The following is a 72,089-nucleotide window of genomic DNA, read 5'->3' on the forward strand; positions in this document are numbered from 1 at the left end:
TGTCGTGTATTTATTGTTTATTTACATGTTCCACATTTAAATTTTGTGTATTATATTGACTGTGTGTGTCGAGGGGGCAGGCCCTGGGCACGGAGAGCTCAGAGAACACTGTAGGAGTCAGTTCTCTTTTACAGAATGGCAGGTCCCAAAGGTTGGACTCAGATCCTCAGGCTTGGCAGCAAGCACCTTTGTCTGCTGAGCCATCTCACTGACCTATTTATTCACTTTGGCTTTTTTAAGCCACGGTCTTACTTTGAACTCCCAAAGATCCCCCTGCTTCTGTTTCCCTGCTTCTGCTAAGATTACAGGCCATGTCCTGCCCCCCAGCTATGACTGTTAATCTTAAGAATGTTACCTCCACTGTAGTAGAAGAGTCTTTAAATGGAAAGGTTTTGGAAGTGGAGCCTCACACCTGTAATCTCAGTACTGGGGAAACTGAGGCAGAAGCTCTGCCAGGAGCTCCAGGCCAGCCTGGAGCCATAACATTGTTCGTTTTTGTTTGTTTGCTTGAGACATAATCTCTCCACATAGTTTTGGCTGTCCTGGAACTTGCTATGTAAACCAGGCTGGGCCTCAAACTCACAAAAATCCACCTGCGTCTGCCCCCGGGAGCTGGGATTAAAGGCATGTGCCACCACTGCCCGGCTAACATTTTTTAAATATTACACAGAACTTTACAATGCATTATTCTTCACAGGTCACTGCTCGGTTATCCATTCAATACATACTTTTCAGGACTGTATAACAGACGTTCATAAGGGCTACCACTCTGATCCTATACATTAATTAAAAGAAGTATAAGAGTGTCTAAAATCCTTAATGATTTCTTTTTCCTTAATCAAACTGAGAGTGAGTTTTTAAAACCTGTTATCAGACAGGGGACATGGCACAACTGGGAGATTTAGTAATGGCAGTGTGGCACCTATAACCAGTAGCTAAGAGGTAGAGGTGGGAAGATCAGAGCCTCAGGGTCATGCTTGGTCACATAGTGAGTTCCAGGCTAGTCTGGCCTGCATGAGACCCTGGCTCAAAACCAAAAGCACCCAAAAGAAGCCATAGCTAAACTAAGCTAACACTCACGGTTTACCAGGCGTGGCCACATTCCTGGAAGCAGGAGAATTGGGAGTTCCAGGTTGGCCTGCCCTGGTGAAATCCTATCTCACAAAACAAAGCAAACAAACCCCATATAGTTAGGTGTGGAGACTGCCTAGAATCCACCTCTGGGTCAAGGAAAGGGAAGGTCAAATAAGACAGCTAAGCGAAAGTATCTAAAACTGAGTCACTGACAGCTCGATGGACTGTTGCTTACATTCCAGGGTTCAAAACCACCTCCCACATAATAATCCTGCTTTGTTTACTAATACAACATCTGACAGTGTGCTGCTGGGCTGTCTGTAGCACGGGGCAGAGGCTCTCTTGTGAAACTTGTTTCCATGTTGTTTTTCCTAGAGAGGCAGTCTGGGTTGCTCAGGCTGACCTTGAACTAGCTGTGTAGTCTCAGATGACCTTGAACTTTCCATCCTCCTGCCTCCACCACCGGAGTGCCAGGCTGACAGGTAAACTTTACGGAGCCCAGTTTTACGTGGTGCTGAGAATCAGGGCTTCACGCAGCCTAGGGACCACTGAGCTGTGCTCCCAGCCCTCTCCTGGAACTTTTTCAAAGGCAGCCAGACTCTTTAATTAGTTTCCAAGCACTGTTATTTCTGCTGTTGTTGTTGACTGCTAAGGCGAATCAAGTGTTTTCTGAGGCACAGTAAGGAGAGGATGACAGATAAGAAAGCTCTTGCGGTGACATTTTGGGATGGCATGCAACCATGCAGATTAACAATCACCCAATTTCCAGGAGCTAAAAATAGAGCGTGGGTAATTGGGCCAAATGAGTGAGTGAACATGCCGACAGGGCCGTGACCTCCAAGATTTTCTGTTGTCTTTCCTGTGACTTATAAACTGAGCAAAACGCTCTCTCCTCTCTCACAGGGATTGACACTTTGCTAGAGTGGGACCAAAGCCTCACAGAATTAAGATGCAATGCCTGACTTTTACATTTCTTTTCTTTTATTCCTGCTTTAATTTTTTTTTTTACATTGAATTGGTTTTTGGAAGGTCTCAGGTAGCCCAGGCTTGCCTCAGACTTGATATGTACTATATAGCCAAGGCTGACCTTGAACTCCTGATCCTCCTGCCTGCATGTCTCAAATGCTGGGATTATAGGTGTGAGTCAGCACGCTTGGTTGCTGTCTTTTTTCAGTGGTAAGCATGGGCTTCCTTTTGCCTGACAATTCACAAGTCAAACAGTTTCAACCTACCACGGCATTTTTTGATAAGCCTGAAATCGTGCTGTCACACTGCCTAGCAGCATCTGGGTGACAGTTAACTCAATCAGCCTCCTGCTCCTTGGTAAAGAGCTGAGAGACCAGGTGTGTCGGGGACACAAAGGGTGATGGGAGTTGAAGATGATCCAAACCCATTATAGACATGTATGAAAATGTCATGAACTCATGTATAGCTAATATGAGCTGAGTTAGGGCTGAGGAGACAGCTCCCTGGGTAATGTGCTCACCACACAACTATGAAGATGCAAGTTCAGATCCCCAGGGCTCAGAAAGCCAGACATGATTGTAGACCTCTGCAGTCCCAGGATCCCCTGGAACTGGACTTGGGAGTCAGTTGGGAATTGCCTGGTGGGTGCTGGGAATCGAACCTGTGTCCTCTGGAAGGGCAGCACATGCTCTTCACTGCTAAGGCATCTTTTATTCCCCTTTCTCTACTCCAGCACCCACCATTCCCTCACGTTTCCCTGGGCTACGTGCATTTGTCTGTTAGAATTGCAGCATCATTTACTGTCCTTGTTTCCCTATTGGCTACTTTTTTCATGTTTGCCACACACAGTACACATATGTCAGAGTCAGTTGTCATCTTTTACTGTGTGGGTCTGGGAGATCAAGTGAAATCACTAGGCCTGGGTGGCAAGCTTCTTTCAGTGAGTTATCTTAGCAGCCCTTGCTGCTATTTATTTGTGTGTGTGTGTGTGTGTGTGTGTGTGTGTGTGTGTGTGCGCGCGCACCATGTGCACATATGTGAATTGTGGCGCTTATGTGAACATCAGAGGACAAACGTGGGTACCTATCCTTACCTTTCCCCCTGTTTAAGATCTCTTCATCATTCTCCATGGCATTAGTGAGGCCAAGGGCTTCTGGGTGTTCTCCTGTCTCTACCTCCCATGTCGCCTAGGCAGACATCAGAAGCAGGGACACCTACGTCATATAATGGTATCGAGAAGTACTGCTAGCAGCTGGGGAGATGGCTCAGCGGTTACGAGCAAGAGGACCTGGGTTCAATTCCCAGCACCTTCATACCAATGCATTACATACATACATACATACATACATACATACATACATACATACACACATACACACATATACACATACATACATAAATGAGAAACATCACGTGAGAGGCTGGAGATACTGCCCTGCAGTACAAAGCCTTGTTCAGTTCTGTCCCTGGTGCTTACATGCTGGCTCACGAACACCTATAACTCTAGTCTGGAGGCTCTGATCCCGCTTCTGGCCTCCATGGATCCAAGGCATAGAAATGTTGCACATATGCACATGCAAAGTTCACACACAGAAAATCACAACAAGTAAATCTTTGGTAGCAACATTGAATCATCATTATTATTTGAAGTTCACCACAGGGATTTAGGATCAATAAGAAATAAGAAATCTTACTTTAGTCTGTTAGATATAGCTAAGATAAAGGGCTTTTCCAAAAATCTGACTATTAACGTAGAATCCAAGTATAGTACAGAAATATATAAAGATTAATTATATGAAAAATTTAGGGCCAGGAGTGGTAGCACGTAATCCCAGCACTTGGAAGGTAGAGGCAGGCAGATCTCTATGAGTTCAAAGCTAGAACAGTTCCCGCCATTGTTGTACCAATGAGTAAATGTTGCCTGGCAGATTGGTAGCCTAAGTACTCAGGTGACACCCTGTCTTTAAAAGACAATAATCCAAGTCAATCATAGTGGTAAATACACGTAATCCTCACATTTGGGAGGCAGAGAGGCAAAGGCAAGGAAGGTGGTTATGCACGTTCGACGTTACCCTGGTCCATATAGTGAGTTCTAGGCTAGCCGGGGCTATAGAACAAGATTCTGTCTTTAAAACAACAACGAAACGACAGAAGGGTGGAGGGAGGAGGGGGGGTGAGAGTCGGGGTTGGGGGATGGGAGAGAGAGGGAGAGAGAGAGAGAGAGAGAGAGAGAGAGAGAGAGATTGAGTTAGCCTAATTCTGATGGCTCAAAGTGAGCCATGCAAATACGGCCTGTAGCTAGCACAGACTCCACAGCTTCCAGAGGGAAAGAGTGGAAGGAAGGGGAACAGGGGCTAGAGATGATGTAACCCAAGTTAGAAGTTTGCTAGGTTCTCAATGGCAATACCGGAACACAGGAAGGGCTGGTAAAGGCAGGGAAAAGAGCAGGTGCTTTTTCTTCCAGGCAGAACAGCAGAAGCAGGCTCAGAAGGATGGAAGGCAGGACTCGGATACAGAAAGGGACAGTTGACATGATTACCAGAAGCAGAATTACCCCGGATTCCTGTCTCACCTTTTCCTTATGCAACTCTATGCAACTTTTCCCTCCCTCCCTCCCCTCCCCTCCCCCTCCCTCCCCTCCCTCCCCTCCCCCTCTCCCTCTCCGTCTCTCTCTCTCTGATTGCTTGCCTGACATGCACAAGGTCCAGTGTTTAAGCTCTAGTTCTGCCCAGGAACCAAGGTCTCTGTCTCATTCGACTATGTGTTTCCCTTCATTTATTCATTCCTCTGGTTTTAACGACTTGCTATAAGTTAGTAATTTCCAGAACGTGTGTCGAAAAATCCCCAGTCCAGATCTTAAGACAGAGACCCTGTCTAAAGAAGAAAGAAGAAGAAGAAAGAAGAAGAAGAAGAAGAAGAAGAAGAAGAAGAAGAAGAAGAAGAACAACAACAACAACAACAACAACAACAACAACAAAAGCAAAAAAGCCTGCTGAACTGTGTTTCTTATTTTTCTACTATGATGACATCTAGGTGACACTCTCTGGTCTTCAATGTCACCCCCCCCCCAATTTTATATGATGGCCTGGAGTTTCCCAGCTGTTATGTTGATTCCTTGCTTTAAAAAAATCTCTGCACATGTCCCAATACTTACTTCTCTTCAATAATCAACTTATGAATTACCCAGTGCCAGCTTGTGTCACTGCAAATATGGCTCGTTCCAAGACACTTTCACCTACTTGGTCACCCTCAGGACCTTATGGTGCTTGCTCTCTCTCTCTCTCTCTCTCTCTCTCTCTCTCTCTCTCTCTCTCTCCCTCTCTCCTTCCTTTTTTTTTGAGACAGGGTTTCCCTGTGTATCCTTGGCTGTCCTAGAACTCACCCTGTATACCAGGCTGGCTTTGAACCCAGAGATACCCACCTGTCTCTGGCTCCCGAGTGATGGATGAGATTAAAAGTATGTGCCTGGGTTGGGGATTTAGCTCAGTGGTAGAGCACTTGCCTAGCAAGGCGCAAGGCCCTGGGTTTGGTCCCCAACTCCCAAAAAAAGAACCAAAAAAAAAAAAAAAAAAAAAAAAAAGTCTTGAGGAATGCCGCACTTTGTTTTGGTAACTGTTTCCATACTTCACATTCACTAACTATCCGTTTATAAAACAGTTTTACTTTTTGGACATATGGTTTCTGCTTCTTTATTAGTTTTCTTATTAACAGAATTTAAGGACCAACTGTCGAAAATTGGATTACCAGGCTGGGTATGGAGGTGCACGTGTTTAATCCCAGCAGAAACATGAGTGTTCCTGTGAATTTGAGGGCCATCCCCAGCTACATAAGGAGTTGCAGGATAGCTAGGCCTATGTACAGAGATCCTGCCTCAAAAATTTTATATCACCATGGGTAGAAATGTGTAAGTGAAAATAGGGGCTATGGGAAGTGAGAGGGTAGGAGGTAGAGCTAACAAGATAAGGAGTGTATGGAAAAGCCATATGGAAACCTATGATTTTGTAAGCTTTTAAAAATATAACTTTTCAAAAGAGAGTTTGAAGGCAGATTCCTTGCATGAGTGAATAACACTGCTCCCGGAAGCCATAAATTATAAAGCAAAAATCCCAGTGCCTGGGATGGGATACCTCCTTATGAGTTGTTGGTCAGGGAGGCCAGAGGCACCCCAAATATTGCATGCTATTGGCTTTGTTCTTGGTTCCTCATTAGAACTGTATGATAAAACCCTTTTTACTGAAGACACTACATACTGGTTGCAAGAATCAGGTTGGAACTCAATAGAAACTTCCTTCGTGTTGGCCAGCTTTCATTGTACCATGATCTATGCCTGATGCTGGGGAAGAAAGTTGTTTACAGTTTTACCCATCTATGAATCCTGTGATTCCAGTGCCAATCTGCAAAGCAAGATGCATTAGTGGCATGGCTGTGTGGGAGTAACCAATGGTTTATGATTGGATTGTAGACCCTCTCACAGGCGGAATCCATACTTGGTACTGTAAAAGTGGTCAAAAGTCCATGGCTCGGGAGGTCATAGGCCCCAGGAAGGAACCCACTACTACACTACTGTTTTGCTACCTACACATTTGTGTTTATTCATAGACTAGTGCTGCTCTCAGCCTTGCCAAAGAAACTTCTGCTTGTAGTGAGCAAAGGTTAATTGCAGAGACTCAAAACTATTCAAAGTACTGTGAATAAGGGACTTTTGACTGTTTATCCCAACAACGGACATCATCGCTACCCTCACCTCCACACAAAGCCCAGGGAATATCACAGAAGGAAGCGGGGTGGGAAGAATGTCCTCTGGAGATGACATGGTCCTGTCCTCGTGAACTCCAAGCATCAGTAGTTACCTACACAAGACCAACAGCATTCTACTATGGACCAGGGAGGAGTTCCTGGCCTCATCCTTCACTGAGCTGCTGTCAGCAGTCAATGGGGCAAATGGAGTATCCCTCTTGCTCTCGCTCATGTGACTACTGACTGACACATGCCTATGCAAGCAGCACTAAATTAGATGTAGTGGAACACCCTCACGTACAAAAGATGTGAGGGTAAGATGGAGACCCATCAGAAAGAAGAAGGCATTAACGAGAAAGAGAGCAAGAGAAGAAAATGGGGTCAGGGAATACAGTCAAAGTGCATTGAAAGTGAATGAAATTGTGAATGAATACATTTAAAGATTAAAGTGTTTACAAAAACAAATAAATAAGCAAACAGGAAAAAGCCAGGCAATGGTGGCATATTCTTTTAGTCCCAGCACTCAGGAGGCAGAGGCAGGCAGATCTCTGAGTTCAAGGCCAGCCTGGTCTACAGAGCCAGTACTAGGATAGTCAAGACTATAAGGAAAACCCTACTAGAAAAAAGTTTTAAAAGTGGCATAACCAGACTATGTTTATGACAATTGGTTAAGCCTTCTGCTCACCTGTCATCTTCCCAGCTGCTCAGGCATTTCCTTATACCCTTCTCCTGCCAGCCCAGTACCTTCCATGACGTCTCTTCCTAATACAGTTACTTACATGCTCCTACTCTCTATGTTTATGTGACATCTCTATGAAGCAGGATCAGTATTCTCACCACTTGTATGTAGACAACCTATACATGCATATATACTGCACCTAACACATATAGTATATTATGTATGGTATGTATGTTTTCCTATGAATGTATATATTTCATGTATATATTTCCTATGAGTGGTAGCCTACATACCTTTTTAAATGTCTTGCAATGACTTCAAAGTCAGATTGCCAAATGTGAGTCTCGAATTTTACACATCCCTAACGTTTCCTCTTCAGGAGCTACATGTTTCAGAGAGTAGTCTCAGAAACCTGAGAATTATGTGCAATGCTGTTTTCTTCTTAATTCTCCACATCCAGATTTGTCAGTTCTCTCCTCTATTATCTTTATCAAACTAAATGCTCATCACCTTTTTTTTTTTCTTTCTTTTTTTCAGAGCTGAGGACCGAACCCAGGGCCTTGCATTTCTAGGCAAGCGCTCTACCACTGAGTTAAATCCCCAACTCATTAGCTCATCACCTTTCTAACAGCCTCTACAGTTCTCAACCTGTGGGTCATGACCCATGACCCCCTTGGGGTTGAATAACCCTTTCACAGGAGTCGAATATGATATATCCTGCATCAGATATTGACATTATGATTTATAATAGTAGGAGCAGAATTACAGTTGTGAAGTGGCAACAAATGTAATGTTATGGTTGAGGCCACTATAGCATGAGGAACTGTGTTAAAGGGTTGCAGCATTAGGAAAGCTGAGAACCGCTGGTCCATAGCCTTTGGTCCTTTGAAGTGGAAACTTAAGGGGGTTGTGTTGGAAGGTGTTTTGCTGGGGCAAACACATGAAGAAGTGTTTTGTTTAAGTGGACACAGGTGTAAGACTAAGGCAGCCTCGTGAAGGAACATTTCATTGAAGCAGACACAGGAAAGAGGATGTTCTGCTAAGCAAGCATGTGAAAGGATACACGGTGAAGGATTCTTTTCTAACAACTCGCATGTATTAGTCTTCCTTACATTCGTCATTGAGCTCCATTTGTCAGGACTCCATAGAGAGAAATGCACCACAAACTTCTCGTGCTGTGCTGCAGTTTCTTCCTGCTTCCGAGGACTTGGGCTGATGGCCAGAGTGACGTCAGCTGAGACAGGCCTGTGGCGGACACGTGATGTTTGGAGCGGGTATAAACAGAACTCCACAGACAGTGACTGAGGCAGAGCTTGGCTTGCTAAAGGCTTGCTGACATAGCTGAACGCGTGTACCGAACGGGGCTGCTGGTGCATCCGTGAGGTGTTTGCGAGTGGATAGAGAGCTGCCACTGCTGACCTGTGAACTGAACTGCCGATTTCCAGACATCACAGATGGGAGTTGCTCCAAAGACCCTTTCTAAACAGGTTCACTTCCCCATATCCTTTTCCACTACCTCTGGTGGGTGGTGGGCTGTAAGGGAGCTTTCATTTAAGAACCATCATTGAAATAGACTTTGAAAAAATTAAAGTTACAGTCCTTCTCTCTCTCTCTCTCTCTCTCTCTCTCTCTCTCTCTCTCTCTCAGTGTGTGTGTTGTGTGATGTCCTCTCTGTGTCTCCTCTTTCTGTGTGTCTCTCTCTCTCTGTGTGTGTGTGTGTGTGTGTGTGTGTGTGTGTGTGTGAGAGAGAGAGAGAGAGAGAGAGAGAGAGAGAGAGAGAGAGAGAGAGAGATGCACTGCCTCCTGAGTTCACAGGTTTCTCAACCATTATTTGTTGGAAATAAACAGGTGAGACAGAGTCTCTATGTTGACTGCAGTTCCCCATAGTGTAAGATCCTGATTTTCTTTAAAGGGATAAAAGGGAATAAATAAGCACATTTGCTCCAGAGAGCTGTGTTATGGGTCCCACTTTCTTTATCTCAGATAGTGCTCCCCTCAAATGTAGCCATTTGGGCCTGCTTTCTGCCCTTCAGCCCACAGCAACACATTCCTCTAAAACTCTAGAGATGCTTTTCTCCTCTTCACAGGGTCAACAGTAACCATTCTTCCCCTTAAGGTCTGTGTCCCTGGAAAGCCATCTTGACGACCTCAGAGGATTTTATTTCTTTTTTTTTCTCTGGTGCAGTCTAGTCTAGTCTATCCTCACTCTGATGCTCCCAGAGCTCTCTGCTCTCCTCAGTCCTGACCTGTCTTAGGGCTTCTACTGCTGTGATGAAACACCATGACCAAAAAGCAAGGTGGGGAGGAAAGGGTTTATTTGGCTTACACTTTTACATTGCTGTTCATCGCCAAAGGAAGTCAGGACAGCAACTCAAATAGGGCAGAATCCTGAAGGCAGGAGCTGTTGCAGAGGCCACGGAGAAATGCTGCTTACTGGTGCTTCACTCAGCTTGTTCAGCCTGCTTTCTTAGAGAACCCAGAACAACCAGCCCAGGATGGCACCCTCATTGATCAGTAATTGGGAAAATGCCTCTTAGCTGGATCTCACAGAGGCGTTTCGTCAGCTGAGGCTTCTTCCTCTCTGATGACTGTAGCTTGTATCAAGGTGACACAAGACCAACCAGCACAACTCCTCCTCCTCCTCCTTACATCTGTTTGATGATCATGAACACATCACATTAGACTGTGAGAGAGAGAGAGAGAGAGAGAGCGAGAGAGAGCGCAAAGATTGTGTTATCCCTTTATTATCTTGATCATTTTAATCGACACATGTTAATGATAAAATCTTTGGGGTACAGAGTGCCATTGCATGACATGTGCATAAGGTCACATGTCAGACCAGGGTACCTGACCTGTCTGTCATCTGGATCATGTCTACTCCAAGTCACCATTGATCTGTATGTGACAGAAGACCTGACAAACACACACTACTTAGATATGTGCACTAAATGAGTTATCCACCAGGCTCTGAGCTGAGTGCTTTACCCGCATTATCTTATTAAATCTTCACAATGAACTTAGGAGCTTGCTTTATTCTATTATTAGCCCCATTTTACAAATGAAGAAGCCAGTATCCAGAGTTACTAAGTAACTTGCCCCTAGGCGCCACACTGTGTGTGTGGGTGTGACTTGTGCCTATCCGCTGGAGGTGACTTAGAAGATGTTAAATTCACGAACTCAAGTGACATCAAGCATGAGATTTCCACCACACGTCTTTTGAGCAAACCTGGAAAGCACAGTATGGGAGAATCAACAATAGAATCCGGGGCTGTTGGTAGCAAGAAGGCAAGACCTGAATTGTGCTCGCTCAGCAAGCCTGAACGTTCCACAGACTGGTGAGCATGGTAACTTTGCCTAACACACCTCTGGCTGTGACTGGCCTGGGCAAACAGGGCTGGGTCAGGAAGCCTGGTAAGCCAAAAGAAAGATTTGCTTCTCATCTCAGAAGCAGGGAAACAACACACCTGCCTGTCTTCAGTTGGCTGTCCCTGCCCACTAGGCTGTTGCTACTGACCCAAGAGAGTAGGTAGCATATCGACAGTGTCGAAGGCTGGCTCTCTCTGAGGTCTGCAACCGTTCAGAGGTCCCTGTGTACATTTTCTCCTACTCTCTTGCCTGTCCAGGTGCAGCGGTGTCTTGTTTTGGTTTTGTTTTCTTTTCTAGACAGGGTTTCACTGTGCAGGCCTGACTACAGTCAAACATGAAATTCTACTGCCTCAGTCTCCCAAGCACAGGATTGTAGGAGGGTATCACTGTGCCAGGTAGCACACAGAGGTTCTTGTGTTGCTGGGGGAGGAAGGACAAAACGTTTTGAGGGGAGCCTTATGTTTGCTGATCATGAAGAGCTCCACCTTTGTGTATTGGGAGTTGGATTGGGGATTATAGATATTATTGTTGTTCAGTTATTATGCATGAAATTGTTTAATTATACTTAAATAGCTTACAAAATTGCACGTTTTCATATGGTTCCTATAACTCCCCTTCAGACAGGACTTGAATCCTCTAAGTAGCTGAAATGAGAACACCTGATTTTCCTGTCTCTATCTCCTACCTGTACCACAGTAAGGACTTGAGAAGGGTCACTACTGCCTGATAAAACCATTGTTGTCTTCATTGTTGAGCTGGGAGGATAGCTCAGTGGAAGGGGCTTGTCTAGTGTGTGTGTCACTAGGTTAAACAGTAACACACACACACACACACACTAAAAAAATAGAAAAGTTTTTTACTTTTTAAGAAAATGTTTATTGGTTATTTTCTTTACATTTCAAATGTTATCCCCCTTCCTGGTTTCCCTTCCACAAGCCCTCTATCTCCTCTTCTTTCCCCCTGTCTCTATGAGGGTGCTCCCCCACCCACCCACACACTCCTGCCTCAGCGCCCTATCATTCCCCTGCTCTGGGTCATCAAGTCTCAACAGGACCAAGGGGCTCCCCTCCCAGTGGTGCCAGACAAGGGCATCCTCTGTTACATATCCAACTGGAGCCATGATCCCCCAACCCCCACTGTGTACTCTTTGGTTGGTGGTTTAGTCCCTGGGAGTTCTGGTGGTGTCTGGTTGGTTGATATTGCTGTTCTTCCTATGGGGTTGCAAACCACTTCAGCTCTCTAACTTCCCCATTGGGGTCCCTGTACTTAGTCCAATGTTTGGCTGTGTATATCCACATCTGTATTGCTCAAGCTCTGTCAGAGCCTCTCAGGGGACAGCTATAACCGGGATCCTGTCAGCAAGCTCTTCTTGGCATCAGCAATAGTGACTGAGTTTGGTGGCTGCATGTGGGATGGATCCCTAGGTGGGGCAGTCTGTGGAAGGCCTTTCCTTCAGGCTCTGCTCCACTTTTACGCACCCCCCGCCCCGCATTTCCTTTTGACAGGAGCAGTTCTGGATTAATATTTTTGAGGTGAGTGGGTGGCCTCATCCAGAGAGAGAGAGAGAGAGAGAGAGAGAGAGAGAGAGAGAGAGAGAGACGGGAGTAGAGAATTCTCAGTGTCCCCATGAGGTGGGAGGCAGGTGGAGACAATCCGAGTACCATAGTGTCTCTAGCTTCTTGGGTAGGACTGTAAGAGGCGAGGGGGTTAACTATCTTATCTCTCTAAGGTCTCAGATCTGCAGCTCAGCAATGGTCCTCTAAAGTGGGCCTGATGGTTGCATTTTAAATATGTGAGATTCATACATACTATCCCAAATGAAGCAAATTTAGAAGAAACATTGCTTTATTTTCAAATCAACTAATCAAATGTGGCAGGGCTACATACCTTGTCTTCCTGGTACGAGAAACTACAAGACGGTCAAGTTAAAGATCGAATTGATGGGGGTTGGGGATTTAGCTCAGCGGTAGAGCACTTGCCTAGCAAGCGCAAGCGGAAAAAAAAAAAACCAAAAAAAAAAAAAAAAAAAAAAAAAAAAAGATCGAATTGATGGATGGATGACCATATGGTTAGTATGAAGGAGACAGTTGTGAGCAAGTACTGATGTCGTCAGCCTTGAGCTTTAAAACCTTCCCGTTTCTTTGTTTTATCTTACCAGAGAAAAACTCCAAAGCCTTTATTGTTGTCTTGTTTTGGACTGAACCCAGGGTTTGGGCCCTTGAACCAAACTTTCTGTCACTGATTTCCAATTCCAAACCCCTAATTAGTCTCTGTACTGATCACCCTGCCTCACCTCAAGTCTTTCTCCTACAGTCTAAACACACTGACCTCTGAAATATTTGCTTATGTTTGAAATAAACTTTACTTTGACGTATTCCTCTTGTATCTTAAAAATTCTGCTTCAAGGCTTTCTTTCTGACCTGGGCGCAGTAACTCATGCCTGTAATCCCACATTTAGCAGGCTGAGGCAGGAGGACTGCTCTGAATTCAAGCATGCTACATAGTACAGTTCAGGTTGGTCTGAGTTACAGAGGGAGAACCTGTCTCCAGAAAGAAGAAAAAAAGCGGGGGAAGGGAACAGAGGGGGAGGCCAACAGAGACTGAACCACTAACCAAAGAGTATGCACAGGCTGGACATAGGCCCCCTAACCATATGGCTCAGATGTGCAGCTTGTTCTTCATGTGGGTCCCCAAACAATTGGAGCAGGGGCTGTCTCTGACTCTGTTGGGAGCCTTTGTATCCCTTCCCTATAGCTGGGCTGCCTTGTTTGGCCTTAGTGGGAGCGGATGTGCTTAGTCCTACTGTGATTTAATGCACCAGGGTGGGTTGGTACCTGCCGTGAGGAGAAAGAGAAAGGGGAGTGTGTGTGTGTGTGTGTGTGTGTGTGTGTGTGTGTGTGTGTGTGTGTGTGTGTGTGTAAGGGTGTAAGGGAGGGGCACTGCAGTCCGGCTGTAAAGTGAATAAACAAATTAATGGAGAAAAAAAAAAGAGTATTCTGTTTCCCAAGCCACTAGCAGTAGTCCATGTTTCCATAGCAACTTGTACATAAGTCTATTAACATTTAACCTTCATAATTATTTTGGTTGCTGGAGATGGAACCCAGAATCTCAAGGATAGGTAAGTGCTCTTATCACTGAGCTAGCTCCGTCATTACTAATTTGGATGTACTCCTCCCTTAGTAAAGTTCGTGTTTCTAGAGAGTTGGAACAATCTTGTGTATTAAATCCTTAAAGGACAACAGCAGCATTCACTTGTCTATTGTGGAAGACAGCACACACATTCAGAGAGGACGGCTTGTAGGAGTTGGTTCTCTCCTTCCAACAGGTGGGGCCTGGGGACAAGTGCCCCGTGGGCTCAATCATCTTACCAGCCCTACTTCTGATACACAGTTGATGGAGCTCGGAAGATGCCTTTAATGACTTGCTGACTGAGCCCTGTGGTGAGCAGGCTGTTTTTACTTCTCATTAAATCCAGAACATTTTGTGGTATAAACCATTTTCCTTAGCTGTACACACACCTTTAATCCCAGCGCAGGATTAAATCAGGTGGCACAGACAGGTGGATCTTGGTGAGTTTGAAACTAGCTTGGTGTACAGAGCAAGAAAAACCAACCAACCAACCAAACACACCCAACAACAGACCTCGTTCTGAGGCCAGTGCTCTGTCTGGGTTTGGAATTTGTGAGCTGACAAGTAACAAATTAAGCAAAGGACAGGGGTGAGTCCTTATCTGTATGCTGGCACAGGAAAACCAGGAATTGAAAGCCTCCCTTGGCTACATAGTGAGTTGAAGGCTAGCCTGGGCTACACGAGACCTTGTCTAAAATAATAAACTAATAAATAAAATCATGTATTATAGCTGTGTTTGTTTTGGGGGGCCCTTTATTGAATTCTATTTGTCCTAGTGTCTGTTTTGCGTGGGTGCCATACTGGGGTTTTAGTTTGTTTGTTTGTTTTACTATGGATCTGTAAGATGCCTGGGGAACAGAAAGCTTTTCCTGCTTAGGACTGCCTTGGAAGGCAGGAGCTTACCAGTCAGCTCAAGCTAGCCTTGTGCCTCAGCCTCCAGAGGAACAGGATGGACTTGGGTAGGAAGCCTGGGCCCAAGGCATCCCATGGTACACTTCACCAGGAGTCATCTTCCTCTCTTCCCAGTGTTCTCACCTGAGCTTTATGAAGGTAATTGCTTTGCACTTAAGAATTTACTATCGACTGGAATTGCTGTGACACGCATGGCTACTGAGGAGAAGCAAGTTAACTACCCAGGCAACCGATCAGTGAAGAAATCTTAAGGGTTGGCCACTCAATGAATAGAAAACAATAATGTAACCAAGCATGGTGGTTTGTCCCTGAGATCACAGCACTGGGGAGGTTGCAGCAAGAGGAGCATGTGTTTGAGGCAGCTTACGATATAGGATGAGTATATAACAGGCTATAGTGAGGATCGGTGTTTTCACCAAAGACATAATAAGCATCAAACAGGTTCAGAAGTTCAGTCCATTAACCTCATAGTATAAACACAGTAGCTTAAAGGCAGGCATTGTGCTGCAGAAGTGGTTGAGCGTTCTAAGTCAGGATCCGCAGGCAGCAGGGAGAGTAAGAGACACTGGGCTTGGCTTGGTCTTTTGAAACCTCAAAGCCCATCCCATGACATGCTTCTTCCAACAAGGCCACGCCTCCTAATCCTTCTCAATAGTGCCACTCTCTGATGATTAAACATTCAAATATGTAAGTCTATTCAAACCACCACAAACCCTTCACTGTTCTCATTTTATCTGACATAAAAATCCACATTGTAATCTACTTTTATATAATTCATATACACAAAAGCAATTTACCCTTCCTTCATCCCTCTGAGAATATAGTGAGCCCTGTGGTTAAATACAAAGAAACTGAAACCATACGATGTTTAGCTTAGCATTAATTTTTAAGAAGATTTATATGTATTTTATTTTTGGTCTGGACGTATGTATGTATACCATGTGCATGTGGAGGTTAGAAGGGAGTGGCAGATCTCACAGAACTGGAGTTATGCATAGCTATGGGCCACCATATGGTTGCTAGGAATTGAACCCAGGTCCTCTGGAGAAGCAGTCAGTGCTTATAACCATGAAGACATCTCTCCAGCGCCAACATTAAGTTACTTTTAATTTTTTAGTTAAAAAATATTGTGTGGCCTGGCAGTGGTGGTGCACGCCTTTAATCCTAGCATTCGGGAGGCAGAGACCGGTGGATCTCAGGGTTTGAGGTCAGCCTGGCCTATAGAGTGGGTTCTAGAACAGTCAGGACTACACAGAGAAGCCATCTAAAAAATAATTGTTGTCTGAGGCCTACGTGTTTCCTAGTACATGTATGAGACCTGAGAGGAAAGCATTATGGATCTGGCTCTCTCCTCCTTCACATGGGTTCTGGGAGTTGAACTCCATTCTTTCGTACACTAGACTACAGAAAATAAGTTTCTTTGAAAATTCAACTTCTAATCCCACCACCAGTTGGGAAGCTGAGGCAGAAGGACTGCTGAGAGTTCAAAAGTCAATCAAAGTTACAGAATAAGACTATAAGCAAAACAAAAGGCTTCATGAATTAAAAAAAAAAAAAAAAAAATATGAAAGACAAAACCAAATCTGATGGCATTGTCTGCGGTCCTGGCACATGGGGACCTAAGGCAGAGGGTAAATATCTTGAGGTCTGTCTGAGATATATAGTAAGATCCTGATTCAAACTCCTTCATGCATGGCTTCCTAGGTGGATTCATGTACATGTCCTTCTGACCGGGGCTGTTTGGTTACTGCATATTGCTCAAGAGGCAGAGGCTCCTGATTTGTTTTGTTTTTTGAGACGGGGCCTCACTGTGTCCTTCTGCCTTTACTGGGACTCACTAGGAGACCAAGCTGACCTAGAACTGTAGAATCACCTGTGTGCGGCTCCCAGGTGCGGGGACTGAAGACCCGGACACCACACCTGGCCTAACAGCCTGTCATTAGGTAGCCCTGGCTTGCCTGGCATTCTCTAGGTAGATTAGGCTTGAACTCACAAAGAGTCTAAGGCCTCTGCCTCTAGGGTTCCCTGATTAAAGGTGTGTACTGACCACGCCCAGTCTATATTATTTTTAATAGGATTTTCTGTAGCTCAGGTTGGCATAGTTGAGATTGACCTTGAATTCTGGATCCTACTAGGAGCCTCCACTCCCAAGTACTGGGGTCACAGGTTCAAACCTCCAAATTTAACACTGTACTCTTTTGTTGTTGCTGTTATTTTGAGACAAGGTTTCTCTGTGTAGCTCTGGCTGTCCTGGAACTCACTCGGTAGACCAGGCTGGCCTTGAACTCACAGAGATAGGTCTGCCTCTACTTCGAGAGTGCTGGGATCAAAGGTGTGCACCACCACAGCACATCTTTAATCTCTTAGAGTTCTTTCCTCATGAACTAATCTCATTGAAAAGACACTGCTATTTTTTAAAAAAATATTTTCTTAAGATTTATTTTTGTATTAACGTGTCTCATCTGAGTGCAGGTGGCCCATTGGCTCCCCTGGAGTGGGACTGCAGGCAGCTGGGAGGCACCCATGAGGGCGCTGGGAATCGAAGTCTTCTGGAAGACTCCCATCGCTCCTGCCTCAGGAATATGATGTATGAGTTCTCTTGGCCTCCTGACCCTGGAATATGATATATGACTTTGGAATTGACACAAATGTCCAGACCATGGTACTCACTCTTCTTTTTTGGTAACTTTCTAATACAGTCCTTTGCACGTTTTAATTCTATCCTATTTGTGGCTATTTATTTACTTACGAGTTTTGTGCTTTTAGACTGAGACAGGGTCTCATAGTCCAGGCTTTGAACTCACTTGGCTTTGAATTTCCTCCTCCTTTCCAAGGCTAGGATTACATGCCTGTGCCACCACGCCTTCCTTATTATTTGTGTTTTTAAAACTGACTTACAATGCTTCTTTGTGAATCAGTGAACCAGCTTTTTTCATGTGTATATATACAAGATTTCTTGTTCCCTACTTACAATAAAAACACATTTTCCTTTAGGGGCTATGCAAGTAGCTTTTTTTTTTTTTTTTTAAATAGGGCAGTGTCTTCTTGATGTTGTTTGGAGACAGCCTTGGTAGCCTCTGCTCGCCTTGGGAGCTTTCAGCAGTCTCCTGCCTCAGGCTCCCAGGTGTGGTGCATCGCCGGAGCTCACGTGGAAAAGCTGCGTGTGGTAGTTAGGGTGGTTAGGGTGGTTAGGGTGTGCTTTGCAATTCCTGTGCTGATACGGGCAGACCCTGGGGCTGGCTGGTCAGCCAGGGTACCCTACTGAATTCCTGCCCAGTAAACCAAAACCGAACACAACCGGGACCACCAAGCCCAACCATTGGTGAAAAGAACCCACTCAAAGTGTCCTTTGACCTCCACGCACTCCCTGTGGTACACATTATTAAGTAAAAAACAGGATGTGCATATGAACACACACACGTGCACGCGCGCGCATGCACACACACACACACACACACACACTGTGAGGGTGGAGGGAGGGAACATGTTTCTGTGTGTGCGTATATGAAAAATATATAATATCTAATATACATGCACATACATATAAGATATATGTATATATAATGTAATGGAATTCAATATTCTTGAAAGAGTAACTTTTTAGATAAAAGGATAATGTGTGTGTGTGTGTGTGTGTGTATTTTTAGCATTTATCTTAAGGAAATAGAACAGGAACTTAGGACTATAGCTCAATTGGCCGGTAGAATAGGCCTTGAGCTCTATTCCCAGCACCACAAAATAAATAAGTAAAGAAAACATTACAGTGTTGTTCTTTCAAGGGTGTCAGTTAGAAAGTTGTTTAAAAGCTGACTGGGGGGCTGGAGAGATGGCTCAGTGGTTAAGAGCTCTGACTGCTCTTCCAGAGGTCCTGAGTTCAGTTCCTAGCTACCATATGGTGGCTCACAGCCATCTGTAATGGGATCCGATGCCCTCTTCTGGTGTGTCTGAGGACAGCTGCAGTGTACTTATATACATAAAATAAGTAATATAAAAAAATGCTGACTGAGCACAGTGGAACAAGTCTTAGGCTACCACTGGAAGGCGTAGGCCGAGCTTTGCGTAGTGGCAGTATCACAGCCAGTGAGGTTTATCCGAGGCTCGGATTATTGCTAATTGGAAGGCATAGGCCGGAGGATTGGGACTTCAAGATGACTAGCTTGGGTTACTCGAAACCCTACCTCAAAAAAAAAAAAAAAAAGTTGTTTATAATGGGGAGGATTGGCAAAAGACAGTAAAACAATGCCCTGATTATGACAGCTATCCATGTCCATATACGGTAAGTGATTGAAATGACACAGGGTATTTAGTGATATTAAAATGCATGAATTGCTAAGAACGAGATAGGACCCAACTCACAAGTATCCAAACTAGAGTGCTAAGTACAGACAGATATACTATTTTCACATTAATTCTGGGTGCTGTAAATAGTGGGTGAGACTTTCCTTTTTTCCTACAACTATACTTGAACAATAAAGTTTAATTTTTAATGTAGCAACTAAAAACAATGTATCTTATAATTTTATAGATACAACATTGTGTTTAGCTTTGATAGGAAGGGATTACCTTAGCTGAAAATATTCTCTAGGGTCGGGCACACTTTGAAGTCCTCATCCTCCTGCCTCAGCCTCCTAAGGGCTAGGGTTAAACAAGTGAGCCACCATACGTGGGTCTAACTCAGTGTTTTCGAAAGAGTAAGTTCTCTTTTTTTTTTTTTTGGTTCTTTTTTTTTCCGGAGCTGGGCACCGAACCCAGGGCCTTGCGCTTCCTAGGCAAGCGCTCTACCACTGAGCTAAATCCCCAACCCCTGTAAGTTCTCTTTAGATAAAAGAGTCAACAGAAAAGTTTATCAAAGAAGGTTGTGAGGAAAGACATCATAAGCCCTCTCTCTCAAAGTCTTACTTTTTTTGTTTGCTTGAGAGTAAAATAGCCCCATCTTTCTGGGAGACAAGCTGTGCCCATTCCACAGAAGCAGCATGGGCCACTGTTTCTGAAGCGTAACAGGCAAAGTGCAGAGCAGCAAAAGCCTCTACCCAGGCACTAAAGGACAGTTTGGTCTGACCAAAGCTCAGCTGAGCCAGGTCTAGGAGTTCGTTCCTATTGGTCCCACAGAGATAGCATGACGTTTTACAAAATTTAGAGTGAAATTAGGGGACAGATTGCTTGGGATTGCCCCATTCTTCAGGGGTTCCCCTGGTAAGCATCAGGGGGGATTCCCTTAAATATGGCAGAACCCTAACAGTAAGTATGGGGGCTACAGGGGAGAACAGGTCCCTGCTTGTTAGTTGGAGACTGGAAGGGGTGGGGGAATTCCTAAGCACTCCATTTACAGAGGAGAGCCCCTTGTTAGTCACAGTTCCCTTGGCACAGGGCACTTGGTGGCAGAGACCTGTTTCTGATTCCTTCAAGGTTTCTGATTTCTTGTAGGTTTTAGACACACACACACACACACACACACACACACACACACCCCTACCCCTCTCACCACTGTTTGGCTATTAATTACATAAGCACTATACCAAGTCTGCCAACATCCTCAGACCCTAGTGTCATTCATTCTAAGTGTTTTTATGTGTGTGTTGGGTCAGGTCATCTGTGGAGGACAGAAGAGGCAACTGGATCCTCTGGAGACGGAGTTACAGGCCGTCCTGGGCTGCCCAGTAGCTCCCCTCCCCAGAGTATCACTCATTCTCAATTAGTTCATGTTTAAAGATAATTTCACAAAGACAACATTGTGGAAATCATTTTATTTATTTAAACATTTATTCATTAATTTATTTTTTGAGACAGGATTTTGTGTAGCTGGTCGAAAGCCTGTTATGTAACAGAGGCTGGCTTGAACTGGTCCTCCTCCTGCCTCAGCTTCCTCGGTCCTGGGATTACAGTAATGTGCCACCATACCTAACAACAGTGTAGACTTATAAAATATTAGGAAGGATGTCCATGTGAGCAAAGGCGTTTAGCACTGTAAATGCCAATTAGGACTTAAAGTGTTTTCATTGATTCTATTGCTATAGAAATCTATAGACAGCAGATTCTAGCCCAAGTTAATGTAGTTCCTATCATACATTAACTAGGGGCACAAGCTAGAGATAAGTTGAATAAGGCAGATGACATGAATAAAGACAGATGACATTTCTCAACATCTTAATCTTATAACTGATGCTAGTAACCACTTACTACCGCTGGTAGCATGGGGAGAGGATATGTGTGTTGCTAGGAAGATGACCCACGTCCAGAGCATTATCAGCAGGTAGTGAATCAGTCTGCTCAGTGAAATCATGCTGCTTGTCCATAAGAAATCTTGAGCTCATGTTACAAGTAATGCATGTCAGCTCATATACAAAACTTCATCACACCAGGTACAAGCATTAAGGCAAATCACGTCACATGGCTTTGAAAACTCTAAACCCACACACCTCAGCGCTCAGCTTGTGCCTAGTTCAGTCAAAAGCTTTAAGGTAACTGGGCCTGGGGACTCTCACCTTTAATCCTAGCCCTCGAGGAGGCGGGGCTGCTGTGAATTCTAGGCAGCCTGATCTACACAGTGACTTCTAGGACAAGGAGGGTTTTAAGGTGAGACCGCATAAACAAACCAAAAAGTTCCATTCAGGTAAGTTGGTTGTGGTGACAGAATGAGGCTGAGGAGAACGAATTCAAGGCCAGCCAGGACATGGTAATCTGTCTTTAGAAAAAGTGTTAGCAAATATTAATTTATAACACATTGGAGAATTAATTTATAACACGTTGCTTTAAATTTAAAAAGTTGTGTGCCTGGGTGTCTTCTTGCAAGTATGTCTGTACATCACGGGTGTCTGGTACCGGAGCACATCCCCTGTAGCTGCAGTTCCAGGTAGTAAGCCACCATAAAGGCTCTGGGAACTCAGAAAGAACAGCCATCCATCCTAATTTTAAAACTTGAAAAATGAAAGACCACCGTTTATCAACTGCTCTCCCCAGCCCACCCCAAAAGGGAAGCTTCAGGCAGGTCTGTGGGTTCCAGGACAGACAGGGCTCCATAGAGAGGCCCTGTTTTTTAAAAAGAAAATTAAGAAAGTAAGTTTAAAAAAAAAAAAGTCTGAAATAGGCTCAAACTGAAGAAGTTTTAAATTAACCTTGTACAACTTGGTGGCACATACCTGTAATCCCAGTAATTCCCGGACTCGAGAAACTGAGGCAGGGTCTTAGTGTATATCCCTGGCTGTCCTAAATTAACGATGTAGACTAGGGTGGCCTGGACCCTGTTTCAAAAATCGCCCCCCAATAAATAATTGATAAATCTACCTCACTTTGTGAATTAATGAGTCTAAATGCGCTAATGTTTTCCAAATAGAGCATAATTAAGGGGGGGAGGGTAAGTTTATGGGCCCTTAATTGGCAAGGCCTCTTTCTGGGAAGATTAAAAAAAAAAAAAAACTCAAAAACCCAAAACCAAACCTAGGCTAATATAATTTCGGGAGGCTCATTTCCAGCTTTGACCGAAGTGATCACTCAAATTCCATACGCGATGCCAACAGCTTTTCTCAAAGTCCTAAAAATTAATTCTCATCTGCTCACCCTGTCTTCGGAGCTGCACTCTCTTCGCAGCCGCACGCGGCGCCCGCAGCAGCTGACTCCTCCCCGCTCGTGGGGAAAACCCTGCCTAATATTTATAACGCTATGACATACTGTAATACTCACAAGGTGGTTGTAGAAGTATAAACACGACTGGAGTTATCTGATTGGCTGCTGGTGATGTAACACCCATGTCAATACTTCCCAGTGAACGCACGTGTTCGACCTTTTATTTAAATTTCCATTTCATCACAGCAATAAGACACTCGGGGCGGTGCATTTTCTGTGAAACGATCGTCGCCCTGGGCTAGAGGTGCTGCCCGGCGTACACAATGCGCCCAAGGAGGTGTCCTCGCGAGGGAGGCACCGCCTGGTCCAGTCTTTTGTCAAGGAACAAAATAAGTTCACTTCCTCGGGCACGGCCACCCGCCCCCCAGTAGATGACAGGGCTGGGACGCGCTCCCACAGCAGTTACTCCCGAGTCCCAGGTGAAGTCGTGGCGAGAGCTGGGCTCGGTGCGCTCGGGCGCGCGGCGGCGAGGCGGCCCCTGACACCGCCAGCTGTTTGTCCTGGCCGAGCCGGCCCCGCCCCGAGACCCCGGCCCCGCGCCCCGCCCGCTTCCTTCCCGTGGCCGCACCCCCGCCCGCAGGCCCGAGCGGCCGGCCCCTTTCCCGGTCCCCGGGCGCCCCCGGCCCAGCCCAGCCCGGCCCAGCCCGCCCCCTCCCCCGGCCGGCCCCCCCCCCCTCCCCCTCCCGCGGTTACTGCTACCCCGGTGCATTGTGGGCGCACGGTCCGTTGTTCATTTGCCATTCGACCTCCGCCAGGGCCTGGTCGGACGGAAACGCTCCGCCGGCTTTATTGTCGGCTCGCTATGTGGCGGAGCCTGGCGGCTTAGCGCGCCTCTCGCGTCCGCTCCTCGGCAGCCGGCGGCGGCGGCGCGACTCCCCGAGGACGGAGATCTGTTGGCGGGCCGGTGTGTGCGCGCAGCGCTGAAGCGGGGCAGCGGAGGGGCGCCCGCACTCCTCAACTTCGAAGGCCGCACGCGCCCCGGTTCCGCCGCCCGCCCACCTCTCCGCGCGGGACGCTGCCCGGAGCGCGGCGGGCGGGGGTGGAGGGACGCGGCTGGGACAGCGGCGGCGGCAGACGCGTGCGGCGGCCTGGGGAGCGAGCGCGAGCCGGCAGGAGGGTAAGGCCGTGCCGGCGGGAGCGCAGCGCAGAGCGGCGCTGCGCAGCGCCGGGGCGGGGGGGCGGGGTGAGGCGTTGGGGGGAGCCGCGGCGAGCGCGCGGGACGCGGCCCGAGCCCGGGCGCGAGCCGAGGCACCGGGCGGCGGCGGCGACGGCGGCGCGCGCCATGTCGTTCAGTGAAATGAACCGCAGGACGCTGGCGTTCCGAGGAGGCGGGTTGGTCACCGGCGGCGGCCCCACGAACAATAACGCTGGCGGGGAGGCCTCTTCTTGGCCTCCGCAGTTTCAGCCGCGACTCCCCGCGCCGCCCGTGCCGCAGCAGCCCAATGGGCGCGGGGCCGACGAGGAAATGGAATCGGAGGGCCTGGAGCCCCAAGACTCGGAGGCCTCCGCCGGGGCGGCCGCCGCCGAGGACGCCAAGGAGTTGCTGCTCCCTCAGGACACGGGCGGCCCCGCCTCGCTGGGCGGCGGCGCGGGGGGCCCCCTGCTAGCGGAAAGGAACCGTCGGACTCTGGCCTTCCGCGGGGGAGGCGGCGGGGGTCTCGGCAACAATGGCAGCAGTCGCGGCCGCCCGGAGACCTCGGCGTGGCCCCTCAGGCATTTCAATGGGCGAGGGCTGGCGGCCGTGGATCCGGAGCTGGACGCGCTGGAGGGGAAGGAGTTGATGCAGGACGGGGCGTCCCTGAGCTACAGCACCGAGGAGGAGGGGGCGAGCCCGGGCGATGGCAGTGGGGCGGAAGGCGGCAGCTGCAGCAGCAGCAGGCGGTCGGGAGGCGATGGCGGGGAAGAAGCAGAGGGCAGCGGTGTGGGAGCTGGCGAAGGAGAGACTGTCCAGCACTTCCCGCTCGCGAGGCCCAAGTCCCTCATGCAGAAGCTCCAGTGCTCCTTCCAGACCTCTTGGCTCAAGGACTTCCCTTGGCTGCGGTACTCCAATGATACTGGCCTTATGTTTTGCGGCTGGTGCCAAACGACCCCCGAGGATGTGGGCAGCGTGGACCTTCCCCAGGTGGGGCATGATGAGCTTTCGCGAGGGACCCGCAACTACAAGAAAACCCTGCTCCTGAGGCACCACGTCTCCACCGAACACAAACTCCACGAAGCCAACGCCCAGGTACCGTAGATCCGGCTCTTGGTTTTCCTCAGATCTTTTGGGAAAGGTTTTATCAGTGGGAGAGACTAAAACTAAAGCAAAAAAAGGGGAGAAATTAAGATCCTTCGGGGAAGGCGTCGTTCCGGTCGAGAGAGGTTCGGGGGAGCTTATGCGTAGGGGTTTGGAAAGCCTGGAAACTAAAGTTTTCCAAAGTTGTGGATGTATTGGGGGAGGGGGTGGAACGACAGTTTTCTAATGATAGCGCTGGGTTTATTTCTCAGGAGTTAGGGTTTGCCTGTGAGATTGATTGAATCCGAGAGAGGTTGGGAGAGGTTGGAAGAGGTTGGAGATTTTAACTTTAAATTGACTTTCGGTCAAAATTTTTTTAAGTCAGCGGAGATTTCATGGACACAAACGTGCTAGAAGTAGTCTGAAGAATAGATTAGACAGTTTCCTTAAGCTTCGGTGCTACTGGCAAGCCACTCAAACTCATGTCAGGTCGAGATAATGTGAAATGTGAGAGGCGTATGCAAATGTGCAGGAAGTTAGTTGAATAACGTGAATAATTTTACGATGTTCATCCCCGTTAAACTTGTTGAACCTTAGGCAGGCTCTTTTTAGTAAGATCTTTGTTCATTTTAGCTATTTACTTCTATTTATATTTCTCTTCTGAGAATCTGTATTATCCCTTTCAAAAACATGGTCGTGAATAGCTTATATGAAGGCTGTTAATCTTAGCTTTGGAAATGTTTAATGTGAAGTGATTTGGGCTTAATTTGCTCACTGGAAAACCGTCAGTCCCTAGTTACAAAACAAGTCTACCTATGAGTTTTAAACATTCCTACTCCAAAGACAGGAGCCTAACTGTTTTGATAGCCCTTTTCAAGTCAAATAGATGTTGGTCGTCCTCCTTTTTATGACTCAGGCAGCCTGTGGTGGTGGGTGGAATTTTCTTTTGTGTTGCTGGCCAGTCATTGATTTTAGAAAGTCAACACTCAGGTATTAGTACCTCACTGTGGTGTTTATGGGAGCGATCCTGCTGCTCAACACACTTAAACTATAGTTTATTAGTCACACAAGTAACCCAGCTTAGCAGAGGCTTTAGTTTTAAAAGCACGGGGTTATTTTGTTTGTTTGGTTTTTCTTTAACCCCCAGAAGGCAGGGAAATGGAGCTTGTTTGGGTTGAAATTTTTATTTGCACAGATTTGCCTAAATCTTAGAAAGAAGGTTCCTCCCTTCTTCTTTCTCTCCTCCAGGATCTCTGGCTATTTTGAAACTCTTAACTATATAGACCAGACTGGTCTCCAACTCCCAGATCTGCCTGTCTTGGCCTCCCGAGTGCTGGGATTAAAGGTGTGTGCTACCACACCTTATGAAGGTCACTTATTTAAGGTATAAAGCCGAGAAAGATTTAGTAAGTTGCCTTAAACCCTGGTTGGCAACCTAAGGCCAGTGCCTATGAGGAGCTTTGTAATGGGGAAAGAGTGAGTTTGAGCAAGCCCAGGTCCAGATCTCAGCTTTCTGCATCATTACCTTTGGATTTGTTCTGGAAATGTGATAGGTCTGACATTTTTATTTTGTTTTCAGTGTATCAGACTGGTTTACATTATTCTGGAAAGTAACTTGTTCTCCTTTTACAGAAGAGACATTTCAGTCATTAAAGGGTTAAGGCATGTCAGTCATTAAGAGTCAGTGATAGATACCTGAAAGTCTTTAGTAAGGTGATAGAAGCTGTGGCCTGTGAAAATGGAAAGCTGACTTCCCAAGTATTGCTATGTAAGTGTTTAGAAAAGTTTCTTTTAAAAAGTTGGAGTTTTTAAATCTAAGTAGTTAGAATATTTTGTCCTGTAGGCAGGCATGAGTGGGACTAACAATGAGCTGCTTGATGATCCATAACTCAGGGAGGGGATTAGTTGGATAACCTTATGGTCCACCTAGTGTGTGTGTATCCTGTAGGCATGTGCCTGGGTCTCCAGAGTTCAGTCCTGGGCAAAACTTTTTCTAAACTTGACTCGAACTACGCCTTCCCAATTAATTCCTTATGACATTGTCTTTAACATGATGTAGGAGCCATCCCACTTTGTTTTAAGACTTCTCTGTTAAATCCCTAACCTTAAGGGGTTATGTATTGGTTTCCTTGATTGAATTTTAGGTGTTACCACTTCTCACTGTTTCTCTTCATTTGTGAGTAACCTTAGTTTGAGGAATAGCTTGTTCTTCTAAGAAACACCTGAAAAATCTCTTTCCCTGGTTAATAGTGACAGGTTCCTAGCAGGATTTGGTGGGTGGGGTGGATGGTGGTGGTGGTGGCTTTAGCCTTGTAGCCTTTGGTTACCTTTAGGAGGCAGTGTAACATTCTGAAAGAACGTTCTTGGGTCCTAATCCTCTAACCATTATTTATTATCGTGCTTATTTTATTATAGATTACTCTTAGTTAAAAAATAAGATAGTGTCTTGTAGCCCTGGTTGGCTTTGGTCCTCTTACCTGTTTCTCAAATGTTTGGACTACTGGCATGCCCAGCACAACCAGCTGAAGGGTTAAGTAGTGTTAGGTTTGGGTAGCTGACCTGGGACCTTACACTAGATAGACCAGTGCTCTCACTGCTAAGGTCACTCCCCACACCAAGATTTGTTTATTTCCTGGTGCCTCTGTCTCTCTCTGTCTCTCTGTCTCTTTCTCTCTCTCTCTCTCTCTCTCTCTCTCTCTCTCTCACACACACACACACACACACACACACACACACACACACACACACACACACACACACACCCCGTTCATCAATGTCAGCTTTTACATTTTTTATCTTATTACAACAGGATCTTGTGTAGCATGGGTAGACTTTAAAGTGCCTTTGTCATCAATTTTGAAGCCACTTTGTAATGGTACTGCTCTTGAATCAAGAGCCAACTATTTTCCCTTTCATATTTTCCGAGACTGAGTCCCATAAGCCTGGGCATTTTGAGTTTTTCTCACTATAAATGTAATTCAATTTCAGAGTGTTCTGTGTTAGCTTCTGTGGAAGCTGAAGAGATGGCTCAGTGCTTGTTCTTCAGAAGGTGCGGTTTGGTTGTCAATCACCTCGTGGTAACTCACAGTCATCCATAATTGCAGTTGCCAGGACATCCAGCAGGCACAAATGTGAGGCATGTGTGTGTTCATTCATATAAAGCACTTAGCTTATGCCTGCAGTCCCAGTGCTGGGAAGTGGGACCATGAGCTCTGTAGTTCAAGGTCATCTTCAGGTTTTTCTCTCAGACAAGTGTTAAGATAATACTAAATGTGAGTTCTAAAACTCAGGCAAGAGTTGAGTTTGACCTGGGCATGGTGTCACATTCTCTTAATCCCACTGCTGCAAAGGCAGCAGGAGCTCCAATATAGATAGAGCTCACACCAGTTCCAGCCAGCTAGGTCTATGTAGTGAGACCCTGTAGGCTAGAAAGGATTCAGTCCCTCCTTCTCTCACACTTTTCTTTGAGTCAGGATCTCACTTTGACTCAGACTGACTGTCTTACATGAAGAACCACTGCACACCACTGTGCTTTCTTAATTACTTTTTTCCTTCCCTTCCTTCCTCCCTTCCTTCCTTCCTTCCTTTCCCCTACCCCCAATGGTTTCTCTATGTAGCCCTGGCTGTCCTGGAATTCTGTACAGCAGGCTGCCCTCATATCCGCCTCCTGCATGCTGGGATTAAAGGTGTGTTGTCAACGTATCCAGCTCTCATTTTAGTTTTTCCACAGAGGTAAGGATCAAATCCAAGGTCTCATTTATACTAGGTAATCACTCTGCACCTGGAAGCCTCCTTTTCCTATTAAAAGACCTTTCGTTCTGTCATAAATTTTTAATTTCCCTTTTTATCATGTGTAGGTTTGTGTGTTGTATATAGTGGGTCTGTACACTTGAGTTGCAGGTGCCTGAGGAAGCCAGAGGCATGGGGTCAGCCTGGAACTTAGTTCCTGGGGCTTGTGAATCCATCACATGATATGGGTGGTCAGAATGAAATGCCAACCCTTGGGAAGGAGCAGCAAGTGCCGAGCTGTCTCTTCAGTCTCTGTTGTGTTACTCTTAAAGACTATTTTACTGTGCTTTATAGCCTGGATTAGTATCCAACAGAAGAAGTACCTTGGTCTTGTAAGTGATAGGACTTCCAGCTTGTGCAATACTGGGTGTTTTTTGTTCATTAGTGTTTTGTTTGAAGCAGATTCTCTTCATGTAGCCCTGTCTGGCCTGAAACTCACTTTGTCGATGTTCCTGGCCTTGAACTTCCAGAGATCTACCTGCCTCTATATCTGTCAGGAGTTCCTCAGGTTAAAGGCATGTGCTGGGTTTTGAGAGTCCAAGCAGGTATTAGAACATTGTTATTAGTATATTACTAAAGTTTACTTTTATTTCTCATTTCCTTGGGAAGTCAGGTACTGTAATTGAAAAGCTAAGGCTTTTTGTAAGCTGGTGAGAGCTTTACTGTCTTTAGTGCCCCGCCCCCATGCCCTTTTTACACAGAGGCATTGTTTCTCTGTGTAGCCCTGGCTGGTCTTCCTCTGCCTCCTGATGCTGGAATTAAAGGTTGTATGCCACCACTACCTGACTTTTCTCCCCACCTTTTAAGACAGGATTTTATCAGGCATTGCCTAGGCTGGTCTGGAACTCTGACCCTGCAAGCTCTGGTAGGCCTTAATACTTGTGAGTGTCCTGGTTCAGTCTCCTAAGTTGCTGGAACTACAGACATGTTCCTTGCCCGGGACCTGTTTCTTATGCTTTATATAAAAGTCCTTCTTTTCCTCCTCCTCCTCTTCCTCTTCCTGCTCTTTTTTGTTTTGGTGGTGACTAACAAAACAGCAAAACTTAAGTACTTTTAACCTTGATTTTCTTTTTTGGAGATAGGTTTTTGCAAGGTTTCCCAGGCTTGTTGGAGCCTAAGCCTCTGGTCATCTCCTACCTCTGCTCCCTAGTAATTGGAAGTCAGAGTGTGTCTTTTTAATTAGACCTTAGTTGTTAAGGACTGCTCCCAAGGAGAAGTGGTGCTTTGCTTATGGGGTTTTGGGGTTTTGTTGTTTTTGAGGCATGGTTTTTCATGACCTCAAACTTTTAATTATTTTAAGGGGTGTGTGTGTGTGTGTGTGTGTGTGTGTCTGTGTGTCTGTGTGTGTCTGTGTCTGTATAATATATAATATAGTGGCTGGAGGGCAGCTTAGTGGATGTTGGATGTTATAGTCTTACGTTGTGAGCTTCCAAGGCACCATTAGCTGTCGGGTTTATGTGATAAACACTCTCAAGTAGCTCGACTGCCATGTCTGGGACCTACACTTTAAACTGTCCGTCTATTGCTGGGACTACAGACATATATCACCATGCCTGGGGAAGAACTTTCTTGTTTGGGGGAGGATTTTTGATCCTAGGCCTCTGTATGCTAGCTAGTCAAGTGCTACTGACCTATATCCACCGTGAGAGGAATCTAAGATCCTTGTAAGAGAAGTAAGTCACTTAAACTTTTTGGTTGGTGCTGGAGATCTGTATAGTTTAAGTATCCTTAGAGTCAATTTCAAGAATTATCTCATTCAGAATTTGCCCATTTGGCCTAGAAAGATTTTAAAATTGCTTTAATTATAGTGATTACCACTGTAGCTTGGTTCAGACTACTTTCTACCCAATTGTGAAATTCTCAGAGCCCAAATCACTCATTCTGTCAACTCTCTGCAGTCTGCTAAGCCTACAACATGCACCCAAATTATTATTATTGTAAGTTTAGTTAGCCTTTCCAGAAATTAAACATGAATTCAACCCAGTGATGTGATTGAAATTACTAGTTGGAATAAGTTGATGTCAGGTGGAGAAGAGAAAGGTGAGGCAGATCTGCCAGCCCTTGCTTTGGAAACAGGAAGTCCCAAAGGTTAGTTGGTGTTTACTCTTGCTTGGTTGGCTAGTTTTTAACAACTTAGAAAGAATCCTGAAAGTCTTTTGTTGTGTTCTGTGTGTACATATGTGTTGCGGGGTTACATATGGGGTGCGGGGGTCATGTGTGCTATATGGCATGTGTGCTATGCAGCCTGTGTATGGAGGTCAGAAGACAGCTTTCACGAGTTGGTTCTCCTCCTACAGTGGGATCTGGGGTCAAGCTGTGGTCTTAGCTACTGAGACATCTTTCAGGTCCTAAAAGTCTTAGGGTCTCATGTATCTATCCCAAACGGATCTCAGATTCTGTGTAGCAAGGATGACTCCTCTCTCTACCTCCTGAATACCAAGATTAATAGACTCATAACGCCACAACTGAATTAGGTGTATCCTGCACGGGGAATTGAGCCCTGGGCCTGGTGTATACTAAGGAAATGACCTTTGTACATCCTTTGCCCTTAAAATTACATCTTCTAAGAAGGAAAGTTAGTATGAAAGATGAGGCTATGATCCATCAAAGTACAATTGTTTAATTAATCCATAAAAGCTGGTTTATTTCATTTGTGGTTTAAAGTATTTTGGAAGTATGTATTAAATATCTACAGGTACAGTACAAGGCACAAAGTAAACCTGAAAGATATCCTTGCCCACAAGGAACAGTCACAGTGGCATGGTAGGTGTGAGTGTTGAAAGCAGTGAAGACACTACAGTTCAGGCTGAGTTCTGCCTGTAGAGGGTTGGAGACTTGTAGAATTGACTCCAAGTAGTGATAATTAACGCTAACTTGGGTTTGACCAAGGAGCCAAGGGTGTTCTGGCACTGCCATGTGGAAGCAGCAGCCTGAGCGTGAGAGTGGTGCTGTGCCTGTGAGTGGAGACTGTGAGGGAGATTGTTTCGTTCCTGAGCAGGGTAAAAAGTTAGGTTTTCAACAGGTCTTGAAGGATCACTAATGCTATAAAGATTGCATTTGTAGGGATAGAGAGATGGTTCAGTCCTTAGGAGCACTGATTGCTCTTCTAGAGGACCTGGGTTCAAATCCCAGCACCCATGTGGCAGCTTGCAACTATAACTCTGTCCAGTTCCAGGGTATCTAATACCCTCACACAGACATACCGTACATGCAAGCAAAACACCGAAGCACATAAGATAAGAATAAATGCTAAAAAGCAAAAGATTGTATTGTAAGGTGCAGTGGAACATGACTATAATACTAGCCATTATTTCAAGTCAGACGATTGCCAGGAGGATACCCTACCTCAACCAAACCGAATGAAAACAACAGAAAAATTGCATTGTAGTCTGTTAGCAAATGGTTAGAGTTATTTTAAGTAGAGAAGAATCAAATGTGTATGTGTTCCTATTTAGAAACACTAGCATAATGCATAATGCATATGTGGATATTTGAGGCAGGGTGGTGGTGGTAGCACATGCCCTTAATCCCAGCACTTGGGAGCCATAGGCAGGGGAAGGAGTTTGAGGCTAGCCTGATCTTATAGAGCAAGTTACAGGACAGCTAGGACTACACACGCGTGCGTGCGCGCGCACACACACACACGCACGCACGCACGCACGCACACGCACGCACACACACACTCACACACGTAAAACCAAGGATTATAATCACTTAAAATTCAGCTCCTCTACCTCAAAAAGAATTAGAATTTATGGTGGATGTGGTGTGACTTGAATCCTCTACCATATAGGCAGAGGTAGGCTGATCTTTGAGTTGGTCTACATAGTAGATTCCAGGCCAGCTAGAGACCTTGCCTAAAAGAAAAAGAAACAGCAGAAGTAGAATTTCTAGGGCTGGTGTTTGAGCCATAAAAGAATACCATCATCACACAAGGCGCTATAATAGAGATGGTAGGCTACAGAGGAGAGCTGTGTCTACTTTTTTTTTTAAATCGACTATTAAATGTGTTAGCACCAGTAGAAAATTGATTATATTTGCTATGACCTTGTTTGTCCTCACATTCTAGAAGTTGAACTTGATTTTTAAATTTGGAAGCAGAAATTATTTTCTCTTACTGTTCCTAGTGTGTTCTTGAAACAAAAGCAATACTGATTTTTATGTACTTTAGGTTCACATACTGATATTTGTTGGAAATGTCTTTTCTGCTGATTATCATAGACAAAATTCTGGAAAAGTTTACACTAAGTATTTTTCTATTGTTGCTATTGGGTTGTTAAGCTATGATCAAGTTTGTATGACTTCCAACTAAGGTTAGCTTTACTCTTTCACCTCAAAGGGGGACTTCCTTAGTGGTTTACAAGTTGGAGTATAGCTCTCCAAGGTAGAGTGGTAACAGACAATAGCTATCTGTCCTCTCTCCCATGTCTCATCACGTAAGTTACATTGATAGAACTTTTTACTTCAGGCTCTGTCTCATCGCTCAATGACTTCTACCTTCCCCAGTTTCAAGGTCTTTGCTTCCTCTAATTTACCTTATTTATATCCTACGCTCTTCCTTTGTAAATAAGGCATCGTGGAATGCAGTAAAGCCTGGCTGGCCTTCAGTCTGTTCTAGTCTTTTGACTAAACAGTGTGTGTGTATTTGTCTGCATGTGTCTGTGCATACCACATGCATCCTCATATAGGCTAAGTCCAGAAGAGGGTGTCTGCTCTCCTGGAACTGGAGTTACAGACCAGTGTGAGACACGATATGGATACCAGGAACTCAACCTACTTCTTCTCTGCAAGAGCAGCAAATGCTCTTCATTTCTGAGCTATCTCTCCAGCCCCTGAACTCAAATTATTTGTCATTGATGATTTTGAACTAATGGTCTTTCTGTCTCCACCACCCCAGTGATTGGTTTGCAGGTGCCTATCACTGTGCGCCTGGTTGTGCAGTGCTGTGGATCAAGCACAGGACACAGGACTTTGTACATGACAGACAAGCACTCTATCAATTAAGCTACTATGCTAAAACTATTAGCAGTAGATTCCCAGCTGGTCACAGCATTTCTTGTCTTCATCCTCTGGTATTGATTCCTCTTCACATTGCTGACATAGATCTCTCTTCAGTCTGTCAGCCAATCTAGTGTATCTTTTTTCGTTAAGCCTGTATCTACACACATACACACACACACACACACACACACACACACACACAGTGTCTCTATTTGTCTCTGTCTTTCACACTTATAAGTTCTGTAAGGCATCCATAACATTGACTCTTGCCCCTTTTGAAAGATAAGCTTTTATTTATTTGTGTGACACTAGGGATAGAGCCTAGGGTTATCACAGGCAAACATTCCAGCTCTTTTAATTAATTACCTTTTCATTTAAAAGACAAGGGTCTTGTCAGCCGTAGTGGCATATGCACTTAGGCAGAAGCAGGCTTATTTTTGTGAGTTCCAGGACAGCCAGAGCTACACAGAAACCAAAACCGACAGGGTGGGCTTGAACTTGAGATCCTCCTGCCTTAGCTTCCCTAATCACTGCCACCATTATAAGCCCTTGTCGTCGTCGTTGGGCTCAGCTTTGTTTATTTAATTTATTGTGATCCTTCTATTTATAGCTCAGACTGGCCTTGACCTTGTTATTCTCCTGTTCCTATCCTAGGTGTTAGGATCACAGGCATGTGTCACTGTCAATGGAAGTGCTGTTGATAAATCCGATGGAAGTGAGGGGTGTTTACTTGTGGGAAATGTAAGTGTTTATGGGCACTGGGGTACACCTTGCAGTTCTTTTGTGAATCTAGACTTTCAAGGATGCTACAGACCATCTTGGTTCTCTTTTAAAAATTGTATCTCATTTGTTTAGAATGTTCAGCCCTCCTACCTTATTAATCTATTTGCTGTGTCTATTTAGTTGTTTTGCAAATCTCCTTGGAGAGGGCATATATATTCATGACTTTATTTTAAAGGGCTTTTTTTATTTAAAAATATTTATCATATGTGTGTACATGTTTTGCCTGCATGTATATGTGAAAACAAAATGTATGCCTGTTAGTTACCCAAGGAGGCCAGAAAGAGAGGTTGTTAAATACCCTGGGACTGGAATTATAGGAATGCATAGTGAGACCCCCATCCAAAAAGGGAAAGCAAAATCCACATTTGGAGATGGTTATATCTAATTATTGCAGCCATCTTAAAGCTACATCACTGAGTCCTATATTTTCTGAAGTGGTTTCACCAAATTATGTAATTATGTTGCATTTGTCACACAAGATGGCCTTATTTTTAAAAATTACTTAGTCAAAAGTCTACCCACATTACACCCATACTATACAAATCAAACACTATGTAACCACCATTTTTTTTCTTATTGCTACTATAGAATAACACCAATATCTGCTTTTTCAAATACCACCAGTCATCCCTTTCTCACAACTAGCTAGAAGGGCTAGCTGGAGAGGTGGCTCAATATGGTTAGGAACATTTGCTGCTCTTAAAGGGGGCAGAGGGAGTCACCTTCCCAGCACTTACACATTGGCTCAATTGTATATTCCAGACTGGTCTCCAAAATGAACTTCCTGCCTTGACTTTCCAAAGTCTGTGATTACAGGTCTCCATATCATACACTTGTTATTTAAACTTGAGGTAGTTGTTTACTTTTAAATGCTAATTCACCACTTCCACAGATCCTTCATAGAAGTGCTGCCATATTTTGTCAGATGTTCTTCCAAGGGCTCGTGCCCTTTTTACTGCACTATCTACTAGGTAGAACTCAGAACCAAACAAATGAACCTGCTTGTTAGTCAGGTATGCAGCATGCACAACAAAGTTTAAAGCTAGGTCTGTCTGTAGCAGCCCGTGTTTCCTCTTGTCTGAAGAGCCTTAGCTAGAGAATGAATTTACTAAGCTGCCTGCTTTTTCAATGGGGCCAGGTCTCATTAGGTCAGTGTCATAGGAAGTTAGGTTATATAACTTCATAATGGGCATTTTTAGAATTGTCAGTCTGCTTTTACATCTTGTGCTAAATATTTTGAAATTTTGTAACATGTAATATGTCAGATCTATGTTTTTAAAAACAGCCACTTAGAATTGGGGTAGTTCTCATGCATATTCTTTGCCAGGGAGAGAGGGAAGGGAAGGAAAAGACAGTGCAGCAAAAACATTTTCCTCCCTTCACACTATTACTGAACTGCCTCTGCTTAGGAATGCTGGGATTATAGGCTTCATTTTACCATGCATGCTCCAGCTATCCCTTAATTTTTGAAGCCTCACTTTTCTTTCAAAGCAAAAAGTTAAGACTTACACTAATGAATAGGTTTGTTTCACCTATTTTATTCTTGACTGCTAGAGTTTTTAAAGATCATTGAGTATTTTAGTAGAGAACAAATGGCTACTGTGGAGAGCATGGAGCATTCTGGTATAATAGGCTGGGCTTGGAGGTTTGCTACAACAGTAGACTGGCTTCATGAAACCTAGTGGAAGATGAGGCTGCCAAAGGTCTGCTGCAATTCGCTGATTTCCACTGTGTTTCACATTCTTCAGTCTAGGGTGGGTATTTTACCTCAGGTTTACAGGTGCTCCATACTCTCCCCTTAGTCCTATGAAGCTCCGATGAGTACTAGAATATGGATAGTTTGTTTTGCTGCTGTTTCTTACTTGACTGTTAACAAGGGGAAAGAATGCAGAGATACTTCAAAGCGTCATTGAAGGGGGTAGGGATTTTAAAGATTAATTTTATTGTTTGAGGTGGGGGTGCGGTTGCTTTGCAACAAGAAGATAGTATTAGATCCCCTGGAGTTGACAGATGGTTGTGAGCCAAACATGTCCTGCTGCTCTGTAAGAGCCACTAGAGCCCTTAACCATTAAGTCATCTCTCCAGCCATGTCTGGTTATATTTTTTCTTGCAGTGCTGGGGATTGAACCCAGACGGCACCCTCCTCCCCCCATTTAGGCTTGGCTCAAGCACTGTGTAATTGAGGATGGCCTTGGACTTCTCTTTCAGCTCCAGTAGTATGATTACAGCTGTGAGCCACATGATTAGCTTAATTGGTATATAGGAACTTTATTCAAAGTGATGCTAAATAGAATTATGATTACTTGTACACCCAATGAAAAGCAAGCAAAATTTATATACATTAAAGCCTCTTGAATTCAGGAACTTTTAATCACTTTATAGATGAGATAGTATTTGTGATCATAAAGAGGCATTTTGGCATTTTGAAAGTTGCCTAGAAAGATAACTGGATATGCTCTTAGTGGAAAGAAGTTCCCACTAGTTTAGATTTAATTAGCATCATTGATTTTAAACTGTTGTATTACTGTGCTTGCCTGGACTTAAAATTGACCTTTGTAATAGTGTTAGATAAGGTGACATGCCTACTTACTATGGCATTTAAGTGTAGTGAGAAGAGGCTGATAGAGCACACTGATTTGATTTCAAACAAATGATAATTTCTTGAAAATAATTGTTATTTTTATTTTAAATTTTAAAATTCATATTCTTAGCTTATATGTGAAAAGAAGGCAATGAAATCCTCCTGATCTTCATATGTCTTTCTCTTATCCACCAGCCCTCCCTCCCTATCTGTCCATCTTTCTTTCCTTTCTCTCCCTGCCCCCCACCCTACACCTCCCCTCCCCGTAAATAGTGAGTTGCACCAGACTTGGTTCATTTCTTTTGGTGTTTAATATGGTGGATATTTCTGTCTCAAAATGTATAAACTATTCATGAATTGATATAGTTGAGTAGTTTTTAATGATTTATTTTGACAGTTATCGTTTTGTTTTCCTTGGACTTTAAATTGTAAATAAAATTTAATGTTAATCTTTTCCTCCAATTACAGGAGTCAGAAATACCATCAGAGGAGGGGTACTGTGACTTTAATAGTAGGCCAAATGAGAACTCCTATTGCTATCAACTTCTTCGACAACTAGATGAACAGAGAAAGAAAGATATTCTTTGTGATGTCAGCATTGTGGTGAGCGGGAAAATCTTTAAAGCTCATAAGAACATCCTGGTTGCAGGCAGCCGTTTCTTTAAGACTTTATATTGTGTTTCAAACAAAGAAAGCCCTAACCAAAACAATACTACCCACTTAGATATTGCTGCAGTTCAAGGTTTTTCAGTCATCTTGGACTTCCTGTATTCTGGGAACCTGGTGCTCACAAGCCAAAATGCCATTGAAGTGATGACAGTGGCCAGCTACCTTCAAATGAGTGAAGTTGTTCAAACTTGCAGAAATTTTATTAAAGATGCCTTAAATATTAGCATTAAATCAGAAGCTCCAGAGTCTGTAGTTGTGGACTATAATAATAGGAAACCAGTTAGTAGAGATGGCCTGACTTCATCACGGGATCAAAAAATTGCCAGCTTCTGGGCGACACGGAATCTTACCAATTTGGCAAGTAATATAAAAATTGAAAATGATGGTTGTAATGTCGACGAGGGCCAAATAGAAAACTACCAGATGAATGACTGGGTCCAGGATGGTTCTCCTGAATTGGCTGAAAATGAATCTCAAGGTAAAACAAAAGTGTTTATTTGGAATAATATGGCCTCTCAAGAGACTGGCAAAGCAAGGAGGAAAAACCAAACTACAAAGAGATTTGTCTATAATATACCACCGAATAGTGAGACAATAGTCGAAGACTGCTCCATGATGCAGCCACCTGTTGCCTATCCGGAAGAAAACAAGGCCCTGCTCATCAAGGAAGAGCCAGGTAAATATTCAAAGGTTTTTATTCTAATCGTACTTGCTGAAGTTTACTTTTAATTGGAAGTTTTTAATTATGAAAGTAATAGAACAAGGATGCTTGAATTTTGGGTCTTTTGTGTGCGTCTGAGTTTAAGTTTTAGATTGGTAGTAACTGAAGTGCTATCTGCCAAAGCTTATTAATAACTACGTAACAGATACCTTGTGACTTAGGGTAAGGTTATATCTCTGGAAACATGGAGAGAGCAAACTCTCTTTAAGTTAGAAATGGTCTTACTATCTCTAGCCTATTGAACATCCCAGTTTGGCAATTCAACCAACAAGAGCTTTATTTAAAAAAAACAACAAAACAAAGCTTTCTAATAATAAGTGATAAATATAAATGTCTTGTGTAAATTTATTAGCTAACCAAAAATAAAATAAAGTGGTTTTAGGGTCTGCTTTTGTTTTACAATTTGGAAAATTTTAAAATTGAACTCTTAAGTCCCTTCAGGATTATTGAGGAGTGTGACTCTGCACTGTTTGACAGTGTTTACTTGTAGTGTGTAATTAATCACTTTGTCTCATATAGTTAACATTTTTTATTTAAATCTTTATTGCTACAGAAGTTTGCTAATTCCAAGATGACTCTGTCTATCACAGGTCTCCAGAAGCAGGAATGCTTCTCTTATTGTCACCTAACTGTCGTTATCCTTTGAACAGCTCCCAGAGGACTATGAGCCTGGCTTCTGGGTGGGGTTGTTTCTGTGGATCTGCAACTGCTTGTTGCAGTTTTTCTTTCCAGGCCACAGAGACCTTTGTTTTCAGTATATTCCTAAAACAGTGTATAGAATATATCCAAGAATATCGTTGGCATGTCGTTGGTGGTAAAGACCTCTGTATAAACAGGGTGGAGGATTGCTAAAGAATAGAAACAAAGAGTAGACATTTTCCTTCACCTTATTTTACACTGGTTGTTCCTAATTTGGAAACATCTCAGGGGGTTGGCATTTCCTATCCCTGTTTTAGGTTTGTGCACCATTAGTTTCGTGATTTGATGCCTGTTTACCTCAAAACATGCTTGAGTTGGGTACACTTACACTCATCATTTTCAAGACAGAGGCAGGTAGATCTCTACAACTTAAGGCCAGCCTGGTCTACGTTACATGATCCATTACAGCCAGGTCTGTCTAATGAAAACCATGCCTGTTTAATATAATATCTATACCATAATGATGATGGAGTGTTTTATATTAAATATTTTATTTACACCTCCCTTGAGCCATACTCACTACTTTGTATGTTAATTAAATCTATTTTTATGTTGTGTGTGTGTGTGTGTGTGTGTGTGTGTGTAAACCATAGTACACACATGCAAAAGTCAAAGGACTACTTTGGAGTTATCATTTTATGAAAGTTCCAGGATTAAAACTTGGGTTGCAAAGCACCTTTCCCTACTGAGCCATCCTGCAAAGCAAGCCTTGGGAATGGTTTTGGCTTTTTGGCTTTGAGTTAGTTTTCACAAGTAGAAAGAAATAATACATGGAAATCCGCATGTATGTATAATGACTTATTGGGTTGTTCTTTGTCTCATGTAGCTGTTTAGCTGTCCTGAACTCATGTAGACAAAGATCTGCTTGCACGAGCATGCCTAGCTGCTGTTTTTTTTCCTTGTATTTTATGTCAGTTTTTATCAGCTTGCTAAAACTGTCCCTAATGAGACTTTTGTTTTAGAGACAGAGTCTTATGTAGCACAGGCTGGCCTCTAATTCACTATGAGGATCACCTTTATATCCATCCTTGTACTCTGGGTTTTACCTTCCAAGTACTGAGACTACAAGGGTGTGCCAACACTCCTGCCTCTGAGGCAGGTTTTAATGTAGTAGATGCCTTAGCTGGCACTGCGTGTTTGGCTTACTATTCTAGACGTCTTAACAATGCAAAACTGGGGGCCGGAGAGATGGCTTAAGAGCACTGACTGCTCTTCTAAAGGTCCTGAGTTCAATTTCCAGCAACCACATGGTAGCTCACAACCATCTATAATGGGATCTGATGCCCTCTTCTGGTGTGTCTGAGGACAGCTACAGTGTACTCATCCACATACAATAAATTAATCTAAAAAAGGGGTATATTTAAAAAAAATCAAGATTGCTAACTACCAGGACTTGTGCTGCATTGAGGACTCCACTGTGGCAGTAACTACAGAGCATCTAAACGTGTATGTGTGCACATGACAACATACACATTTTTGAGCACTTGGAAATGTGTACAGTAAAAATCCTTTGGAAAATTCAGCAGATATTTTGGGTGATGGCAGAACCAATCAGAGCTTCTAATTACCACATAATATTGGAGCAACTTAAAACAATACTATTGACCCATGATAGATACTGAAAAGTCTTAACACTTATTAGCAATTATTTTAGCAAGCATCTTCTCACCATCTATATCAATGCACCAGGTCTATCAAAAATTGTGCATAATGTGTCAGTTTGTCTCATCCTAAAAAATAGATAATTCGATGCTAATAATGATAATTCAGGGGTTGCACTTTGGTATTTGAACTTGCTTGCATTCACAAATTTGGTTTCATCATGATAAGCTGCATATTCAACTGGTGACACTTTTATAATTTGATGGTGTCGTTTCTTCTGTAAAGAAGAGTTACAGCATTACAGCATCATTCAGTGGCAGAAAAATGGGTCTTCTCTCACCTAAACAGTATGCAAGGTACAGGAAAATAAGTGGTCAAGCCAGTGTTTGTGGAATTCACGTATAGCTCTTAGTCTGGCCTGCTGGTTGGCAGGCCTGTGAGTTGAAGGCAACTGCACAGTCTGTGTTTTGTGATTGCTCAAAAGGCAGTTCCAGCAGTCACAGTGCTCTTATCAAAGCGGCCTAGAGTGGAGAATAAGAACAGACAGTTGTGGGGCACTTGTTTTGTGAGTTCATCTAGCAAATAGATGCTCAAGTATGCAGTTTAAATAGCTTTTAAAGACTCCCTTAAAACATGGAGCCTGGAGCAGCACTGAACTGTAGCCTTGTTTTTGTTAATAAGCAAATTATGCTATACTAGCTTCTTAGAAGCTTTCATAATCATTTATATGCCTTCCAATGTGCTTTTTTCCCCTAATTTTGCCCCAGAATAATACAAACTTTCACTTCCAATATAGTTTTAAAGAGAGGTAGAAATATATTTGTTGTGACTTTTGTTTTTCAAGTCAGTTTCTCCGTGTAGCCCTGGCTGACCTGGAACTTGCTTTGTAGACTAGGCTGCCTTTTAAACTCAAGAGATCTGCCTGCCTTTGCCTCCCAAGTGCTGGGTTCAAAGGCATGTGTCTAGCTTTCTTGGAACATGTAAGAATATAATCATACTAATCCTTGGTTAGTTCCTATGCCTTGTATATAATAAGAATCAAAATATATTCTCAAAAAGGTGCATCCTCTAGAAAACCTAAGTTAAATTCTCAGCACCCACATGGTGGCTCACTACCAGCAGTAAGTCCAGTTCCTGGGAATCTAACACCCAGGAGGCACAGACGCAAAAGTGAAAAGTAGCGCACATACAGGCAGGTGAAAAGACTAAACAGTGTTTTTAAACAAGAAGGAAAATAGACCTTATTAAGAACTTTATGGTCCGAAAATAGTGAGACATTTTTCCTTCGAGACAGGGTCTCACTATGTAGCTTTGGCTGATCTGGACCAGCTAGCTCCCCATGTAGACCAGGCTGGCCTCAAACTCACAAAGCTCCTTTGCCTTTCCGGTGGTAGGATTAAAGGTGTCTATCACCATGCCCAGCTGGGCTCTCAATCAATGTAAAGAGCTAAACTGTACATACAAAGCAGCCCCCACAAAAGACATACGGAAGGACCATGGGTTGAATGTAAACAGAAGGAGCTATTTCTAGCAAAATTTGCTTAGTCCTTGTCAAAGAGTAGCTCTTAACTCTTAGCATAGCCTGTAGACTTGAGCATTACAGATCCAGGGCAGCTGGGGGTTCTTAGGGACACTCTACAGGTGATTACAGGTGATTCTGCATAGGGTTAGATCAGTGGTAGAGTCAGCCCAGAATCGGTCAGCTGTGAAAACCAGCTCCTCTCTTTATGACTGTGATGGGTATAAGTGAGTTAAGCTATAATACCTGTATTTAAAAGTTTAAAGTAGAGGGCTGTTTTACAGGGTTATATGAAAAATAAATGGCAAGTTATGTCTAGTGCCCTTAAAGTTAGAAAAGACGGTTGAAGTTAATTAAAAGTTTTCCAGTGCCATGTACTTTCTGAACACACATTTTTAAATACTTTCTGAAGAGATAGTAACTAAGTTGTCTGCTATCTTTTTTTCCCCCTTCATGACTTTTGCTCTTGAGATTTTTTGTTTTTTAATTTTGGAAATTATCAGTCCACGAGGGCACTGTTAATGTGGCCTGAGTTTGGAGAAGAGGTACTCTGTTGTATTTTGGTAATGCTAAGCATGAACTGGCGCCTTTGCATCGTCACTGAGCTACCACCACCTCACCTCTCAAGTTTATATACCACTGAATATTTGGTTTCTGGCAGCAATATAGTTAGTTGACCAGGTTGTTTTAAATTTCTCTCTTTTTAAGTTTTTGTTTTGTGTGTTTTGCCTGAATGTCTGGCTGTTATGTACATGCTCGGTGCCCAGGGAAGCTAGAAGAGTGGAAGTAAAAGATTATTGTGAGCTTGCTATGAGGATGCTGGGAATTGAATCCAGGCCCTAGGAAATCAGCCAGTGCTCTTAGCCAGCCAGTGCTCTTAGCTACTGAGCTGCTCTCCTGTTTTGAATATCTAAGTGTGTGTAGACAATGTACATCTACCTTTTTGTTGTGTTGAATGTGGTAGGGCTTACTTGCTCAGTATCTGCTTTACCAAGTGTGCTTTGCTGGCCAGGAGCATCGGGTCTGCCCACCCGTCTCTACCCCGCACTGGCTTTGTAAGTGTCTCAAAACTGTACTCTTTGATAAAACGTTATAGCATAACAAATGATATTTTCCTTAGAAATTGCTTTTTCATATCATAAATCTAGAAACAAAAATTGCAAATATCAAGATAACAAGCACATTGTAGATGTTAAGATTAAGGGTCTCTTATCTGAAACTAATTCCTAAGTAAGTAGTACTTCATGCATAGGAATTACGAGAAAGGTTACATGCAGTGTGGGAGATGGATTAACTGCTCAAAAGAGAGAGAGAGGGCAGTGGGGGTTGTGTGCCTGCCGTTGTGTAAGAGTTTGTCAGCAGAGGAAGACAGACAGTCATGGCACAGTGACTGTGAGCAGAGGGGACAGGAAGACAAAAGGGAATGGGGAAGAGCTGAGGGAGATGATCAGGCTAAGACTACAACTGTCTTTGTATGTCTAAGGCTAAGTTGTGATCCTTGTTTTATGACTTGGGCAACATAGGTTTTTTCAAGTAGAGATTTGATCTCTTTAATTAGATTTGAGTTACAGAGTGTACTGAGGAAACTAGTTAAGGACTATTGATTGGCAGAATTCGGTCTTTGAATGGTGAGGAAAAGAAACTATGAGGTCTAGCAGCACAGGACAGTTGCAGTCTGTCGCTTGAATCAGTGAGTTTGGGGGAATGAAAACAAGTTTCTAGGGTGCTATGGGAACTAGCATTTACGTTTGTGTTGTAAAAGAAATTACAGAATGGGAAAGACAAAAGAGAAAAAGATACATATGCTATATTAAATTATGAATGATGTGTTTATATGAAAATGAAGTTTGTGTAGATCATTTGTCTCTAGAGTCCCCCCCCCTGCCCCCCCAGCTGGGGACGAACCCAGGGCCTTGTGCTTGCTAGGCAAGCGCTCTACCACTGAGCTAAATCCCCAACCCCCTGTCTCTAGAGTTTTGTATGACAGAGTTTCCGTTATTTTAAATCTTTTTCTGCCATCAGCTCATAACGTCATTCTTTTCAAGAGTATTGGGATCCTAAAAAAACTGGGTTAGCCTGCACTGCACGTAGAAATAGTGTCAGGGAGACCTTCCTCCCACAGACAAGTGGATCACACACAGGCAAGTGCTGCACTTGCCTCAGCTCCAGAATGAATCCTAGCCTCCCTTTTCTGTCCGAGGCATGCGTGCTGTGACATTGGTACTAAGACTAACCCTGATTTGATGGTAGTTTCATAACTCAGTATTATATGAAACTTATGGTTTCATACTGCAGTTTTCCTAAAATGCTCAGCCTTGGCCATCTTCCTATCAAGTTAGCCTGGTTAGCTGGGATTATGAACTTGTGCGTATGAACTTGTGCGTGTTTATCGTGTGTGTGTGTGTGTGTGTTTGTGTGTTGAGGGTGGGGAGTTGCTCATTTGGGAATAAGATGACTTGTTGGAATTAGTCATCTCCTGAGAGGCAGATGCCCTTAACTGCTAAGCTGTCTCGTAGGATACCCCTTCACCCCCTTTGGGGATGGGGATCAGTGAAGTAGACAGCAACTTACTTAGCTTAGTTGGCCTTAACTTGATTCTTAGACTCAGTGTTGCAAGATATTTTTGATCACACTGTGAACCCTGAGATTGTATTATTTACTGGAAAAACCTGTTTTTAGTTGTAGTGTGGCTCAATCTTAGCACATACCTTTAATCCAAGAGCTTTCTGCTTGAATATTGTCAGCCATAGATCCGAGTCATTTGACAGGAAGTAAACAGGAAGTAGGATTATTAACAACGAAAAAATATAGTAGGAGAGAGTTAAGAGGTCTCCTGATAGAGATGGCACAGGAAGTAGAGGGAGGGACATTCAGTGTGTGTGGGGGGGGGGGTTGAGAGGGGCATTCCTGATACAATGGGTTGGCTGAGGAAGAATGTCAGCTGGTGCCTCTCTCAGCTAGCAGGCTTTCACCCCAGCGCCTGGCTCCTGAGTCAGGTAAAACCCCAGCCCTCAAACCATTTGAATCCTAATATGTACTGACCATTCCTACTGAAAAGAATATTATAGGTCTTCAAAAAAGTCTTGCTAGGGTTTTTTTTGTTGTTGTTTTGTTTTGTTTTGTTTGTCAAGTTGAAAAGAAATTTTATCTGTGATGGAGGACTTATAGGACTATGTTGACTATCCTGAAAATCAAGTATGTTTATCTTATAATCTTAATTATAGAGAAAATGATGATCTAGAGTTTTTGTTGTTGGTGGTGGTGGTGGTGGTAGTGGTGGTTTTTGTGTTTTAAATGCATATGGGTGTTTTGCCTGCATGTGTGTGTGTATAACTTGCTCTTTTGGTGCAGACGGAAGCTTGGGTATTGGAGTCTCAGACAGTTTTCAGCCACTGTGTACATGCTGGGAACCGAATGTAGGTCCTTTCATAGGTAGAGCAGCTTTTCTTAACTTCTCAGCCCAAGAGTTACTATTACCACCCCATAACAAGACTAATTCCCAGATAAAGCAACATTCTTGTAAAAGCTGTTATCAGCTGGAAAACTGGCCTAGTGGGATTTGGTTTTGGAGTGACAAACAAATGAAGTACTTGGTTTCTTCAAGAATTAGTAAGTAATCCTTTAGTAACTCTACCACAGTATGCTGTTAATTTTGAAGGGAAACAGTGCACTTGATTTTGGATGAGGAATATTGTACCTAGTATCTGTAGGATGAGGATCGCCCTTGGATATTCATTTTTTCGTAATGATGGGCATTGAATCTTGGGCCTCATGCATGATAGACAGGTGTTCTCCACCTCACAAAATAAGCCTTATAATACTTTAGAATAGGAGATAGGAAATGCCTCATTTAAAGAACTGGTTGATACCTAGATCATGAATGAGGCCAGCCTAGTCAGTGACCCCAAAAAGACCAAAAAGCTAGCTGGTTGAAGAGTGGGTATAGCAAATCACTGTAGTAGAATAATTCAGGAACAGAACAAACATGTATTGTAAGCCATCTTGACAGCATTATGATAAAAAGTTGTCTGAACCTTTATGACTTTAAGCAGGGCATGGTGGTACATCTTTTAATCCTAGCAATGGATGCAGCAGCTCTGTGTGTTCAGGGCCAGCCAGGGCTATGTCGTGAGACCCTGTCTCAAAACAAAACAAAATAAGACATGGATAATGACCTTCCTTCCCTAGACACTGAGAAAAATTGTAGTTTGAATAATGTTTAAATTGTACTTATTTTTATGATTAGTAAAATATACTTATTAGGAAAACAAAACCACTAAATTCTGGGTAAATATTTTCAGTTTGTGGATGTTCTAGTGTAATTATTAGAAATGCTACTATTGGGTTGTAAAAGTCAAAGTATTCTACCTAGTGTTTAATAATACTTTAAAAGCCTTTTATTTGTTATGCATTATATAATAAATACTGGGAAAATACTACAGACCCTGCTCTTATGAAGAGCAAGGTACTTGAATTTCCTGTTACTCGAGCTATCTCGTGGCCCACTGTTCCATCCTATAGGTGTGTGTATGTATGTGTGTGCATGGGGGGGCAGTGGAGGAGGGGAGGGAGGGGAGACACATGCCTACAGAGGATATTTTATATCCTGCTCTACCACTTACCACCTTATTCCACTGAGATACAGAATCTGTCACTGAACCTGGCTAGCAATCCCAAGTGGTCTTCTCTCTGCAGGATCATGGCTCAACACACTCTGCATTTCCTGGGTGCTGGGATACACAGACTCACATCAGTCTGCCTGTCTCCATTTCCCAAGTGTTAGGATTACTGGCATGAGTCTGCTCTCCTGCATACTCAAACCTGAAACTCTGGAATCTTAAATACATTCATTCTCTCTGTCAGTATCTGTAACATTTTAGTGACTTCTGGATTTAAAGACGTTTAGTTTCTTATTGTTTCTCTTGCTTCCATCTTCTAATCAAATTTCTGAAGACATCCCCTATGTCTTTTATTCCCTGCACAAGCCATTCTTTCCACTTGCCCTGTTAACCTTCCAAATATTCCCTGAGAACATTCTAGATGCTTTGTGAAAGGGATAAATACTTGTAGGGTCCTTGGCATTTTTGAGTGTTCTTATTCTTTACTCCCCTGGTATTAATTATCATTATCTGTTTACTCAGACCATTTTGTGTTTCCAGTACCAGGACCAGATTTATTGATTAAATTTCTGTATTTGGAAACAAGTAGAATAATAAAATTATTTGCATTAAGTGGCATTTATTTAATTTGAACATTTTTGAAAAAAGTCCTCACAGAAAGTCAGTTTTTAACTTTTAGAATTATTTAGTTGGCTTAGTCCCTATTGGTGCTAAAAACCATTACATTAAAAGAGCAGAATGACCTGTTAGGGGATTCAGTACCAGGTAGAAGCAAGCCTGCCCTTTTAACCATCTAAACACTATACTTCAGGTGTATTAGACTCAGTGGTCTAGACTAAATGTCACTTTGTACCCTCTGTACCCTCTGTCCCACCCCCTGTGTTTCCTCTGCTGCCTTTGGAAGATGGCCTAGCTTCTTCCACAATAGTAATTCTCCCACCACGCCTGTGCTGCACTTTACTGTATGACATCAGCCCACAGCTTGGGTTATTAAGAAGAGCTGCTTTCTGCTTGCTCTTTCTTCTCCTTTTCTGCACCTTACCCCCTGCAAAGGGCAGGCATTGGGCAACAGATGCACAGCCTGCAGCTTAAGATTGCTTTGTCATTGGTCTCCACATCTCCTCTTAAGTTCCTTTTATTCATTCATGGCATCATGAAATAGATTTTTAGGATTCAAGTATAGAAGAGCAGATTCTTAGCAAAACTACTTACATCGTTCTAAAAGTATGAAATTCTTACCATGACCCCTCAGCACCAACTACATCACTGGTTCACAGTGATGACAGTGCTAGCTCCTTAGCACCTAAATGATTTGTGCTGTATCATATTACATTGTATGAATGAATACATAGCAGTTGATTTATACACTGTAAAGACCTTTTCCGTTAAATGTCTACTTCTTTAAAGAAAAGTTTTTGTATTTACATCAGAGCAGTCAAGGATGATCACGCCAAAGATGTCTTGAGACAAGGAGATAGTTCACAAAGGAGGGATTTTAAAATGTTTTCAGATACTTAACTCAGTTGAGTAGAGGAGGGATTTAGTGCAGTAGGCATCATCCTAGGTTTAGAAGCAGGAACCTTAATAGTAAGGTCAGGCTAAACTAAAAAGCTTAAATCATACTGAAAGCTGTAATAAGCCATTGAAAAATTACAAGATTTGTGTTTCAGAAAGATCTTTTATTATTAAAGTGCAAACTATATTTGGCAATCGAGATAAGAACCCATTAGCATGAGAGAGGAGTGAATGAAGTCAGAATTGAATGGATTTGCAGCAAATTATTGATAGCAGTGACAAGTACACCTCATCATCATGGCTTTAATAGAAATACTTCCTCTCTAGGTCTGTCCAGTAGATGAAATCAACTCTTAGCCAACAACAACAACAATAACTATTTTATTATATCTCCACCTGGAATTTTAACTAGGTCTATTTTTGAACTAAAAAGGACAACTCCAATCTGCTTTCAGCACATGTAGTTCATACTACACGCAGTGACAGGTGATCATCAGTCAGGCACATGATTGTAACATTTGGTTATTCAACTAAAATTCCTCTATCAGAGCTTTAATGTGAATATAAAGGAGCTAACAAGGCATGCAGTCACATAACCAGTTGACAAAACTAGAGTTAGTACCTGAGACAGGTTGGTTCCTCAAAGACCACTCCTAACCAGTTGTATATGTTTTTGTGGGTGAAAGCTGTTTTCATTATAGGTTAAAAATTCAGATTGTGCTAAAAAGATAGCTTAGTAGTTTACACAAAACAAGTAAATCTTGAGTGTTTTAGGTTTATTGGTCACGTAATGGTAAGGGTGGTGTTACAGTGCTTACCTAGGATGCTTAGGTGTTCAGAGCTCTGGGTTCAGGCTGCAGTATCACACACAGCATTTAAAGAACTAAAGGTATTTTCACATGTTAACCCAGTTTTCACAATTCTCACCAAGCCAGAAATCTCATGGCTGGTGAGGTGACTTATAGACTGGTCTGCCACACAGACCTGACATCCGGAGTTGTCCTGGAACATTCATTCTGGAGGACAGACTGGACTCCAAGCTCTTATACTTGCATACATGGTGTGCACACAACAGTGTTACATTTGTTTAGCACATAGTTAGAATTAGGGCATTGATTTTAGGCAGTTGAAAAACCAGAGACGAGTAAAACGTTATGGTCGCTTCACCTGGGTGCTCAGCGTGTGGTGGATACCCAATACTGGAAGGCCTCCTTCTTGACCTGCATTATAAATAAAGAAGAACCAGGAGGAAAGCGCTGTTCTTGGGTGGATGATTCTGGTGCAGTTTGTAAATAAACTCATTGTGTCAGTTTCAGATTTGGATGGCGCACTACTCTCAGGGCCTGATGGTGATAGGACCATGAATACAAATTTATTGGCTGAAGCCTGCAGTAGTCAAGATGCAGGAGATGCTGCTGGTAGGTACAGTAAGATTTTTGGCAAGAATGCTTCTGAGACGTTGTGAAGATTGCAGAGTGCTAGTGAGCCTACCATAGATTCGTGGCTAGTTCTGGGTAAATGCTTCCAATTAGAACCAGTCTGAGGTTAGTTACAGTTGTGATGACTTTGGTTAGGAAGTTGGTAAATGTAAATTGGTATTTTTGGTTTTGTTCAGGGGTGATGTCTGACACATGACCTTTAGGAGCACCTGCATTCGTGCCACAAATACATGTACACATGAATGATTAATCATAAAGATAAAATTCAAAAACTCATAAAATAAATTTAAGAAAAATGATAAATTTTAGAGTGATTTAAAGCAGTTTTACTTTGGGGAAACATTGACTAAAAAGTCAAAAACTACATGACTGTTGTACATGAAATAGATTGATAGAATTGGACCAAAATCTATTTTGTAACCCCAAAAAAATAAACCGTAAAGGTTTTTTTATTACGACATTTTATGTGTGTGCACGCATGGCTGCCTTACTGAGAAGAAAGTATCTGTAGTTTAAAGTTTAAAAAAGAAATACTATTGATTTTGTTGTACGTATTGTGATTCTGGGAGCCAGCTTTCTCTACCCAGTCATGACTATGCTTGGCAGCGGTTGTTTCCATCGAGCCATCCCACCAGCTGCTTGTATATTAATGGTGCATATGGAAAAGCATGGAACTTGAAGTGTTTTTTTAAAAATATAATTCTTGCATTGTCAGTTTATTAATAGTTTTAAATATCTCTCTCTCACACACACACACACACACACACACACACACACACGTAGTGAGTACCATTTAATATGGTTTCTGAGGTCAGTTTTTTGAACAGTTCAAATCAACAATACCAGGTACATGCTAGCTTTCTTAAATATGTTTATTCACCAGATAAGGAAAGGGCATAGTCTTCTGTCTAATGTCCTGTCAGTAACATACTTAGTTAAAGAATATAAGTCCCAACAGGTAAGAAGTGTTAGAGTAGAAAATGACAGGCTGCAGGCCCAGGCTGCCACCCCTGTCCCACATGTTTGGAAATGCTAACACTAACAACAATGTACTTAGGATTATAGCCCCAAACGGCTTTCTTGAATTAGACAACAACAAACCAAAAGTATATATTCCAAATTCAAGACAATTTTATAGTGGTAATGCAGTGCTTTTAAAACAAACAAACAAACAAACAAACTCAGATTTGTTTATGTGTAGCCCTGGCTATTCTAGAATGAACTCTGTGGACCAGGCTGGTCTTGAAATCAGAGCTACAGTACCTCTGCCTCCAGAGTGGTAGGATTAAAGGTATATACCACCACCTGTTCCCAAAGAGCCTTTTTAACTTTCTTCTATAATTCTTTTACCAAAGAAAATCTTAAATTTATTCTAATTTTTAAGGGGACACCATCTCTAGCAGGAGACTTACTCAGAACTAGATGTGTTATATGACGGATGGAGTCCTTTTCAGGGCTTACAGTATTAATAGTGCATGGCCATTACTGACAGAAGCAAAACCAGAAATGAGGTTGGCGTCTCTCATCTAAAACTTAAAATGCTCCAGAATCAAAACGTTTTTCAGTAGCAACATGATATGCTTTAAAAGAAATTCTAGATTTGTGAGCATTTTTTTTTTCCAGAGCTGAGGACCGAACCCAGGGCTTTGTGCTTACTAGGCAAGCGCTCTACCACTGAGCTAAATCCCCAACCCCAATTCGTGAGCATTTGAGATTATGGATTTTTAGATTAGAGATATTCTACCTGCATTGCTATATGAATAAGTTCTGTGCATGCCTATATTGAAAAGGAATGTTGCAGGCAAGTCAGAGTTAAAAGTGCCTTGCAATGGGAGCTTATTTACTCTCATGGGAAAACCACACCGGGGTCCTTATTGTTGGAAGTAGGCAGTTGGAGAGAAGGGTTTCATCAGGCTAGTCTTGGTTTGGTTATAGAAAGTGTGGACTTTTCACTGAGAGTTAGAGGGGTAGCCCTTGTTCCTTGTAGCACGACAGGCTTTGAATTAGTTTGGTTTTGGAATTAGTTTGGTTTTGGTTTGTACCAGTTTTTTGAAACAGGCTTTTACTCTTTGTCTCAGCCTCCCAGTACTAGGATTTTATTGTTTTAAAAAGAGAAAATGGGAGATGTGGATACAGGTGTGTGGTGAGGCAGAGGTCCCAAGCTACTATAGACTAGACTTCTGCTATAGACTAGACTTCTGCTGCTGGGTTTTTTGTGGCTTTTTTTTTTTTTTAAAGCTCACACTTTGGGAGGTTCAAGGGTTTTATTTGTCATTGGAGTATGGAAATTGAATCTAGGACCTCATGTTTTTGTTCAGGTTTTGAGGATAAGACAGTGTGGGAAGGAATTGGGTAGTGTTTTGAGACTGTGCCTACCTTGTTGCCCATAGCCGACTCTGAATTTAGCTTCCCAAGTGAGAGGATACGGTGTGAGCCAGCACATGCAGCTTTAGTGAGTTATAGTAAGACAGCCTTGTTCTTGTCATTGCATTTTATTTTCTCTGGCTCTAATTAAGAGTTTTCCCAACCATTACTTCAAAATCACTTTTCAATTATATACTAGGAGCATCACATGATTTCAAGTTTGGTTTGATGCCTGGCACTTCAAGTGATTTCAAGTATGGGTTACTACCAAGTACTTCAAATGACTTCAAATACGGATTGCTACCGGGTGCTCCAAATGATTTCAAGTATGGATTATTGCCAGAATCTTGGCCCACACAAGAGCCGTGGGAAAATGGCAAGTATTGGTCAACTAAACAACTAAAAATTCTAAAATTCCATGATTAAACACTTCCAAGCTGTGTTCATAATTGTTACCCCTTTATGGCTAAACATAGTATTGATAGATGATTTCTCTTTAATAATATATTGATCAGTGCTTTTTCCCCTTTAAGGTGACTCATCTCTAATCATGAACAAGTTGAAATGCCCTCATTGTAGCTATGTAGCCAAGTACAGGAGGACACTAAAGAGGCACTTGCTCATCCATTCTGGAGTAAGATCCTTTAAGTGTGAAATTTGTGGAAAGATGTTTACTAGAAGAGAACACGTGAAAAGACATTCCCTGGTAAGTGACTTGAAACCCCACTTGCTGGTCATGGAGATGTGTGTTTTTACGCCAGGGATATTTTAAAGCGTTTTACTTGCAAATTTAAGGAGGGATGCTAAGCTGCTTTAAACAGAATTATTTTTGAGCTGATATTGTACTTCATTTAGAAATATTAACTGTCCACTCATTACTAATTATATAGCTTAATTTGAATAGCTCAAATGCATTCTTTATATGACCTATTCTTACTGACTAGATTTTTCCTCTTGGAACTAGGTGCATAAAAAGGATAAAAAATACAAATGCATGGTGTGTAAGAAGATCTTCATGTTAGCAGCCAGTGTTGGAATAAAACATGGATCTCGACGCTATGGAGTATGCATGGACTGTGTAGATAAGTCACAACCAGGAGGGCAGGAAAGCATAGATCAGGGACAAGATACAGAGTTCCCTCGGGATGAAGAGTATGAGGAAAACGAAGGAGTCGAGCCTGATGAAGAGCTAGCTGAGGACGGACAGGATCAGAGCGATGCACCGCGGTGGGATGAACCGGGAGGCGCTTACGTCTCTGGATGATTAGCTGACCTACAATATTCCTTGAGAATGCTGCATTGGACATACTATGAATCGACAATTCGGATTGTTGAACTTGAAGGCTTGCAAAATATGGTACATGCTGGATGGTAGTTACGTTGCTGTGAAAAACTGTAGGGTTAAAGCCTTATAGCAAAAAACATTTTTTTTATATTTGCACAGGACTATACAGCAAACAACCATGTGGTTGATACATGGAGCCCTCACCTATTTCTGTCAGTTATCAAAGTAAAATATTTTTTATTTATAGGATATACAGTTAACTATTTGGGTTGTATGAAAATATAGTACCTGTCTTTTACAGAGCTTGCTTACATTCATGTGCCACTTTAACATGAATGAAGAAAATCCATTTATGGAAGTACAGTGACAGCTGACCCAATCACTCTGTCAATCAAACCACTCAGGCTAGTTTGTACTAGTAGAGTTTTGTTTCTATTTTTATTTTATTAATTTTATTTTTTTTAATACAGATTTTCAGTGAGGGGCTTTTTCAACCCCATTGGTTCTATTTTCTTGTATTTTTTTTTCATTTTATTTGCTTCATAACTTAAAACCAAGTCTCTTCTAGTCTTAGATATTATTTCTTACTTTTGTGCTGATAGGCATGTTTATAAGAACTGGAGAGGTAATTTATTGGAATGAACTAACTGACTCCCCGCCCTCCCTTCCTTTTTTGACATGAATTTTACTACTTCACAAATGAAGAATGATGTTACGAAGTTACCATGGTGAAGCTGAAAAATACCACTAAAATGATTATGACTTAGAAGTAACTTTCTCCTGCTGCTCTAATCTGATAAATGGTTACTATATGATGTTTTCTGACATGGGTTTTGGTTTTGGGTATCGGTTACTTTGGCACTATTCTTGTTTGCCTCTTATATTTTTGCCAGTGTACTATACCTCAGCCTTATTTGAAATACAGAAGTCTAATTGAAGAATAGTCATAGAAACGGACGTAAAATGATTTGTTTTATAATTCATCCTCCATGTCCAGTTTGGTTAGCTTGTTATGCAATATAAGTGAAATATCAGGTTTTTTTCTCCTGTGCCCTTTTTTATCATTAAAATGAACACAAAATGTGCATTCTCTTTTGTTTCATACTTACCGGGATGTTGAGTGTTTTAAAATTGTGGTTGATAATATATTTTTCCATTCCTTAAAGTCACCACACCTTGATGAAATCTTTATAGTCTCCATGATTCAACAGTGTGTAAAAATCCTACAAGTAAAACGTTGAGCCTCTATTGTTGCATTGTCTAAGTTCTTCAGGAGTCAGGGCTGTTCGTGCAGTTGGAACCCTTAGGTTTAAGGAGCCAGGTGAGCGAGGACAGGTGAGCAGACAGTGGCGCACTCAGCAGCTTTTGACATGCCAATGTGACATGTGTCAGGAGCATATTATATATATATAAATATATATATTAAAAAACGGAGAGACGGCATATTTTCAGCTTTCTTTTAAATACAAATTGAGTATATTTTCCTATTTTATATCAAGTAACTAAATTATGACAGTTGTGTGGAAGACACCACATAGCTGCTTTGACAAATACAATCCTTTTGGTGCTCCATCTGGTCAAAGTTGAAAAGTTGATTTTCTTTTAAAAAAAGAGACAAACTTCATTGCCTCTGATTTCAGTAGAATAATGGTTTGATATTGGACAGTGACTTCCTGCATGGATAAGTCAGATGAAATATTGTGTTGCGTGGTGAGACCCACCCACTGATTGCCCTCTGAACTGTATGCAGTCTCTGCATCCCTTGGGAGGATGGCAGGAGAGGAGCTGCGTTTTGATTTTTGTTTGAAATGAAGAGTACACCTTATTCTCTGTGTTTGAAACAAAGGAGTAAAATGTAATTCTAGTAAAGTCCAAAGTAGACATAGTTGGGCAGAGATATTATGAATGAAAAAGTATTTTAAACGTAAAGTGTTCTGCTTTGTGAATATGTAAGTATGGCATAAAGATTCTCTCACCCATCTATCCCCTTCCTTTAAAATAAACCATAGTTTACAATGGTAGATCTGTCTATATATAAATATATATTAAAGAGCAAATATATATATTTAAAAAAGATCACCTAAATCTGCTTTATTAGACAGTAGTTCACTTATTGCATAGAAACTGGACTTGGCTTTACATCCTTATTGTACTTTAGTTTACTCGATATGACCTTATCTTGAAACAGAATTTCCTTTATTTCTTAAATCATTTATGTATATCTGGTAAATTATGACCAAATTTTTGTTAGATTGCATACAGTAAATTGAAATACACATTTGGTACACTACGGGATTGTTGTGCTTTTGTTTGGTTTTAGTTGGAAACAGGTTTGATGTAGATGACTTATTGTTAATTTAAAATATCTATAATTGTCCATTGCCTTTTATGTCGTGTTGTGACAGATTTGGCTATATTTTTAGTCATCTGAAATATTCTTTAAAAAGTTTGTTTTTAGGTAATCCAAAGGAAATGTTTATACTCTTGAATATATATTTGCCTCAGCCTATATAAAAGTTTCTTTGAAGTAAACACTTTACCAGAAACAGAGTTGACAGATTTTTCTACTTGCTGACTGCCTAAGTTATTTTGTTTCTCGGTCTTGAGGGATTGTCTTTTCCCTTCTAGACCTTTTTTTAAAAATAGTTTTAGTACTAAGGTATACTACTGGACGTTTCTATTTTTTTAAGTATATTCCTTTTCTGACAATACAACTTCAGGAAGTTGATGAATCTCTAAGAACTTTTGATTGGTCTCAGAAAGGTAATGGATTGAATACTCAGAATTTTGTCTGAAAGTCTGGCAGAGTTATGTTGTACATTTGGTGAAGTTTTTCATGTAATTTATATTTTAAATAAAATATTTTTAGAGTTTTTAATTTTAATGAAGGGGAAGAACATACACTTTCATATTCCACAGTGGTAATACTATGTCATAAATGCAGATCATGTGCTATTCTCCCAGACAGTTTCTTCCATATGGTCCCTTATTTGTCAAGGTTCTTGACTCTCATATTTTTTTATTAGAAAAGTTACTAAATTTTATCACCCTAGTGATCAAGAGCGTGGTGCGTGCGTGCGAGCAGTAGTAGTGCTAGAAGAGGAAACCGGACAATAACAAGTAGCTGTGAATTTGGGGGCAAGGAAATACTATCTGGCCATCCTAATAAAGAGTGAGTTAACTCATTACATACAGTTCCTAGAATACTCAAGCACAGAAAGCAAACATTGCAGATTAGTTGTAAGAATGGGGAACCAAGCGGGGAGTGAAGGGCCGGGCTTGCAGAGGGCCTGAGGAGTGTGAGCGGCAGGAAGCTCTGGGAACTTGACCTGGGCTCCGGGAGTTGGAGCATTCTCTGAACATGGCGTACGAGATGTAGACTCATTCTTTGGTTTATGACTCAAACTCCCACTCTTTGGTATGCCCACACTTCGTGTTGTCTGCCTTATTTTATCTAACCTATAAGGTAGGTGCTATTCTATTTTACAAATAAGGAAAGGCTCAGAGAAACTCAGACACTTGCCTAAATCACCACAGCTTTCTAGAGCAGGGATTAATCAGGTCTGATCTGAAGCCCCGACTCTCTATGGGGCTCTATTGATGCCTCATAAAACAACTTCTTTTTATACATTTATATCCTCCCTATGAAATGGCTATGTTAGGAATTTTGTTTCCTTCTGGGAGTTGCTTTTGTCACTTTTGACTCACACCTCACTGTAGTCCTTAGTGAGTGGGCTGTGATATTTTCACTTTAAGAAAAATGATGATTTTTTTTTAATATGAAGAACTAGATATAAGCCCCAGCTTGTGTGCCGTTCAGTCACCCAGATCCTTAACTTACCCATGGTACCTAATCTCCACAGTTAGAGCTAACGGGTTTTCTTAGCCAGTCTAGACTTACTAGAGTCCGTTACTTTGTCCCTTCCCTATCTATCTGCTGTATCCCAGTCTTAAGAAAAGTCGAAAGGTATTTTAAAACATGTTAGGGATAAGCACACTTTGAAAGATGTTTTCTCACCCTGAATTTTAGGACACTGGGTACTAAATTTGGAATACACTAGCTATTGAGAACAAAATTTGGGGTTCAAGAAAGGGATGATTGAGGCTGTTATGATACGGGAGAAACAGCATCTTAAACACTGTAAACAGAACTCTTCTGCCTGCTGTTTGTAAAAGCTCTCTGGTAAGATCTTTTACAAAGACCAATTTTCTTTTTTAAATGTAATTTACCTACCTAATATTTAAATGTCCTGAGACATGTATGTAAACTTCCAAAACCTGTTTGTCTGTGTATTTAGAAAATACACAAGAATCTATCAAACTTAAAATATAAACTTGTGAGCACTAAACTGCTTCTGGCTTTGTGAATTTTATTGATATTTAATTCTGATTTATTTGCAGGTATTGCTAGTTTAGGCTCTGGGTAAGGGGACGCCTTTGTAAACTTGGACATTTAGATACCTTTGCACTTGTAATTTACAGCTTTGAACTGGAGAATCTGATGTTTTTCTGTTTGGGTTCGTTTTGTTTTGTTTGGGTATGGAAGTACAAAAGTAAAACTACCTCCCAGTCCTCTTTGCAGGAATGCTTTCACTGATAAGTGACTTATAGTCATTATTTTTTTTAGAATTTTTATAGGGTTTTAGAAACTTCCAAATTTCCCCGTAGTCACATATATGTGTTCTCTTGGAAATGAGATTGAGGCCCAGGGTTGAAGCACTATCTCAGACGATTACAAACTTCAAATTTGAAAATTGACTTAGAGTCCACACAGCAGTTTAAGCCGCCTGCTTACCTCTTTACTGGACGGACTTTACTTGCTATGTACACAGACTGACCTCAAACTAAGGTCCTGTGTCCCAGCCTCTGGATTGCAGGATTACTAATGTCATCCACTACACCCAACCTTTTGAGTCACTAATAGAAGTTGGTGGTGGGCAAAGGAAGGTGGGGTTGGGGTGATGGCGGCACGTTGCATGTGTTGTGGTGAATGTCAGGTGTGGAATTAAGATGTGTTCGGTGTAGTTTCAAGAGGGAATGATTAGAAACATTTAAAAATAAAAAGCAGTTTTCAAGTTTTCAAAGATGAAGTGGGGATGGAGCAGTGAGTCTTACCATGATAGATCGCCAACTTTTTTGCTTAGTACATTGAAGTAAAATTGATAGTTTTGTCCTTTGTGTGTGCAAATATTTTAAGAAAGCTTGTTTTAACACTAACAGACAATTTAGCCTTAGTCAAGGTTAGCCTTACAAAAAGTGCCGTTTAAGCTTTTCACTACAGATCGCTGTCGTGGTGGGGGCTGGCAAAGAAAGGTTATCGGATTCGTTCAGAACTTGAGACTTGCTGATTGAACACAGGGGTCTTCCTGATACACATGGTTTTGTTGTCACAAGCTCTTTAGGACCGGGTCCTCAAGCACAGTCTTAAGTCCTGGAACTCCCCGTGTAACTTAGACTGTCTCAGAACTGGATGCAATCCCTCTGCCTCAGCCTCCTGAATGTAAACCAATATACCTGTGTGGGGCGTAGGGGTGTAGACCCAGAAGTATCTTCCTCCCATTACTTAACCTTTCCTTTTGAGACACCATCTCTTGCTAAATGTGGCTACTCTGTTGGCCAGCACAAGCTCCAGAAATGTCTTCACCTCCCCGGTGCTGGATGCCAGCAAACCCAGCTTTTTATGTGGATGGTAGGGTCCGGACTGGAGACAGTACAGCTGTGACTGAGTACTGTACTACTTAAGTTCATATCATGCTCATTAATACCTACTCACGAAGAGGGGTCATTACTTCTTTATAGCTTGAGGGCATAAGATTGTGAGTCAAAGTATGTGACCTGCAAACAAACACTGAGTTGAACTGCTGAATGAAAGAATGAATTTCCAACACTTAATGCTATCAAACTAAATCAGAAGTCTGTTTCCACATGTACTGATCTCCCCTTGTAAGGCCACACCAAGGATTCCCATATTCTGTTGAGGTGTCAAATACATGCTAATGTTTTAAAACTGAGACAGGATCTTACTATGTATTTTCCATTTAAAACACATTTTAAAATTGTGATGGTGCATACCAGTAAACCAGCACGAGTGGATAGAGACAGAAGGATCAGGAGTTCCAAGTGATTGGTGCACAATGAGTTCAGGACCAGCCTAGGTTATACAAGACCCTGTTTGGAAAACACTAACACTAAACATTGTCTCATGAATTTCTCTTCATATTAATATTAAACTTAAGGGCTACACTCTGGTTTCTTTGAGATTGGTTTCTTTTACTTCTTGAAATATAGGGATATTGATGTCACTCAGTAAGGATTACTTGCCTAGGATGCGCAGGTCCTGGGGTATAAAGTTCTGTTGCTGGGGCTAGAGAGATGGTTGGGCACTGACCATAGGAGCTGGATTCAGTTCCCAGGACCTACATGGCAGCTCACATCTACAACTCCTGTCCCAGGGGATCTGACATATACATATATGCAGGCAAAACACCAATGTACTTTCAAAAGTTGTGGTGCTCTACCATCTAATGAGACTTCTAGCAAGAGTGTCTAGAAACAGAAAAAAACATGGTAGAATCCTGCTGGGAAAATGGTCACTGGATAATGATGGAGGTTATGGGTATCACAATACTGTTCAGCACATCACATCCTAGATTCTGGTGTCAACAATTAAATGAAATTATCCTTGAAAAGGCCTCTAGAAGCTAATTGTCAAGTCCACCCAGTCAGCATTATTGAGCATTACTAAGAGCTGCGTCCGTTAACACTTAACATAGAATTGGCCGTCCCGGCTTGGTTCAAACAGTGCATCCCTGCAATCCCAGCTGTTTCCAAAGCTGAGGCAGAAGGACCTAGTGTGAGGAGTTGGAAGCCAGCCTGGGCTACATAGGCCCAGTACAAGTGGAAGAAAAGATGGGGATCCCTACCGTTCTTTCTGTGGTGTTCTTTTCCAGTTCTAGTGAGCACAGTGGTTAATCTTTGACTTCTCCCTGACCTCTCTTCAGAGCTCCTAAGTATTTAGATGACACCACACAATGTCGTTTCATGCACACAGGATCCTGAGGCATAATCCTCAATTACAGTGAATTGATGATTGCACAGCAAAGCCACTTAGAAAATTAACCACTTTCCGCTGGGGGTGTAGTTAGTTGCTGGAGTGCTTGTCTAGCATGTGCAGAGCCCTGGGTTTGGTCTTCTCCACCAGTAAACCCAAGCTCGATTGTGCACAGCCGTGGGCACTGACACTGTAGGCCCACCTGCCTACAGTGTTCAAAGGGCTGTGTAGCAAGGTGGAAGCTGCCCTGTGCCCAGCTAAGTCGGCACATGATTGTCTTGCAGCCACAATGGGAAGAACACTGGATGACTGCCTCACGCCATGTTGTTAGCCGAGGGTCTTTAGGAATTCTCCCTTGAACTAAGTTAAGTAGCAATCTGCCTTCTTGGAGCTCCCACCCAGTAACCCATCTCCAGACGTCTCTATTGGACTGGTGGAATCAGGACTGAGGGAGGCAGGGAGGCCTAATGGATCTGAGGCACGCTCAGTGCCTTAGCAGTGCATCGCGCCTAGGAAAGTCCTCTCTGTGAGAACCCCATGCTTGCCTGTTCTTGTAATGATCTAGGTTTCACTTTGAGCCTCAGGATTGAACAGTTAATAGGAAAGACCAGCTCAACCAAGAGAAGTGACAGAAAAACACCAACATGAGCTCTTGTAAAGCAGCGTGCTAACCTGCTACTTGGTTAGCCAACTTAATCTCATGTTAAACTTCCAACTTGGAATCAGGATGTACATGTACTTTAGGAATTTCATAATTTGATTTAATGCAGCATAGTTTTAATATATATTTAATTGCTAATTCCTTCCAGGAGATATAGTGCAGAAGATGAGAGGCTTTCTTTAATTGCATTTCAGATCAGTTTCTAAAAGAAATATTTTTATTTGTCTTATTAAATTCTTATGAAAGCAAATCTCTAAGTCTCAAGCCTTTTTCTCATTCTATTTTTCTCTTTCTTTTTTTCTTTCAGTTCTTCTTGTTTGTTTTTTTTCTTTTTTTGAGACAGGTTGTCCTATGTTGCTATTCCTGACTGTCCTGGAACTCATTACATAGACCAAGCTGACCTCAAACGCAAAGATCTGCCTGCCTCTGCCTTCCAAGTGCTGGTATTGCGGCCACCATGCCTGGGTCTCAGCCATTTCTCATTGTGCTGCTTTTGCTCTTTTTATACAGCACAAACGTGTGTGTGTGTGTGTGTGTGTGTGTGTGTGTGTGTGTGTGTGTGTGTGTATGATGCATACATATGCGTACAGAATGCCTGTAAACATCTGTTGCATCTGGTATCGGTGTCCTGCTCTATCACTTTCCATCGTATTCTCTTGAGACAGGCTCTCCCCAAAACCTAACCAAGGCTGCCAGGTAGCAATCCTGTTCCCACACTCAGCACTGCTGGCATTACAGGTACAAAGACCCATGTCTGGCCTTTTATGTGGGTGTTGGGGGTTTCAAACATAGGACCTTTTGTTTGCACAGCAAGAATCCATCCAGTTGGCATGTCCCCAGCCTTGTTTTGTTTTTCAAGGTCTCATGGTGCTAAGGTTTGCCTTGAACTCGCTATGTTGCTGAAGAACTGTTAATTTTATACTGATTTTGAAAAAGATATCATTCATGTCTGTCTGGTGGGAGAATGGCAGCAGGCCTGTTTCTATAGCCACTCCTGACATTTATTGCTATAACATATTTCTAAATTTCAACCTTCAAATATATGAGTCAAGTTGAGCTTGGTGGCACATATCTGAACCCTAGCACTCAGGAATCCTGAGGCAGGAGAACCTTGAGTCTGAGGCCAGCCTTGGCTACACGGAGAGAATCTAGATAGGTAGGTAGGTAGATAAGGAAATCCCATGGTAACAGTTTGCCCAAATATACTTCCCAAGATTTATTGCACACTATTTGAAAGAGACTACCACAGACATCATCTTTCTCTTGTTGAAGAATCCAAGACTAGGAGAAAATCCAGGACAATTCAAAGCAGCTGCGGCGCCATGTGCCTGAGCAGCTCGGGGCTGCCGTGTGCTTTCAGTGGTTTATGACTAAGAGGAGAGGAGCAGGATTGGACTCAAGCCTTTACGACTCCGAGACAGCAGTGGGGTTTAAGGTTCTGTGTGCTTTTCTCCAGTTCCTGGCACTCCCTATTTTCAAGTTCTACGTAAGCCATTTCTTGAGAACATGGTTGTTTTTTGTTTGCTGTCTTTTATGGCCGTGAGATGGATTCAGCCTATGCTTTGGCATGGCGGGCAGGCAGTGCAGACAGAGCCTTGTATCCACGTCATGACTGTACACCTCAGAATGGCGACTGGTGGAGAATGAGCACAGATTATGTAGGAAAGCAGAAACTAAATATGCGTGAAGCCGACTATCACTGAAAAGTCTGTTTTCCATATACGTACTGAAAGTAACTTGAAGAAAATCAGGTTGAGGTTTCAAGTATATCACAAATTAATATATATTGCCACTTAGTAATCTCCTGCCTTTCAAGAAAGCCTTTGTAAGCTGGCCTGGATGTACTCAGACTCACAGAAGTCTTGCCTTAGTCTCATGAGTGTGTATTAACAGGGTTGCTGTCCTGATTTTGTGTGTGTGGAGGGTGGCTATAGGGGATCAAACACAGCCTTGTGCAGGCCAGAAGAGCTCTCAATGCCCCACTTTCTTCTACCACTACCTCTGCTGTTCACCATTAACAACAGTCAATCTACTTTTGTTAGCCTTGTAACCATCCCTCCGAGTTTTTTACTCATTTGTTGCATTCGCATGGACCAAGTATGTGTGTGGAGGTCAGTTCTCTCCTTCCACCTTCGCGTGGGTTTCAGGGACCAAAGCTCACATTGACAGGCGTGGGAAGCAGGAGCTTCTCCCGCTGAGGCGTCTCACTGTCCAACCACTTCTTGAGCGTAAGATTCAGGTACTTCCGGAAGAGGCGAAGGAGACTTGAATTATCTTGATCCTGAGGTGTCCTATCCACGCTGACACCACCGAGCTGGGTTGCCGCGTGTGACCAAGAAGCCATGGGCATTTTCTTTTAGGGGTTTGAGACCAGCTGGACCCTGTGTTTCGTGCATCATGTTGGAATTAAATACAGTGATAAAAGGCTTTGGCTGGGGAACTCTCTTGGGTCACCCTGTTTGTCACAGGTTTTGAAATCTATCACGAATCCCTTGGGAGGGCCCATGGCGTTCTCCACGCTGAGGATGGAACCTAGAACCTTGCTTACATTGGACACTTTGGGTCTGAGCTATAACTCCAGTGTCTGGTTGGTCTTTAGTATTATTGGGGTGAGGGGGGCGTAGTTTAGTTTGGTATTGGTGTTTTTGAGACAGGCTTTCTCTATAATCCTGCCTGTTCTGGCTCTATTAGACTAGGCTGGCCTTGAACTCGGAGATCCGCCTGCCTCTGCCTCCCAAGTGTTCCTCATCACACCTGGCTCCTGTTCCTCATGATAACCCCATTTTTAAAAATATATATTTCTTCCTGTCTCTATTGGCAGAATTCTTTTGGGGAGATGATTGAGTGACATCATGGTGTCAGTATCTAGCATTCAAAAACCTTTCATGAGATTTTGTTTTTATCTTATGGGGGCTTGCCTGTGTGTCTGTCTGACTGTGTGTCAGTGCTCACAGACACCAGCAGAGAGAGTCAGATGCCCTGGAACGGGAGTTACAAATAGTTGTGAGCTGCCGCGTGGGTGCTGAAAACCAAATACATCCAAGTCCTTTCGAAGAACAGTAAGCTATCTCTTGGCTGCTCATAATCGTACTTGGTGAGCCATCTCTAACCTCAGCATCTGGCATTTTAGATACCTGAACACGATCTGCAGTTTTATTTTTAAACCACAAACACAGGGGCCAAAGCTTAACTTTATATTAAAGAAAAAAATTAAAGCAATTGAAGCTTAAAAACTAACCTATAGTATAACTGAGGCTTATCATTAGAAATTTTAAGATATTTCTCCCAGGGATTAATACATAGCCTTTGTTTAAGGCCCTTATAGTTCAGGGATGAAGGCTATCAGAAGTTTCTAAGAAAGCCATAGTCCCTGACTGTCATTCACTGGAAGACAGTATGTGGGAATCTATCGAGGCACTCTGTGAAAAGAAGATTCAGAGTCTCTGACCTGTAACTGTTACCTGGGGGGTTTCTAAATGAGTCACAGTTAGATGTAAGCTGGCTTTACTTGTGCTGAGCAGGTCCAATGGTGACGAAGTGAAGAATGTTTTCTTTCATTGTCTGCGTTATGAGAAGACTCTTGCTAACAATTGTTATTTCTTTAGCTCTAATAGAAACATTTTATTTTCCATCAGTAAATATTGATCTAAATTTATACATATGTACATTGTCTTTTACAGTGTCTATACAAATATTTTTTGTAAGTAATCTACATAAGGTATTTATAATGTGACTTTTGTTTGAACAGGATCTCACTTCGTAGCCATGGCCGGCCTGGAACTGTGCCGGTCCTCTTGTCTATAGTGTTGGCATTTCCAGCAAGAGATAGCTGCCCTGGTGTTTTGGAGGTTTTAGTTTTGGGAGGGAGTATTTTGTTTGGTCTTGTTTTTGTTTTTAAGACAGCGTCTTACATATCTCAGACAGGCTTCTAAGTAGCCGAAGATGACCTTGACCTCTCGAGCCTCCTGTTTACCACCCCCTAAACCTGGGGAATTACAGGCCTGTGCCATCATACCTGAAGTTTTTAAGTTTATATATTCTTTCAACATTTTTCCCTTTCTGTATTCAATCATGGCATGTATTCCAAACATGTTCTGTTCTCCCTTTAGACTTCCTTCTCTAGCTCTCTAGCTGTCTCTTGGAATTGGTCGTTGGAGGGTATTTGTTTGTTCGTTGATTATGTGAGAGAGACAGGGTCTCACTGTGTAGCTCTGCGTTACATCCATGACGTAAACCAGGCTGGCCTAGAACCCTCACCTGCTTCTGCAGCCAGCGCACCTCCACCCCTCCCCCCTGTTTAGCACATCTAGCCTGGCTTGGATATAAAGGCGCAGTTAAGGATCTCCCAGATTCTCCCGTGAACCTAAGGTGAACTTTAAATCGAACTTAACTGGTTCAAATTGACCTCTGTGTTTACGTTTTATCCTAGCGTTTGCCCGATCTTCCAGGAACAACCGTTGTGGCACGTTTTCGCAGCCTTGGCGTCGGCTGGCTTGCCCTGACCCTGACCTTCTCATTTAAGCGAAACTGGCTAACAAGCATAGAGCAAATCAAAAAAGAAGAGCGTTGTTTCTACTCTAAATAGCCTTCCACAGGGATTTTCAATCTGCTCTGGGATCCAAGTGGTTCTTTGAAGATGCCTGTGGCCTCGCTGGCTATGGGACTCGCTGGGGCCAAGCAGGTGGGGCCTGGGCTTCCGGCCAAGCCTCAGCTACGACTGTCTTGCTTTTATCTCCTATGCTCTCCGACTTTTTGCTTTTTGCTTTTTGCTTTTTTTTGGTAAGCTAGGCATGGTGACCTGTAATTCCCATGCCTGCAGGAAGGTTGCTGTGAGTTCGAGGTCGTGCTGAGCTCTGTAACTCAAAAGACAAGTCAGTAATCCATTAACAGGAGTGCTATTTCAGTAGCCTTGTGGTCATGCTCCAGCTTCTACTTTCCATATTTTTTGAGCTGTTTGTTTTGTTTTTTTTGAGACAGTTTCTCTGTGTAGCCCTGGCTGTCCTAAAACTCACCCTGTAGACCAGGCTGATCTTGAACTCAGAAACCTTCTTCCACCTCCCCAGTGCTGGGCTTAAAGGCCACCTCCGCCTGGATGAACTTTAATTCTTAAAAGACTCAATAAGATGAAGTATTTCTTCTATTCCTGCTTTACAAATGATCATCAAAGTTAGACTTAAAATCAATTCAATAACTTGACAAGAGGTCTGGGGTTTGAGTCTGTGAGTATCAATCAACATTAGTACACCCCTCACCTGAGGTAGGCCAGGCTAATAAACAGAAACAGTGGAGCCCGTCATCGGCACAGCATAAGGACTGGGACGGGGACAACCCTTAAATCCAGGAGTTTTATTTTTATATTTCTATATTTGTAACATATACATTTATATGCTGGTTGCTGAAAATACCTTACTTCGTCAGGAGAATAGTTGTTTTGCAAGCTTCATTTCTAGTGGAATAAATACACACACACACACACACACACACACACACAGATATGTATTATAGCAGCTGATATGTAATATATGTATGCTGAGACCTAATATTTCAGACACCTAATAATGGTGATGTGGTGGGAGGGCGTGGCAGGAAATGGCAGAGAACTTCCATTTCTACAAGCCACCCAAATGCCGTCATCCAGACTTCAATGGTTGGACTGACCTTCGTAATTTCCAGTACCAGGATTCTGTGTCCAGGAATGGGGTGGGGTAAGTGCCCAAATATTTCGGAAAGGAACACACCCAACCCCCAGCTGGGCTTCGGTGGTTCTTGCCTACAGTTCCTGGGCTGTGCCCGTCTTTACCAGGGAAAAGCTGGGTCCAATTAAAGATTTTCCTGTGAGGTGCAAGACTTCACATGACTCATGGCCGTCACTGCTCCAGAGACTCAAAGAGGCCCAAGGCTGTATTTAGGAACTTGCTGTGAAATTGCCTATTGGTTCTACCCAATATTCCCAATCTAATATATATGGAGTGCTAGCAAGTAGCTTATCATTTTAAATACATTACAAATCCATGCCAATTTTGTTATCGTTGAAAGCTGGCCTTCAAGTTTCGGTTTCCTTAAGCAGTGGCAGGCCTCTCTCCAGTGTCCACAATTACCTCATATAACCGTTACCATGGGGTCCTTTAAAGCCCCGTTCATAAAAATGTTAGACTGTACCTTAAACTGTTCTCTACATGAATAAAAACCTTCTTGAAGCTATTTCTGATACAGTCTCAGCCCAGTTTTCTGTAACATTAGAAATGACTGGCCAGTGCCAACGGGAAAGTCTTAGCGATGGACACAACTGTGCTGGGACGGTGCTCCAAGCTGCACTCTTCTTCCACAGAGCTCAGGGAATGCCCTGCTGCTGACCAGCACTTGCTGGTAAGCTAAGCTCCAGGGCCTCCCGACACGAAAGAGAAACAGGACTGTCTTGCTCTTGGAAGACAACCAAGGCATTCTTTTGATTACACAGAGTTTTAATTGGAACTAGAAACCCACATACAGTAGAGCTAGAAAGCCAACGGAGAGATCCTAATGAATGTAGGATCCCCATGGTTTCCATGAATGTAACACAGACAGGGAAGATAAGGACAGGGTACAATAAGTTCTGATGAGTAGCAGTTAAGAGTTGGTGAGAAAATATGATCACATCTGCTTTTTAAATTATAATAAAAATTAAAATATTGAAATAAAAATAATTTAAAATTAATTAATCTTAATTAAGAAACTATTATTTAATGATGCTTAATTAGAAACATAATCCTAAAATTTTATTTCACTTTTTTTTCTTTTGAGACACAGTCTTATGTAGGTCTGGCTAGCCTAGAACTCACTACGTTAGCAAGCCTGCCTCAGACTTACTCTACATCTACCTTACCAGGTTTACCTCAGCCTCTCAAACCCTCAGATTAAAGAAAGGCATGCTCTGGCCCTGGAGAAATAACTTCGTGGTTAGAAGCGCTTGTTCTTGAAAGGACCTGGGTTCAATTCCCAGCACCCACATGATGGTTCACAACCATGCATACCTCCAGTTCTAGGATGCACCTGATATACACCTCTATGGCGCTCTCTCTCTCTCTCTCTCTCTCTCTCTCTCTCTCTCTCTCTCTCTGTGTGTGTGTGTGTGTGTGTGTGTGTGTGTGTGTGTGTCCCCATGGTCTCTGAATGCTGGGCAAATGCTCTGTCACTGAGCTTCATCCAGTTGTTTGTTTTGTCTTGGTAAATTTCCCAGTCTGGCTTTAAACTCTGTCACCCAGGGAGGCCTTGAACTTGGGTCCTCCAGAGCTCAGGGATATAGATGGGCCTGGACCACTAGACTCGGTTTTTCTCTTGTTATTGCTAAGTCACTGTTCCTTGAAGCTTCCAAGCCTAAATATTAAATGTTCTGCTAGTGGTGTTAATTTGAGACAAGTTCTCATTGGTTAGCCCTAGTTGTCCTGGAACTAGCTCTGTAGACCAGGCTAGCCTCAAACTCACAGAGACCCGCCTTCTCAGCCTCCCAAATGCTGGGGTTGAATGCACTGGCCCAGCTGGACGAAAAGTCCTGATTTTTTTTAAAAACAGAAATTATGCATGCATGCACTGAGTAGTTCCCCTGCACTACCATGAGGAATTGCGTGAAGAGATGCATCATAGAAACAAAACTATCCTGAGAAATGTTTACAACTGCGTGGCAAGTATCATAATCTGCATAGATGAACACTAAACTTGCCACCTTTGGAACTGCGATTGAAACGCCACCATTAAAGTTGGGTAATAGAGCACAAAGGGCAGGAAAGCAGAGGAGGGAACTGTCTTAGGAAAGAAGGGAACCAGCCAGCCTACGGGGTGATGGGTGTGTTAGAGCCAAAGGGAGGAGGCATGTACAGGAAAACGCCAGGGCCAGACCATCACGGCAACTTAAGAACTTCAGCTGGGCAGCCCTGCTGGCCCACAGCTCCCAGCACTCGGGAGGCAGACAGGCAGATCTCTATGAGTTCAAGACCAGCCTGGTCTACAGAGCCAGTTCCAGGACAGCCAGGGCTACACAGAAAAACACTGTTTCAAGAACAAACAAACGTCTTTAAGAGAAAAACAAAAAGGAAAAGAAAAAAGGCTTTGGGGGGGCTTGGTGACACAAAATGTCACCCTAGCCTCAGCAGGACTGAGAGTTCAAGGCCTACTTGGGCAGCAGATTGCATCCCTGTTACAAAGAAAGAAATAGCCATCTGGGAAAAAATACTGCATGGTCAGAATATTCCCATCTTAACAAACTAACAAAAGCCATTCTCTCTCTCTCTCTCTCTCTCTCTCTCTCTCTCTCTCTCTCTCTGTGTGTGTGTGTGTGTGTGTGTGTGTGTGTGTGTGTGTGTGTGTGTGTAGATTGAAGTCCTCCAAGGCACTTCTCTGGGGCTTCCCTTCACCCTGGGGCTTATCTGCCTTCTGTTTGTAGCAGTTTCTGGAAACCTCCTTTGAGGTTGTCTTTGCCATGTTTATACCCCATCCCAAACCAGACAAAGATGTAGAACAAGTAAAGCTGAACCCACCAATTATAGTCAAGAAACCTTCAAATAGACGGGGTTACATTTCTCTGTAATATAATAGACACATGAAAACCATTTAGTATTTCTTTGTGGCCTTTTAAGGTTCAGATATTTTTACATAATCAAGTCATTTTGTTCTCTTTATCATTTACGCTGCTGATGTCTCACTGAAAGTGGAGTCTCCGATCCAAAGTTGTTGGAATAGCCATCCATTTTCTTTTCAGTATTTCCCTTTAGGTGACTGTGGGAGCCATGTGTGGGATGCTTCCGTCTAGGTCAGAGGGTCCAGGCATGATGTCCCTGCCTTCATGAGAGTACAAGAAGTTAGATGTCAATTTCGTCCTGACTTTCTCTTCCCCATTACAAATCTTCACATCTGGATTGATCCTGTTCTGATTTCTGATTTTCAATGATCCATTTATCCGGATGCTGTTTCAAATTTATTAACTGAAAGAAGCCATGAACAGGCAAGTGAGATCTCACTGCTGGACATTAATCTGAAATCACTTTCTAAGCAACGAGCAAATCCCACAACGTCTTAACCACTCTCTGTCGAACACCCCACGAGAGATGCGATGTAATACAGAAATGGCTGTCGCGTAGCTTTTCTGTGTGCTGTGGCCCACGGGCCGAGGCTGCGGCCACAGAAGACCCACTGAGTTGGTTATCTGTTCACGTGACTGAGGTGACAGTCTGTGCACTGGCCAAACGAGCTCTGTTGCTTCACCGCTGCATGCTGACCATCAAAACGTCACAGAATCTTTCTTTACATTTTTTTTTTTTCTGTGTGATTCAAAGATCTTCAGGCTTCCCCTTCAGCTCCGGGTGAAATGCTTCTAAGCAGCCAGTTAAAAAAATTTAATTTTACTCACTTCCTGTGAGAAATGTGGACTCTCTTGGTTTTATAGGCAGATAAGGAGGCGTATACAAACGGCAGCTGTTGTGAGTTTCGTGAAAAAGGAGCAAAGTAAATATTGAAGGGTAAACAATGGGAAGATAATGTTTGCACCAACTACTTGTGTGTGGTGGGGCTACCGGTGTTTTCTAGCTCATGCTTTGGTGGCCTTATGGATTTTAACAGTAGCCTACATCACTTTCAATTTCAAAATAAGCATTTGGGGGGGAGACATTCACTTATGACCCATTCCTGAGACTTAGGAGAGAGGATGTTGTTTGATATATTTACAGTGACTTTATTTCTGAGGAAAAACATGATAATGGAATGACAGCAAAATACTCAAAGGAATCATGAAGCCATTTGCTTATTCCATACCAGTGCCGGATAAATAGGGAGACGGATGGGCCTCAGAGGAGGGACAGGAAGCTGACTCCCATCCTCAGGAAGCAGTGGGAAGGTGATTCCGGGGACTGTTCACATCCTTCTCCTCCTGTAAAAAGGACTGTGTCTGAGAGCGAGAGGGAAGTAGAAGCAAGGAAAGGTTCCTGCGGTTAGCCAGTGATGAAGAGGCTTCTGACTGTGAACATGGCGTGTCTGGAGAGACCAGTTACACTGTGTACACAGCAGCGGTGAGCGGGGTCATTCCTGGCTGACATGGGCTTGCTTCACAGACCTCCAAGTCTGGTGTTTGATTCCAGGATCTTGATGTAGTTAAGTAAATCCTTTGTATACTCATTCATCAAATTCTATATTTAAAATGCGTGTGCTTGTCAATATGTTTTACACTGTAATTTTTTTAAAACGTAAACTTGACAAAAAAAAAAAAGAAGAAAAAAGAGGAACTAAAGAATCCCCCTCTTAAAATCCCGAGAGCTCCTGTCTTTCTACAGCACTCTGTGGCTCCCCAGAAAAAATCCCTTCCACTTATGGTGTGGGCGTGTCTTGGGAGGGCCAATCACAGTCCTTGTGTTGGGGGCCAGAAAGATGGGAAGAAAGATTTGGTGTAACTATGTTAATCCCTATATACATTTTTTTTAATCTTTCAAGGCCCATACCTAAACATAATAAAAGCAATGTACAGCAAACCAGTAACCAACATCAAACTAAATGGAGAGAAACTTGAAGCAATCCCACTAAAATCAGGAACTAGACAAGGCTGCCCACTCTCTCCCTACTTATTCCGTATAGTACTTGAAGTCCTACTGAGAGCAATCAGACAGAGAAAGGAGGTCAAAGGGATACAGATTGAAAAGGAAGAAGTAAAAATATCACTATTTGCAGATGAGATGATAGTATACTTAAGTGACCCCAAAAGTTCCACTAGAGAACTCCCACAGCTGATAAACAACTTCAGCAATGTGACTGGGTATAAAATTAACTCAAACAAATCAGTTGCCTTCCTTTATTTACTCAAAGGATAAATAGGCTGAGAAAGAAGTTAGGGAAATGACACCCTTTACAATAGTCCCAAATAATAGATAATACCTTGGTGTGACTCTAACCAAGCAAGTGAAAGATCTGTATGACAAGAACTTCAAGGCTCTGAAAAAAGAAATTGAAGAAGATCTCAGAAGATGGAAAGAACTCTCATGGTTGCTCATGGATTGGCAGGGTTAATATAGTAAAAATGGCCATCTTGCCAAAAGCAATCTACAGATTCAATGTAATCCACATCAAAATTCCAACTC

The 72,089-nt window shown here is 42.8% G+C and overlaps 1 protein-coding gene across 1 annotated transcript; it reads left to right on the top strand.

The window, feature by feature from the left end:
• Nucleotides 1–23,115: 23,115 nt before the first annotated feature.
• On the top strand, nt 23,116–56,543 carry Zbtb10 (zinc finger and BTB domain containing 10). The gene is made up of 6 exons (XM_032898646.1): nt 23,116–24,710; nt 37,321–38,197; nt 49,507–49,614; nt 52,199–52,375; nt 52,533–52,705; nt 52,964–56,543. The coding sequence occupies exons 1-6, from the start codon at nt 23,766–23,768 to the stop codon at nt 53,261–53,263; spliced, it is 2,580 nt and encodes an 859-aa protein (XP_032754537.1). The 5' UTR covers nt 23,116–23,765; the 3' UTR covers nt 53,264–56,543.
• Nucleotides 56,544–72,089: the final 15,546 nt, after the last annotated feature.

The sequence above is a fragment of the Rattus rattus genome, chromosome 3, assembly GCF_011064425.1.
Source record: "Rattus rattus isolate New Zealand chromosome 3, Rrattus_CSIRO_v1, whole genome shotgun sequence".
NCBI lineage: Eukaryota > Metazoa > Chordata > Mammalia > Rodentia > Muridae > Rattus > Rattus rattus.

Coding starts and splice junctions, on each gene's coding strand:
- Zbtb10 (XM_032898646.1), top strand. CDS start 23,766: ATGTCGTTCAGTGAAATGAACCGCAGGACGCTGGCGTTCCGAGGAGGC. Junction 38,198..49,506: donor GCTCATCAAGGAAGAGCCAG/GTAAATATTCAA, acceptor TCATTGTGTCAG/TTTCAGATTTGGATGGCGCA. Junction 49,615..52,198: donor AGATGCAGGAGATGCTGCTG/GTAGGTACAGTA, acceptor ATTATATACTAG/GAGCATCACATGATTTCAAG.